The sequence below is a fragment of the Homalodisca vitripennis genome, chromosome 7 (genome assembly GCF_021130785.1).
Source record: "Homalodisca vitripennis isolate AUS2020 chromosome 7, UT_GWSS_2.1, whole genome shotgun sequence".
Lineage (NCBI taxonomy): Eukaryota > Metazoa > Arthropoda > Insecta > Hemiptera > Cicadellidae > Homalodisca > Homalodisca vitripennis.
This window is the reverse complement of record NC_060213.1, coordinates 111104729-111176817: the sequence shown is the minus strand read 5'-3', so window position 1 is coordinate 111176817 and position 72089 is coordinate 111104729.

Sequence of the window (72089 nt, the reverse complement as noted above, 5' to 3'; positions counted from 1 at the left end):
CTTCCAAGTGTAAAACAACATAGCCACACACTTTAATACCATCATGATTGAAGTAGTATATTTACCAAAACATATTTATTACACTAAAATAATGAATGTTATCAGGTTTTTTATTTTACAATGGAACACGAATATTATTTTATCATGTGTCCTCACAATCTTGGATGTAATAATTTGGAAGTTATTTCAGCAAATTCCTTCCGGTTTTTATATAAGTTAATCCATCATTTGTATTCATTGCTAAGCGTTGATACATTCAATAGCTGTTGTGTCAAAAACTATAATATATAAAACAATCACAATAATAAACAAGTAAAAATAATAATACATTGAATTATATTAGAACAAGTAAACTCTCAATAATTGTACATAGTAAATTGAATGAGTAACCATTACTTTCACACCCCTTTTAGATTTAAACGATCATGTAGGTCGGAATTTGACTCCGTTGAAGCAGTCCGACAAGAACAAGTAAAAATTGTACATTATGTATGTGTTATTTGAAGGAAGTAACCATTATTTTCACACCATTTAGATTTAAAACGATCATGTAAGTACTCACTTTTAGAAAATGTCCTAAGACATAAATGGTCGGAATTTTACTCCGTTAAAGCAGTCGACAAGAACTATACTAGATGAAAATTTGTTGGACTGTGCTTTTGTACTAAAGTGTCAGTTCCAACAAGGCAAATTTGAAATTCGGAAATCACTCGAACCAGACAGTGGTAATACACGTACAATGTCTACTAATTTACGTGTAAAACCACAGGTAACTGCTAGAAATGCGTTAAGACAAAGTAGGTTGACTTTAACTATACATTTATGACTTTTATGAAACGTATCTTAGTTGTCTGTTGACAGATAAAGGTTCTCAGAAACTGTGTATGTATATAACATTTTCTTCATCAATAAAAGACAAAAAACCACTAAAAAGTAAAACATATTAATACCGGAGTAGATTACAAAAGACATAAGTATACACTTTTTTAACATTTTTTCTTGTTTCCTGGCAAGAAGTCAAACTCAACATTGGCGTCACAAATATAGGTCCTCAAATCAGAAATGCTTATAAAGGTTCAAACCCTAAGAAATTGCGTTCCTTAGCCGCTAGTAACCGTTAGTTTAATGATAAACGTAAAACAGCATAAAAGTCGGACACAAATATAACATTACAATAAATAATATAGTAACTGAAGTACTTGCAATAATATATATGCTCCTTTATCGCTTTAACGCCGCTGGGTTTTTACCATTGTGATTTGATTGGTATATTTCAAAAACTCACCTTAACGAAATGAATCCATTCGTACCAAATAAATATATGTTTTCCCATGACAATTATTGCGTTTCCTATGAGTGAAGGATGACTTTTTTTCATTTAGGGCAAAAGAGATGGTCCTAAAAATCTTCTCGCTTGCTTCTTCAGTGACAGGATATTCAGATATGTAAGTAGGGTCTACCCCCTGTCGAGGTTTTATAATGAAGTATAGCAAGATTATCACTGATATGTGTAGTAACTATGTACCTTGTAAAATGAAATAATAATTAAAACTGTAAACTATATGCTAACCTAAAATTTGCCGTGCATGCTGTTACAAATACAAACTATGTACCCTTGTAAAATGAAATGTAAATGCTATAATAATTAAAACTGTAAAACTATATGCTACCTAAATTTGCCGTGCATGCTGTTAAAAAATACAAACTACGTATCTTTTAAAATGAAATGTAAATACTATAATAATTAAAAATGTAGTTTCATATATTTAAAGTAAAAATTATTGTTTAATACACAGCATAACGATGTCTGTTCTCCTAAGAGTTAAAAGAAAGAGATACCAAGAATATTGTATCAAGCTCTTTATTCTTTGCCCGTTCTATTACATTATAAAGTAAGTAGACTTTGAAAGTTATTTCCGGGAACTTTGAAACTCGTTTCATAAACTACCTGAGCGAACCTGTACAGTTTCATTGAAAAATACTAGCTGTTAACTTTCTCTTCTAAGGCGGTTTGGTCTCATTCCCTCTACGTCGAAAAACTCTGCAGTATAATATAAATGTGGTCAAGTTTTTGATAGTAAAATATATGGAATATATCTACCTTAAAACCTATATTGATGTGAAAATTCAAGGAAACAAAACCTTTAGAAATATAAAGTTGCTCAATAACCATCATTTGTTTTAAAACATAATATTGATCGATAAACGAAATATACTATATTTTATATACTATATAGATATTTACTATATTTAACAATATTCATATGTAGTATGAAATATATAACATAGTATTTTAATGCTATACAGTATATCATTTAATATATAACATATTCCTTTTTACTATATTCCTTTATCAAACATTATTTATAGTCCTAAAATATGTTTTTGAACGTTCTCTATTTATATACGAGTAAGACAGCTGACAGTATAAACCTGTAAAATTAAAAGTTTTAAATTTATCTAATGGTCAATGCATTTAAAATAGATCAACGCTCTTACAATTAAGAGCAATTGAAGCTTACGATAATTCCCAGGTAAAAGAAAATATTTTCCATTTTCTTTTGAACTTGTTTAAGGGACTTCATGTCGAACTGTTGTGTAGTGTTTTGGCATATCATGAGGCAGCATAGTTTTAATTATAATACATTGTAACGTAACAATTTTAACAAATATATTTTTATCTTGTTCGGAACGATTCAGTGGTTTGAAAGACATGACTAACTTGATGCTTTAGCCTTTAGAGAACGCAAACCTTTTTTACTATGGTACAGTATATTTCTGGGACCACTGCTTTTTAAGTTTGACCCATTCCGATCGGCTGACTGAATGGTACAGCAATATGATATTCTCTAGCCTTTATTAAGCATTATTGGACAACAGCACATTCATATGTTCTAAGACCACAGATTTTGTGTTATTACAATAACAAAGCAAACACCTTTTTTTAAATATTTGTTCAGTTAAATTCATTAAGTACGCAATTTTATGAACACATTTAAATAAAAAAGAGATAGCAAAAAAAAACGAGTTTAGAACGAAATATTTTTTGTTATGTTACAGTAGTCCTTAACCTCTGTGAAATAAATATTTAAAATAATTTCTGTTGGTAAATTTTAAAGGTGGAAAGACAGCCAGTCAGCTGGCGGATGTAGAGATATGACGTATGGAAATTCCCTTTGCCAATATGAGCGCTGTGCCAGCATTGACAGCAGCTGTGATAAAAATTGCTATTTTAATATTTTACAAAATTTTTGAGTATCTAATTATAATGTCATATGGATTTTCAACACTTAAAAACATTTTTAAAAAGTATTTTTTTTATACAACAAAAAACATTTTACAGTAGTAAACTGCGTTTTTTTTTTTTTAACGTTTAGTGGATAGTACGAGGGGCTAGATGTCTTCTGCCAACATGATGGTCGCCAATAAAACAGATCTGCAGACTTGGAACGTTGCAGGAATGTTCATTTTATATTTATGGAACATAAAGGTAATGATTATACCTGTCACTCAATGGTATATTTATGAGCGTTAGTGTACATTTTACATTGGTCTTGTGGTTAACTCTGATGGAAACAAGAAAATTACAGGATAAATAATGAAATAAGCAAATCATAGGATATTTTAAACCAAGTAAATTAATATATGTGGTATACACATGGCATTATGTATAAAAAAAACTCAGTAAACTCTATTCTGAGACACGTGGTGTGGCGTACTACTAACTTATCCTAAAGATGTTCTTCTTTATAAGCTAATATAAAACTTAAGTTTTGACTGTCACATATAATATGAGTCTTTCAATAAATATAAAACAGGATTTACGAGTGTTTATCGTACCATTAAGAAAACATGTTTGTAAAAATTTGGCATTACAAGTAATTAATTCATAAGAAAGCTGGTAGTAAAATATATAAAAAATGAAGTCTATAGTACACTTTGTTCTGTACATATAATTCAGGCAGATAGAATTTACAATTTCTAAAGGTTTTTATTACCTTATTATAATTATGTAACAGTAATTGTATTGTTTTAAAAGTAAAGTTTGTCATTGTTATCTTAATAACTGAAGTCCACAAACGAACTAATTCTAATTGAACAGTCAAACAGTGCTAAAATGAAAAGATATTAACAATCAATTTTTGAATTTAGTTATTGTTTTAAACCAATAACGTGCACCAGTGTGGCATGGGAGATCACTGTTATGTAAAATTAAATTTTTTGAAGGCAGTCCCATTTTAAACTTGATGCTGGTTACTTAAGTTCATGTGAAGTAATTAAGAAATTCGATACAGTAAAACGTTGACGATAATGATAGAAAGTACAATGTCCACATGCAGAACTTTATCTAGCTCTGTTATATTTACATCCATAGATCGACCCAAAAATACCCACCCATTAGCTGGTCCCGAGCTAATTAGTTGAATACATTTTACACGATGGTATATTAGATACTCTAAACATATAATTCAGTTAGAATATTTTCACGGTATTCAAATATAAAATTACGTAAAACATCCAATCAGACAATGGCGTATTACAGACTGAACATCTCAACCAAGCGCATCGAGTAAAAGGATTCAAATAGAATTGGAGATAATTGTTGTGGAGATAATTGTTGACTTCTTCCCGTCATCTTTGTAAAGAGAAATGCCTTGCAGAAGAGTGATTTTTAAATACCTGTATTATAGTCACAGCGTAGGCAAAGATGCTTTATTATGCTTAAACATAAGCCTGAATGACCTTTCCTGAAATCACGTGATGCCAAACCTTTTTAGATTAAACTTGGAATCATTCATTATGAAAATACTTCTATGTAAACAGTTCCAATATTTCGATAAATAATTTTCAACTTTAACTACAGTGATACTACAGCATTATTGAAGTGAAAACTTCTTTAGGCGCGTTGAGCGTTTTGGTAGAGGGTAAAATCCTCGGTTCGCGTCACCGACATGCTAATGATACTAACCTGCATGAAAAAGTCAGTCCTCGCTGTGTTTTTTAAAACCGTAGACTTGGCCGCGGACTACTAACCTGCATGAAAAAGTCAGTCTCTCGCTGTGTTAAAACTGTCCCGGCGGAGTATGAAAACAGACTGCGAAAATCAGTGACCTTTACGGCTTCCTCTCGCGATTTAAAAGTGAAGCCAATGTCGTAAAATTCTGTAAGATGCGTCAAAATTAAAGCTCTTAATTTGGCAATCTATTGGTTACATTTTTTAAATATTAAAAAAATTTCGAAAGAATTTTGATTATTGTTTACATTTTACATAGCGTTTACAATGACAAGAAAAAGGTAGTAAGCGAGGATTTCTTTATTTTTTGGTCAGACAAAAATTTGTCAGCGAGAAAGTTTGTGTGAAAATATAGATGAATATTTTTTTGTAATTTATCATTTTTTTATTGGAAGTTTAGTTTAGCCTGTAGTAGCGTATGAAGTGATGAGTGAACGTTTCTGCCGGAACTGTAGTTGGCGCATTGGCTCACTGATTACCGTATTAACTCAATAAATTAGTTTATTGTGCAATAAAAAATACCTTTACGAAAGAACCAAGTTAATTTAACTAATTTTATTAGTTTTAAAAATATTGTGGGTTTAATTGTTATTGCAATTATATACTTTATCCGTAGCAATAACTGTATTATTTACAACGGTGTTCAACTCACTGTTGTTCACTCGGTGTTTACTCACTTGTATTCTATGTTTAACTAACTATTAATATTGAGCAATTACAACAAGTATAATGATTGCATTGAACTTTTTTTTCATTAAAATAATATTCTTTAATACTTACAGTACTTTTTTATTAAGATATATTGTTAATATAATTGTATATTAATTATTTTTTCAACCACTTTGTATTTATATTTTGTTCATGAATTTGTTAAACCCATCATATGTAACAAATAAATAAAACATAAAAAATTTCATATAATTTTTGCATATAGTTTTTAATTACTCTCAACTTAATAGTTCCGTTTTCTTCACTTCTATCGGCAGTCCCACGACTGCTACTGTTTTTTTTTTAAATTAAACTCAAGGAACAAATTTGCGTACATTTCATAAGGATCGTAATGATTTTCATTGGGGGAAAGCTATTTCCTTCCATAACGTTACATCCATTATTTAATATACACACAACAGATGGTTTACGTATTATATACTTATATCAATGGTTTTATTAAAGGATAATGATTTATATAAAAGAAACAAGTGTTTGTAGTTGTTTGAAGTCAGTTGCTAATCAAACTAAGAGTGTTCGTGAACCAAAATGTAGAATTAGTTACGAGAAATTTCCATTGGTGATGTGATTACTTAAGTCATGATCGTTACCTTGGCAAACCACAGAGACGTAGTAGAACCAACAGGCTAATTAGAAACATTTCATTCCTAATCAGTTTACGTGGGAGCTCATCAAACAAGCAGATCTTTCATGTCGATCCTGAGTTACAACTCGCTAAGGCGTGATGTAAGCAGAATCCCTTGTAAAATGCTAGAACCGCAATTATAGGTCTCTTACCTGTGGTTAACCAGGGAAATATTACCCTCCAGATATATTTTACTTTTAAACACGCATTTGAGATATACAATCTATTAAGGTAACGAAAAGTATATAATACTTCAATTGTAAAACTATAACTTTACATATTGATAACAACGTATAAATTTAATTGTTTCAAACTTAAATTTAAAATACCCAAACACATTTTTTAGGAGCGATTTTACAACTAAACTCAAACATTTTGCCAAATGTTTAAAAATTTTACTATACAATAAATTTTACCCCATATGTAACGAATACTGTACGCCACGCTCTATCAAGAGGCTATAATTAAAACAGAACACACGTTAATAGTAAATAATAATAATAGATACTTTTACTGCTGATTTTTAAATATTTTTTATATTAAAAACTGTGTTCTCATTCAAACATGGAAATAACACGGATCAATTTATTCCTTTATACGTATTCCCGAAACGGTAGATTTAAATTATTCAGGAGCAGAAAGCTCCAGTTTCCACTGACTCCTGAAAGCTTCGATCCATTTCCATATTCAAGCATCTCATCATTCTCGAATTCGGTTACGGTTACATTTTTGGGATTATTAGATTATTATGGTGGTCAATATTTACACTAACCACTTTAATAGTGCTAGCATATTGATAATAAAGCTATAGATTCACTATGTACCGAGATACAGTTTTAAGACCGTTACGCACGAAAGACACTGAGACCTCTCCCGGGCTTACATTCTGAAACAACTCCGACCTTCTGCACTGGCCGGCTACCTCGTATAACGCGAGTTCACCTATGTTAAGTTAACTCATCTGATGGTAATCGGGTAGTGGAAAATTATTCATTATATTATCATGTAAAACTTTTAAAAATAACAAAGGTGTTTTTGATTTATTACAATAATATTGTTATTGAAAATGGTTTGAAAGTTTTCGAGCAGCTAAATTCTCTTTTATTACGAATGAACGGGGGTGGAAATACTCAATTTTCAAAGTTTACTTATTAGTGTAATGGTGGTAAATTAAAACCTACAAGCACCACTTGTAGGTGTTAAAATAAAATAATATCTTGCCAAAGTTGCTACCAAAATAGAGTAATAATGAACTTGATTTATATATTGGGGTTTAAGGCATAATGGTTCCAATTTTTCTTTTGAATTTTGCCTAAGAATCTACTTTACTTAAAATTTGAAATTGTCTTCCATTTATGTCGATGTCGACTCTATATTCATGACGTCAACATCTTGTCTCGACATTGCAGCTGTAGTCGGACAAAGTAAAGATTAAGTAGGCTAAAATTTTAAAAAACATGATTACTGGAGGTACTCGAAGTGGTACTCTTAGTTAAAGTGCAGTCGTAAAACTTGCCTAAAACAAAATCACAATGATATTCGTCTTTTATCGAAACAGTTTAATTAAGAGTGTGTCGTTGTCTGTGCACCTCAATATCGGTTCATTTGCTTTGTGCGTGTCTGTTCTACAGATTTTCTACAGATATCTTACAGATTTCAAATCTATCACATTCCTCTTAATCCAGCTAAGAACTCTATTGAATTTGGACTCTAAATGGTCCGTCCGTATGTAATAAAAAGATAGCACATAGACTCGTATCTAATTCCAAGAAAGCATGATATTGATTTTTGGGTTAAAAACTGTTTAATTGAGTTGATTCAGTCTGTTTTTATGTGCGATAACTCTTTCATGTGTTCTGTCATGTCATTCGGTACTTCCTTGTAACTACTGATGATGACATAAAAGTCTACATAAAAATACCTTTATTTAGTAATTGAATTGAATTGCTAAACATCGCAATGTCTAAACAGGGAGATTTGCATCACTACCTTGAGGAATTTACGCCATGAAATTGTAAATTGTACTAACGATTTAAAAAAACACAGTCTAATCATATTTGTAAATTTCACTGTCCATACTAGAAATGGAATCTGTGGCTCCGTTTAGACACTATAAATAGTATAGTTATTAAATAAGTGAACGAAATATAAAATAAAACTCAAAAGTAAATAATTTAAAATAAATGATTAATAATTATTTGATACACATACCAACATGTTCTATCACATTTTAAATAGCAAATTTGGCTACGTAGAAGTTTCCAAAACGGACAACCGCAACAGAAACGAAAGTTCTATTTCTTGATATCACACAAGTTTATATGTATACGTATAAACGAGAGAGTAATTACAGCAATACAATAAACCAGAGAGTATAAAATATGCTTTGTAAAATCAATAAACAGGTCTATTAAATATTAGTGGATAAAAAGTACATTGCAGATAGTTGGTAACAGGAGCTATAGTTTAAGTTTATTGTAAATTTGTAAATATTGAAAAGTTTTTGTCAGATTAAAGATTATTATGTCATGAATACGGGGCGGGGTAGGTAACAGAGTCGACATATATGATGTAATAAAGCTGCCTCTATAGGGAATACAGCAAGGAGTTTTTATTCTAAGCGTAAAATCTATTACGCTCTTGACTCAAATTTATTTCTTGACTCGTATAATAAAATTTAAACTTTTTGTAAGAACATAATTCAAATTAGTTATGTTTTTTTAATAAGGCTACAAATTTATATAAGGTCATAAAATTAGGGAATAAAATACTTTTATAAGTACCAAAGAAATACAAAACTTATTTCAGAATGGATAATGTAAGTTTATTTCAATAAACAACTCCAATAATTGTATGACATACAACTCTTAACATGACAGTCTACATTTTAGAATGACTTGCATCTTCATCAAGAGATCTATGATAATTTGAATGATACGTGTGTGAGATACGTATTATTTAAGAACTCGTCGTTAAGAGTTTAAATAGTTAACCAACATTGCCTCTAGCTCTTGTTATAAGAATTTTAAGAACCATTTGTCTTTATTATCAACCATACTAGGATCTCCATTCAATAGGAGAATTGGCCTTGTTGCTATGATATTCATACTCGGTCTGAAAAGCCTAAGGTAGTACTGAAAAGTGTTATTTTCAGCGCTTGTCTGGTCTATGTTATTCCTGGTGCACTAGTAGTGATCGTACTGCTTCTCCAATCAAGAAAATATATACATGCATAGGATCCGTAAGGCCTACTTTGGTCAACAAGTATCCGATCATAATAATCATAATATAGTGTAAGATATTTTCGATGACTAAGTAGCTTTTTCATTGTTTCTACGATAAGTAAAATATAAACATACATAGGTAGGAAAAATTTTTTGCAATTACAAAGCGTCTACTTCTAACCAGAACAATCTACACCCTGTCTGAGTGATTTTCAGTACCGTAGAGCTTTTCGAATGTTGCTCTTATCAGGAAAACTTATACATGCTTAGCTAAGGAAGGTCTTCTCAGGTTAAAATACGTATGATTCCATTTATATCCATTCATATTATTCTACTTCTGGTCTAAGATATATTTAGATCTTCAAGTCTGTTAATAGCATATTATATGTTACTTTTATAGCGAACTGAGAAGTTTAAAAACAAATATAGTTATTTTAAGTGTTGCAAACCTATTGAGCCCCTATAATCAATGGTTTTGTATATTGTATTGCTCAAGATCATTAGGAAATTTTAAAACATTTATTTTTAAAGGTATTCGAGTAACACTAAATTAATATGGATATTATATCATCATGAAAAATATCTTTATGTTTAAACCATGATGGATACATATTCGAATTTAATTTTTCTTAGATATAGCGAAATTATTTATTCAGTAATGAGTAAGGGCTGTGCCTTTTACTTGTAGAGGTTAAAATAGTAGATGAATAAACATTTTGGTCAAAGGTGTTTAAACTGATACATGCATAGAGTTTCATGAAAATTAGTTTAGTAGTTTGAAGGACGTACTTTAGCCAGCCGTGACGATTACCATTGGCTAGTCCCTCTGATCAGTCGTAGGTAGTTAGTAGACGAGTGAAGACGTATTGTGACCTGTATTCCGTAGTTAAGTTTTAATAATTAGTGTTTAGTATAGTTTTCTATTAAGTGCATGTTTATAGAGTTAGTGAAGTTGACAAACAAAATGTAGTTTGTGATTCCTGACTTAGGCGTGCCACAACGCGGTGGTAAGATTTGTTTATTTTAACCTAGTTTGTAATTATGTATTAGGTTAGTTCTTTACCTGAAGAAGAGATCAGATTGCAGATCTCGAAACTTAGTGTTACTGATTTCTTGTTTCACTGAACGATGGAAAATGTACGGAAAAAATCCTGTTTCCTTTACAATTCTCTTTATATTTTAATTGAGAAAACCTGTTGACAAAACGTGTCTACTCAATTGAGGTCGTTTCATTGAAGGTGGATTTTAACGATTTACAGAGAGTTTTGAACCACATTGAAATGAATCCTTTGTACAATCTGCAATGTGAAATATTTAGCCTACATGTAGTTGAATGGAACAATCATTTCCATCGCTGTGGTATTGAAATATAGCCATGTAACTGTACATGTTCTAAATTGTAATTTAATGTACTACTCCGAATCATTTTACGATCCTAGATTGATAACAAACATTATTAAAAGTAATTCTTAAAAAGGTTCTACCTATAATATGTGGAAACAATTAAAATTAATTTTATGAATATTTTATAAAATGAATTTTAATTGTTCCCTAAAATCCTTGACTCCCTTGATTCCCTAAAACCTTTTATAGTATGCAAGTAAGATGAAAGTCATAATAATTAATAACATTATCTAAGAATTTTCTTTTAGTTGGTAAACTGATTTATCAATTCTGGAACTCTTCGCTTCCTTATTTTGTATCAACCTGTTTATCATCGAACTTACTGTATGCATCGCTTAAAATGGGTTGCAATTTGTTTAAATTTGGCCAGTTCTTTAGTATAGTTACTGGTCTATAGGTGGCATTTCTTAGTTCTTATTCGTGGTTTGAAATCAGACGGTTATTTAGGCTTTTTGTGGCTTGAGGTAAGTTCATTTTATATTTGTTGACGTAATAACAGGTTTCGTGTTATAGCTCAACGGCAAATATAATAAATTAACAGATAAATACGTATCCTGTCAATATCGTAGGAAATATGAAAAGGCAGTCAATATCTTCTCTTTTCTTCGGCTGTAGAAGAGGCGTGTTCAACAAGTAAGTACCGTTAAAAACTAGTAATACAATTTCAACACAATGATTAATATTACTTCATGAAAGCCCAAACCTTAAACTGTTTTCAGCATAGTTTCTACCGATTTTCAAACACTTGTCGTAGCGGGTGATCAATTTCTTTATACCCTCTTCGTAGGAGGTTCCCGCCAACGAATTTAGCCACGAATCCAGGGCAGTTTAGTTTTCATTTTCTTCGTCTGTTTCAAAGTGTTGGCCGCCTAGCTCACGCTTCTTGTACAGGAGTAAGTGGTAGTCAGGTCGTGCCGTTGGGCGGATGATCGAGCTGCTCTCAAAAAAAGTCTTGAACCAATGATTAAGTGGTTTCTCTGTCTTGGGAGAAAGGCAATCACCAAAACACCTTTCCGATTCCAAAAGATAGTACTTATGATATTTTATGCAGACATTGTCGTCTTGAATATTTGTTTCTTCGGGGATTGCGTGTGACGTCATGGCGGAACTAAGTTTCATAACTTGTCACAATTTTGTTTAAAAAATCCTTACCGTCATCACTGTAACGTGTGAGAAAAGTCAAAACTCTTCTGAGTCTTTTATTTTTGTGCACGTTAGTGAGCGTTTTTGGAACCCATCGGGAACACAGCTTGAAAAAGTACGTAAAGGGTTTGTAAAATCGTCAGATAGCATTGTCGTAGTGAAACGTCTGTTCTATTGGTCTTTTTCGTTAGCTGCCCTTACCTGATCATCGGTGATGAGAGAAGGCCAACCGCTCCGATTGTCATCATGCACATTTTTTCGACTGCTATTGAACATTAGAACCCCACTTTCTCACCATTCCGCGCACTCATCACGTTATTCCCAATAACATCTCGAAGTTAATATCCCTAAATTTAATCCGGTTTCACATTCCTTGCGTTAAAAAATCTTATTATAGAACGAATCTCACAATTGGCGGTATCACTAATTGTCTTAAACATTTTAAACGTCCAGAGAAAACTGAAAATACAATGTAGAACAACCAAAATGAGTCAATAGCCAGTAAACAATCACGATTAGTTCGCATGCGTGAAACACCGATTGCAGCGTTACAGCGGCAGTAGAATGAAACCGTACTTACTTTCTGAATACGTCTCGTATATTATAAGTACTCGCCTTCGGCTCGCCCCAGGCTCCCATGATATACGCTTGCAAATTCTGGGATAAGCGGTTAAAGCCGAGTATTAGAATTAGAATTTGTTGATTTTGATTCTATCCTTAGATTTCAGCTACGACTTCTCGTTTAGCTAGGACATAGCATTGAATAAAAGTCTACACTGGTGGGCTATTGTGAATTATTTATTGTAAATATAATAAAAAACCGACCCTAAGTCAGTATTTTTAAGTTTTATAGGGGTTTAATTTGCTCAGGAGTTTATCTAGTCATGCCAGGAAATTTCCTGGGTGGGGGGTTAATGTTACCGGGGATTAAGACATCAGGGGGTTCAATTCATTCAGGAGATTATCTGGTCATAACAGAAAATTTCCGGCAAGGGGTTAATATTGCCAGGGGTTAATGACACACGTGGGCCTCTTTTATAAGGTGTTGTGTCTGTGAACACAATTAAAATTTACTCTGTCTCTATCTACTTTTGACGCTTCGCTAACGCTCAGCTAATTCGCAATGTGGGCTAGAAGACGTATACACTGTTCAAGATGAAATTGATTATTAACTAAAGCTATGTCTAAAGTTTTACAAATATATTTTATACTGATATACTAAAATGAATATTCAGTTTAAATTAAATCTGATGAAAGGACTGTAGCCAAGTGTTCTATGAAAAAAGTTATTTTCAACAGTTTATTGTTATGGAAAATGGGGTTAGTAAGGAGTTATTTACAACCCAACTTAATAATTATTTTAGTTATATATGGCCAAATTAGACGAATCGTTAGATGGAGACGATAAATAAGGCGACCGGAATTGGTCACTAGTTATCACACGGATCTTAACCAAATGTGGGATGATTATTTATTTGTGCATGTTTTGGTCTAGCATTATTCCGAAGAATAGCAGAGCTCCAGGATGAGAACTAAATTAAACTAAACGTTTATAGAGCCTTTTAAACTAAATCTACCATATGAAACTGAATAGAATTAATATTGGATTGATTGATTCAAGTTCAAAATCTTATTTCTTTAGAATAATAATAAGTTATAGTATTTGGCAATTTTAAGCAACTAAAATTCAAAACTTTAAGTAAAACCCCACTATTTAGAAAAAAAAACACAAAATAGGTATTTAATGTTTAAAAATAATACTTTACTTAACATATAAAATGTAAAATCTCTAAACAAGGCTTTACATTGGTACAAGTGACTTAAATATTCTTTACCATCGCTCTACTCTTATATCGTATATATTCTTTGTTCATTATTAATGTTTGACTGACACATACTACCAGCATTGAAAGGATGCCTTTATTGTATAAAGCATTTCTCGTATAAAAACATAAGCTAGGAAATACTACTATTTTCAAGTTCAATAAACGATAAACATACTGCCACAGTGACAGCTATGTTTAGCCATCAATCACATATTGCCGATGAAAAGACGTATTGTACTTGTCAACTCGGATTTGGAGCGAATGAATGAACCGTATATTTGTTCCAATATCGCGTCGCTCTAGTGACGCGGGTACAAGTCACGTAACCTGTCAAATATCACTGTCTTTTTAACACAGCGGATTGTTAATAATCTACAAAATCCGTTACAAAATAAATATGTATTTTTATCAACATTGTATTGACATTTATAACAGAGGTAATTGCCAAATTTAATTCTTACATCTTTAAATAATACCAATTTGAAATAAGATTCCACAATATAATTTCGTTGCAAACTAAACATATACAACTGTTGCTCTAAATTGTATGTGGTTTTGAAGATAAACTTATAAAATGTCTAAGAATTAAAATGTTAAGTAATAGATTAGCAGGCATTTAAAGTTCTATTTAAACTTAAGGGGCAGATATCTAAGTTGGGAAAAGATAATAACTATAATATTAGTAATAACAATGCAAGGTAAGTATATGGTTAAATTAAATATAATTAAAAAGGTCAGTTATGTAAAGATACCTTACCTGAAATTTTAGACTACATGTACGAGCTCTAGGGCTGTAAAATAATTCAGAGTTGAATTTGTAAGTAGCTCACCTCGCGGTTTAGAAATGCTGACGTGGTTAGTGAGAATTTCCAAACGTACGTCACAGCGGTTTTTTAAGTTTTTTTTAAGGTTTTTTAAATTATAAATTAACTATAGGTTCTCAATAACTGTAACTAATTTATATCGTCCCGTATTCATCACAGTTTCACTGCTTCGCAATATTGGATTTTTCCGTTCCCTTTGAACATTTGTAAGCTAATTGCGATAACGAAAGAGAATCACTCGAATTGATGAATGCATTCTTAGATATGAATGCATTAAGGGGAAAGATTTTTTAGTAGCTGAGATGAGTCAGGTGACCCTGAGACGGTAACGAATTTTAGTTCAAAAGCTATACAGAACACTTTAACTAAACCCCCCCAAGATCCTCGTTTTGTAAACAATTTTTTTTACTTTAAAAATATCCTGTCTGAACACCAACATGGTTGGGCTATATTAAAACTGGTTTATATAGAAGAATTCAATTTTAAAATGTTTATTTGGATTTCTATATAGCCTTCCACAGGGTCACCGTACTCATTACTTACCAGTGAAAATTCAGTATTGTGGAATTCTTGAGTCCCTTTTTCTTTCGTGTAATAGATATGTTTCCAACTGAAAACTACTGGTCAAATTTGCTCCATCAAGTTCTTCAGCTATAAGTGCTTTAGGTGTACCCCAAAACTCGCATTTAGGAAATTTTAATGACTGGCGAAAATCGATGTGGGGTTATTGCTGTTTGCTGATGACATTAATCTTTTCAAGGAGATCTCTCCATTCTTGGGACTGCAGTCGTCTTCAGATTAACACTGAAAAAGCTAATTAAACAGTATTTTGATGACCTTGAACAGAAATAAATGTTGCTTTGGTTAGTTCTATTGTTTTAGAAAGCCTATTCTTAAAATTACTCCTTAGAAGGTGATCACAATATTCGATGCTGTGGAATTCGTGATCAAGGTATTATTTTTTATAACTCTCTGTCTGCAAAGGCACATTGAGGATGAATATCCAAGTTTCAAGTAGAAGTTTAGCATTCTTTACATACTTCATGCAAATGCATTTATTATACAGTCTTTCACAATACGTATGTCACTGAAAATTTCCTGAATACTGTGGCGTGGTCTGTTCTTCTCACTATAATGAGCCCATTTCATTTTCTCCCTGTCCTGTAGTGCTCTTTGAAGACCTAGCTAATGTCATCTTGGACTAATGTCTTTTACAGTAGAAGATGACTTCAGTACGCCACATTTCTGTTCAAGATTCTTAACCATTTTATTGACTCACCTCATCTCTTCAGTCAGATTGATTTGCGTTAATTATTTGTTATACATAGTTCTAAAATGGTTGTACTGTTTAATAATAAATAAAATTCAACGTAATCCTAAATAAACCTTTTGCGATGTTTTCCAGAGTAGCAAAATGTTATAGTGTGGACAGCCTTCTGTTGAAATTCTTTAAGGAGTGATAGCGGGGTCAACACTGAGATGTGTATTTGTGTGGTATTCTATATAATAAGATTATTTACACTGATGCATAACCGATATGTGCATATCTTTAAAATCTTGACTAAGTATCATTTTCTATTAGTAATGTTTACAAAGTTGTCACGTTTTTTGTTTTGTACACTAGCAACAAAATGACTCTTTACTAGGCAGTATAAAGATATCTGACTTACTAGGAGAAATAAGAAAGTGAATATAGAGTTTTGTATCAAACTCTTATTCGCGTTTTCTATTAAATTATACAATAGACTTTGAAAGTAGTTTCCGGGAACTTTGAAACTCGTTTCTTAAATTACCTGAGTGAAACTTTACAGTTTCATTGAAAATAATTTTTTTCTTGTGCTGTTTGTTCTTATTCCTTGTACTTCAAAACACTCAACAGTATTACTTAAATATGATCTGGTATGTATAATAGATGCGTATCACTTGTTTTAAACTTCAAATAGTGATGTAATTAAAAAATACAAAGTTTTTAAATAATTATTAGGTTGTTATTATGTACAACATAACCGTCTATGTTAAAATTATATTTTTTAATAGAATACATATTTTAAATCTCTTGTACAAGATGTTTATGTACAATATATTTAAATAAACCACCTTTTTTATAAATGTTTGTTACATATATGTATGTGCAAAGAATATAAAAACAACGTTAGAACTAACTGAAAAGTACATTTTTGAATACGTCTTTGATATTTCTGTGGATGAAATTTATTTTACCGTCAGTGGTATGAAAAGTTGGACCGACAACCAGTCGGTTGGTGGCTGCAGATATGACAGCTGGTGACGTGTAAATTAATTCTCTTTGTCAGTACGAGCGCTGAGCTAGCTTTGACATCTGCAACGGTAAAAACTGCTGCTTTCATATTTTACTTAATTTAATAATTTTTTAAAAGTTTAAATCTTTAAAATTTATTAGAGTATTGTATTTGTTATTTGACAGAAAGAACTTTGAAATCGTGAACTGTGTATCTTATTAACTGAACGTTAGAAAAGCCTATCAATCGAGAAGCTGGAAAATAAACGTCTATATGTTTTTCACTACGATGTCATATACTCAAAAACAAACAGATCTGTAAACTTTTGCATAAAACTTAATTTATATGCAAGGTATATCGTATTCGATAATATTGCTTCCCCCCTCTATGAGGTTTGGCTGAGAATTAGTAAAATATTTTTACATTGGTTTTATGGATAGTTATAACTTAACGAGATAATCTCAGATTTCAAAAAAGGTGTAGGCGATGGTTATAATCACATTACATTTTAACATGTGGCATAATGACACATGTTGTCACAGTCTTGAAACTCACAGGAGACTGTTACGTAATATCGCATATTCCTACTTAGTCCTAAAAATATATTTAATTTTTTCACTTAATACAAGTTCGATTGTCTCTATTTTCCTAACTCTATAGAATTCTCAACAGTAATTCAAAAACGTTTTTGTTTCATTTATAATTTATTTTGTATTTACCGACCAAAGTAATTATAAATCACAAACATATCATTTGAACTTTATGAACGAATTTCCTATAAGATATGGGCTGTATGGACGAACGTGACCTCAATTATTTGAATGAAAATTTTAAGTTTACATTTCAAAATTCCTTGAAATCTGTTTTTATATAATTTCGATAAGATCTAAAATCCAACAAAGGGATATTTGAAACCGTTGTCTATGAAGTTGTTAATTTTAAAGCATATAATTGAAATATATCCTTTAGCACATATTCTGAACTAGAAAGGTAAATTTGGTTAACTTTTACTCTCTACTCCCCTCATATTCCTTATTTGTCCGCGCTGCGTTTTATACCTAATCAGGGAGATAACATTTCTTCAAACTTCCCTTATGTGGTTTACGTGAAAGTTATAATGTTACTTCTATTCACGTTCATATTGGTTCATATGAATGATAAATTATGGGATTATTGGTACGTGAATGGGTATTTACTAATTTGGGTAATTTTTTATAGTAATAACTTGAGAGCTTTTCATTACGAATCACTTGGAAATGAAAGGATTGTGTGATTCAATACAGATATGAAGAAAAGATTAATCTAGAAGTTTGTATTAGAATCAGGGGTAGTAAACCACTACAATAGATCATGTCAGCTTAGTGGAATATCTCAGCGTGAGTAGAGCAGGTGTAGATAAGGACACTTATGTTGTCACAGAGATAAGTTTTACGGTAATATTTTAGGACATTAGGTCAATAATTTGCAAAGCAATGAAATAGTAACTAATATTGACATAAAATTGAAAGGAAAATAAAGCCTTTTCTAAATGAAACAGGTTTATTAAAGTTTTTCCAGGTTTATAAGAGCAGATTATACTTTAATAACCCTGTGTTTTTAATTTATTGAATTTTAAAATATTTAGGCATATAACGTTGCTATCGTGCAGAGATCAGGTGTGGAGTCATTAGTCAATTCAAGAATAATAAAGAGTATCAAAGAGGATATGAAAATAAACAATATTTGTCCCTAAATATAGTTTTGGATTATTCTTTAATAAATTAAACTATTATCAAAAATATATGTTAATTTGCTCAGTATTACCAAGGCTGTCAAAATTTTAACAACTTTTGTTAATAAATTAAAAATATTTAGGCAGTATTGGGAAATAAAAATTACATTTTACTATTTACACCTATTATTATAATCATAATTCTATAATCCACGAATCGTTGATTATAGAACTACTACCATTTACCATTTCTGAACTATCTGAGGAACATAGAGAATTATTATGAAAGAACTGCCTATTTATTTTAATTTAATTCAAATAGATATTATCACTAATAAGAAAAAAGTAATACTTCGTCAATCGTATTTCTTTACTGAAGCTTCCACAAAATTTCCATCTCAATGTCAACTAAGCTTAAGAATGCGTGCGTTGACAAGTTAAAGAAATACAAGAGAATTGAATTTTGCCTCCTAAGAGACAATGCATATAACGTTCGTTTTAAAACAATGTTACCTGTCCAACTTTTGGAACAATACAACTCTGATTAAATACCAGGAGTGTTTTTATTTTGTACAGTTAAATTGAAACGTAACCGGTATTAAATTTATAAAAAAGCGTGACCCGCACTTTACAAGGTACATAAATTGTGTGACTATCAGAAAGCTATTACTTGTCATCGAGCACAACGTTATATATAAGTGTTGTAATTTTATAATTTTCTCACTCATTTTCTGTGTTTATATTTTGATGATACGATAAAAACAATTAATAATACCAAATACAGTTAAAAATATTAAAAGGAGTACTAGTCAAGATAGTATCAAATTAAGAATTATATATTAGAAAACTGTCATGTTTTTCAATATTCTAAAATTTAAAGTGGCATTTTACACATCTTACAAGGTATGAATATTAAAGTAATAATAATTAATTGTATTACTTGCGATATCGTGCGAAAAAATAGCCTACATGTAAATGTAAAACAATTGCGGATGCTACTATTTATGTTAATACTTTTACTTAGGCTCAGCCAATTTGATATAGATATATGAATGAATAAGTTCGTGAGATGTCTTTATTTTCTAGATGTCTAGATGTATTCATTGTTTTGTGTTATAGATTATAAGTTGTAATTTTTGAGTAAATTCCATATTTTGAGATGTAGTATATATATCACTAGAAAAAATTATTGTATTATTTTTAGACAAAATGGCTTAATTTTTAATTTATTCATGCGTCTTAAAATATAAAAAATTAAGGGTATTGAAAATGTATAAGTTTGTAAAAGCTTTTATTTTAAGCTAATAATTTAACTAAGATTTGGCTGGTATTTTATACGAGGTTTACCGGATTTGCCATGAAAATATAGTTATTATTATTATTTATAATAAAAAAGTTATGTTTTTGCAATCCCACTAATATTATAAATACGAAAGTTTGAATGTTTGCATATTTGGATATTTGGTGGTTTGTCCTCGAATCACGCTGAAACTGCTAAACGGATTGTGCTGAAATTTGGAACAGGTATAGCTTTTGGTCTGAATTAACATTTAGAGTGCTTTTTACCACTCATAACACATTCATTTCACTAAATAAAGTCGAATAAAAATTGAAAAATTAGTTTGTTTACATTCGAATGTTATGATAAGGACGATACGTATTTTGACAGCTGTTGACAGCTATAGTTCGACAAACTTTTTGAAACATCTGTTTACATTTTAATTTTATCAGTAATAAGTAAACATTGCTTGATCGGTAGTGTAATGCAGATGGTAAATAAAACATTAATATATAAATTTTACTCCAGATTGCGCCAGTGACGAATTAAAGTCATCTAATGCATTAAATACTGTTATAAAACTAACCTTAATGAACAAAGTTATGAATGTTTTCACATAACTTACTTTAAACTGGCGGGCTTCCTTGACATTATGATACTGCATTTTAACAATGGCTAACAGAGTAATGAATACTAACATGCCTCAACGATTCATTGTTTCCCTGGCTACAGTCCAAAAACAAGTGTAACACAAAACTTTCATAATGATTATTTTGGAAAGTTGCAAAACGTTAATAAGAATTTCCTTCTTATACCGAAAGTAAATATTAAGTAGGTAGGACTCTCTCCTAGGTCGTAATAGGCTTTTCAGTCATACTTATGTGTGTTTTCTTCATTAGGACAAGGTAAAAACAACTATGTCAACACGATTTTGACCAAAATAGATTTCAGAAAACTATATAATCGAACGTATATAGTTTTTTAATCGAGGCAATATGGCAAGCAAACCTATGACAGTAGGTAAGTGAATTTAAAAAAGTAGGCATCTCGGTCCTATGTAACTATATATATATACATTTTTTTTCTTCGTCAGAACAAAAAGGCAAACTCTACTATGGTACTAGAAATATCGTAGACCTGAAATATATGATATGGACTGGAAATAAACGCTTTTTGACCAAAGTAAGTTTCCGAGATCTGTGTGATCCGAGATTTGTGTTTTCTTGATCGGGATTACAAGGCAGATTCAGCTGTGACGTTATATGTATATAATTAATTAGAACCAGAAATGCTCCTACACGTTCCAAACATGATATAATAATTAATTTAAACTCTGATACTATTTACCATGAACTTAATAATATCTACCTGATGTATGCCTACTTACGTGTTAAAATGTTTGTAGGACTCCCAACATATTACATCATAATTGCTTTTTATAAGGACTTCGGTTCTAAAAATTGCGTGCGAAGCCGCGGGTAACAGCTAATATCAATATAAATGTTATAATATTATCTATCACTAAATATCATGATTGCTAGTTACGTAATTTCAATTTTAACATACAGATGCCTCTATATTAATTAACTCGTAAAACGACTGGTTACGGCCTATACTTAAATGCTTCTAAACACACATCAAAATAATACAAAAACATCTTTGTACTCGGAAAATCAAAAAATTTATATTTTAAATGATAAATATTTTACTGTTATAACTTTTGAGTTATGTATGGTTAAGAAAGTAACATGAAAGGTACAAAAGTTTATAACTATTTAATATTTATTTATTGTGAATAAACAAGCTCAAGGATAAACTTTGTAATAAATAAAAAACAGTTATGAGTATGTAAAAATATGATATAGTTAAAGATGATGCTGATCAGTAAATATTGAAAAGTCTTGTTAGATTGAGGATTACCATATCATGAATACGAGGCGGCTAGGTGACAGAGTCGACACATGATGTGATACAGTTGTCTCTAGAGGGAATACATTGAGATTCTGGGGTGACTGAAAGTTTGAAATACCATTTCGTGACTTACTGATTTCTTTCTAAACTTCGCTTTTGTCGTCACTCGTGGTCAAAAGTCATCCATATAATTCTTAGATGTCGCAAACCGTCTTTAAAACTAAATAATATACTCATATTTTTTGTATAAATAATTTAAGACATTGATTATTTTTCAATAACTAGAAAAAACATAAATAAAACCCATACACAGTTGTTGGTAAAAATATTGCAGGACTTACATATTCGAATTTTTCTGGGATATGTTAACAACAAAAAGAATTTGCCTGAATATGAGGTTTTCAGTTGCATTTTATGATTTTTCATCAGCTGTAATAGTTTCATGAAAAAAGTTAATTAAATATGCCTGACAGTGCCTTAACCGGCGAAAGCGCTTTTAATATCATATTTTATCCAAGTAAAAATAAAACTTTCATTTATATTAAACTTACTTCAAGCCAACAATTATTTCAAGCTTTGAAAGTTACTGAAATATTCCAAAATATTAGAATATTTTAAATTGATTATATTATTCACGAGTGTTCCCCTTATTTTTATGACAATATATCTCAATGTTGAGTAAAGTTTGTAACTTATTATGAATTAGTTATACGGTCATTTATAATCCATATTTTGAAAAAAAATTCTTATATCTGTTAAAACCTTTAATTTTCAACAATTATTAAGAATTCCAGAAGAAAATCAGTTACCATATTACATGGTAAATGAGAGACATGTCAAAATTTGGCCAGTCAAAATGAAAGTGAGAAGCTCCTAGTTGAAAACAGTTTTCAAGATGCTTTGTTGCTTCTTATATTTGTAACAAGATTTACGTTAAACTTTTATCAAAAGAAGTTTATTCTAAGGAGGTCCATTGCAAGGAGCTTTGTCTAAAGGGAGTTTTGCGCATTTTGAAAATATGAAAGAATGGACTGGCAGAGTTCATTTCTAGCAATCCTACCAGACGCAGGAATCAACTGACTAGATCTTCCTGATAATACTAAGAATCCATTCACCTTTGAATATGTAAAAACGATTTAAGACCTTTGGTAGTAATATAATGAGAAGTAAACATGAACTACCATAATATAAACTTTAAGCTGAAAATAACCTCAAAGTAAACTCAATAGTTTTTGCAATCATAAAAAGGATATTGTTTACTGGAATTATAAATTAAGTGAATTATATGCTAACCAATGTTACTATGTCGTTTTCATCTAAGGTGTACAAACGGCTACCTTTTATGAACAACAGTTTTATTCATTAAGGTCATTTTTATTACGAAAATTTTACTTTTATTTTCATTTATAATAATAATTTACGAAAAACGTGCATCTTCCATGTGAATAAGACAAGTATTCAAAGTTCAAAATATGTTTGTCTATTTAATATTCTTATCTTGAAAATCAGTACATACAAATAATTAAAAAATAAAGTATTAGTACAAACAATAACAAAATAAAAACTCAAAGAGTAATAAAAATGAAACTGAAAAAAACTATGAAGCTAGAACACAGATAATAAAGAGTTTATTATATGGACACCTAATTAGTAAAGAATAATGTATGGACTATAAGAATGAAGATCTAATAATTAAATTAAATAGAATAAGGCGATTTAAGAGCACTTATTTCCATTGCTCTTTAACTACGGTGGGTAGCGGGAATGGATGAAAGGGGAGTGGATAAATTAGAGCCTTACAAATGGGACATGGAAAGGGTCTTATCAGTTACATTACCATCATGCTCTTAATAGATTCTCTTATTCTTGACTTTTTCTGTAATACAAAATAGCATTACAGGCAGGAAGGACGATTGCCCGATCTATGTCAATGAGTCGCTGTCACCAGCTCGGAGGAGGTTACATGCATTGGCGAGGAAGTTTCAGCGTGAGAAGAACTACAAATTCCTCTGGGTCCGAAACGGGAAAATCTTCATGAGAAAAGAAGATAAAGCGCCAGTCATGGTCATCTCGAGTGAGGAGGACTTACAACGGTATCTGTAATTATGTACATAGTCTCATTTTAGTATTAATTTTTACACAAGTGTAAACCTATCCAGTATTTTGATTTGTATTCCAAGGGTTATTTTTATTGTATTGCTACAAAATAATATTATTTTATAATTTCTTTATAAACTAATTATGGAACTGTCAAGCGCTTTAATGCAATAACAACTTTAAGTTAGAATTATAAATATAAACAAAATGAATATTTTGAGTTTATGGAAAGGGCGCATCTGTTATTTTTGTATTATTATATTGAATTTTGATTTAATATTCTTTGATCTGGTTTTGAACCTTGATGGACTCTTGTATATATTACATTGTAGTTATATTGTATTTTTGATGGATTTTTATTTGTTTAAAGAAAATGAGTTTATAACAAAAACAATTTAATGACTAAAGAGTGGAAGAATTTAGAGGTATTACACCAAAATATTCGCAGTATGAGGAGTAATTTTGATAGCTTCTTGGCTGAAATGGATGGTAGAGGTTTGCATTCCGAAATAATAGTATTGTCAGAAATTTGGATTGACGAAAATGAAATAAAATTTTTACAATATTCGTAATTACACAAGTTACATAAAACCTAACGGAGATCATAGAGCTGGAGGTATTGCAATATTTATTAAGTCGGGTATTGAAGTCAATAGTTTTGATATTGTTAATATAATGTCAGCTGATATGCTAAAATTAGAATTTAAAATTTAACTCTCAATATTTCTGTTTAATTGCAATTTATAGACTGCACAGTTTTTAGTAAGGAATTATTTTTGAACGAAATTAACACATATTTTGTGGACAACCATAACTTCAATAATAAGAGGAATGTTTTTTTTATTGGTGACGTAAATCTTAATTTACTTATTAATGACAGAACTGTTGATAAATACAATACTTTTCTTTCCTCAAATGGATTCGAATGTTTAATAAAAGAACCAATTAGAATTACAGCTGAATCGATTTCCTGCATTGATCACGTTTTTTTACAAAGATAACAAACAAATATATGACGGAGGCGGAAGTGATGGTTGTTGACACAAACATAACGGACCACCGGATGGTTGTCTTGAGTGTACGAGTGTGCGCTAACCGGACGGACAGACAGATAGACACGTCACCTGCGAGCTCTGGCCCTTCTTATCGTATTGATTACGTCAAACTGAAAACAACTCTAGATAGCGTAGATTGGAAAGATGTCTACAGTGACACAAACCCGTCCTCTGCATTTTATACTTTTCACAGTAAGCTTCTGTCAATCATTTCTGAATGTAAAGTTGAAAAACGCAATGCTAGGGAAAGCTTAGTTAAAATTAAACCGTGGATGAATAATTATATATGTGCGAAAATAAAATTTAAAAACAAGCTTTTAAAAAAATCACCCGAACAATGATAAATTAAATTAATTATTTTAAAAAATATAGGAATAAACTTCAGATTGAAATAAAAAATTTAAAAAATTCATACTATGAGAATGCTTTTAAAATCTGTAACGGTGACTCAAAAGAACCTGGCAAGTATTAAATGAAGTGACTGGTCAAAAAAGTAAAAAATAGTCAATAAAGAGTCTGAACATAAATGGTAATTGAAGTTAAGGATACTAAAAACTATTTGTAATGAGTTTAATAATTTTTTCTTATCTATTGTGAAATACATTGGATATTACGAAGACAAAACCTAGTAATCTGAATTCATGTTATTTTAAGAATTGCTTTAAGATAAAACACTCAGTTAACTCCATGTTTTGTTGATCCAGTACTTGCTGAAGATTTGATTAGAGTAATTAATTCACTAAAGAGTGGAACTTCACCTGGGATTGATAATATTAGTTCTGGTATGCTAAAACAAATTTATCCTAAGATCTCAGATGTTTTGTTGTATTTAGTTAATTTAAGTTTTGAAAAGGGAATTTTTCCGGATATGTTAAAGACTGCAGTGGTGATACCCTTGCATAAAAATAACTCTGTTAAAGATTGCAATAACTACAGACCGATATCTCTTCTTTCTATTTTCGCAAAAATATTAGAAAAATTAATGAAAAAGAAACTAGTCACATTTCTTGAAAGAAACAAGTTTTTTTTAGTGAAAATCAGTTTGGATTTAGGGAAGGGTTGAGTACAGAGGTAGCATTAAAACGTTTCATGGATTTAGTTTATGAGTCCTTAAATTCCGGAAAAAAAGTTAGTGGAATTTTCTTAGATATAAAAAAGGCATTTGACACAGTAGATCACAAAATTCTTTTGGAAAAGTTATATATGAGCGGGTTAGAGGAAATGCTTATTCCTGGTTTGGAAGTTATTTATCAAAAAGGAGTCAATGTGTGAAAATTAACAACGTTTTTAGTGAAATTGGTTACATCAGTAGTGGAGTACCCCAAGGGTCAGTTTTGGAGCAATTCTTTTTTTTTTAATTTACATTAATGAACTTTGTAATGCAAAATTAAATGGAAAATTAACATCTTTTGCGGACGACACAGCTTTGTGTTACGTAAAAAATAGTTGGACTGAAATAGAGCAAGCCATGAATTCTGACTTGAACGCTATTCAATGGTGGTTTACAAGCAATTGTATGCTTTGAAGTCCGGAAAAAAACAAAATACATAAATTTCAATTTAAGAAGTGAGCAAGAATTTGATAATGAAATTATATATAAATGTATGGACTGTTTGCTTAAAAATACCCATTGCAATAATAGATGTGCAATTGTGTCACAGACTTATAGTTTGAAATATTTGGGAGTAATTTTAGACAGGGAGGTAAACTGGAAGAAACACATTGAAAGTTTAAAGGAAAAAGTTATACAATTACACTAAGATGTTTCTATTTTTTGAAAAACATGTGCACGGAAGATGTCTTAAGAATGTTGTATTTTTCATTAGTAAACAGTAGACTGGAATATGGTATTTTCTGTTGGGGTGGGACTTTTGACAACAGTTTGAAACCACTTTTTACACAGCAAAAGAAAATTATTAAAATTAATTAAACGAAAAAGTAAATTTGAACCATCTTGGCCTTTATTTGTAGATTTAAGAATTCTCCCTTTAAAATATATGTTTTGTATATAAAGTATTAAAAATTTTTTTCGTGAAAAGTGGGAATTTGAATGAATTAAATAATTGAGGTATAAAGAACGTTTGGAAGTACCCAAGCCAAATTTGACATTTTTTACAAAAAGTTATTGTTTTATGGGTCCTAGAATTTTCAATATTATTCCGAAAAGCATTGCAAATTGTACAAATGATAAGTTGTTTGCAAAAAAAATTGAAGTTTTTGGCTTTAAAAAAAAGATAATATTGATCACCTTATTAATATACAAGTTTAATTTGTTTGAATCTATATCGTAAAGAAACAAACATTATTCTAAGCGGCTAGGTTTGATGATGTTATATTGCCACAATTGCATTTATTTAGTGGGACTTTATGTAGTTATATAAAATATAAAAATCTTTGTAGCGCAAATTGTTTAATCTTGGAGAAGGAACCTCTACACAGGCTTTGCCTTAGAGGCCCTATGTTTTGAAAGTAAATATATATTGGATATATACTAGAATATGTGTGTTGCATTTAAAACTTATATTTTTATTTATTATATATATTATATATATTATATTTCTATTCTTTTAATAATTATGATAATTTGTGATATTGTATAGTTTTAATCGCAGTCATTAATTTAAGACTATATGTGAATTAATATTATTACCATCTTTTTTGATAATTTTGCACCAGATTATTTTAGTTGTGATGGATTGTAATTACTTTCGAAAAATAAATATATTCTATTCTATTCTATTCTATTCATTAGTTTTTAACTTTAACTTTCTCAAATAGTATATTATTAAATTAAATTAAATTAAGAGACGAATAATGGTCGTTTACCTAGCAACAAATCTATTCTCAGGGAGCATATCCAAAACTAAATAAAAGTGAATGATATTTATTTTTTGATATAGTAAAGTTTCAATTAATTTAATAAGTTTCTAAGATATTTAATACACTTTTCGTGGTAAATACCAGAAAATATCAATGTCATATGCTTAACATATGTTGATAGTAAAATATCGTGCATAATTATGTTGCTAACAAATCACTCAATCTTGATTATCCAAACTCGTATTGCTTATATATCTCTATATTTTTATCTAACAAAGAAATATGTTTTAGTTTAAAAAAAATCACTTTTGTTTACAATCTAATACAAACGAATGGTTAGACGGTATAGAATATATTACATACCTTAAATTTGTCGGACGTATGTGTTTAAAAATTCTTTCTTTTGTATCTAAAAAACAGTTTTTTTTTTAAGTTTTACGTCTCTATTTTTTTTCTAAGCTGTAACCTATTCAAAGATGTATGATAAAGACATATTTGTGTTTAATAGTAAATAAAGAATCAATTTAGCATGTAATATTTCAAAGTTATAATATAATAACAATTTATATGTATTTTCTCATACAGAATATTTATGTAAAATTTTAAACATGATCTGACTTAAACTCTAAAGCAAATATTTATATTATCTAACATAAGTCACATTAAACTTATTATTATAAGTAAACTAATATAAATAAATAAGCTTAAGATTTGTGTCAACTGCACGAGCGGTGTTGCCGTATCGCAGGCGTCCACGAACGTCTTTTCCTTCTAACGTAGCTAATGTCTGTGGTCTGCTTTATTTACATGTCGTGAGCAAAATATTTAAATTAAAGTAATTGCACTTTTATTAGTTTATGGTAACCCTTAGTTATGTTTGTTTATTGCAAGAGTCGTAAAACCAGGTCAGTAAATATGACAACAGAGTAGGGGGGAGTTTCAAATGCACCAGCCACAGTCGAAATGTTTTGTAATACAATTCTCGATCGAAATTAAAGGCAATACTTGTGATAGAATTTTTTAAAACGTACTCTATATCAGAGTATAAAGAAACTTAAGGTTTCGCTTGATTTTGGTCGAAATGCTTAAGCAGTAGGTAAAAGTCTTTTTATCTTCTATTAAATTAGTTTTAAAATATTTTAATCTAAATAATTAATAAATCATTGTAATGTTACTAAAATGGCTATATTTATTTGTTTTATACATAATTTTTAATTAGAATTAATATATTTAATAGTAACCTTTATAGTTTACTTTTCTCAGAAAACAAAAACGTGAAAGTTTGCTGTTTTGACAGGGTTTCAAGGATCTCCTCTCAATGGCTTCTGGTTTGTGGCATATCCCTGAAAAATATGCTACACATTGATACATTAAGTAAATTTCGATGTTTATACTGAAATAACGCGTATTAAGATAATTAATTTGGAAATCATACAGTCAAAAGGTCATGAGAAATGTTCACTAATTAAAACATATTTTTTTATAAGAAAGCGACACGGAGATTTTATCTAAAACATTATCTGAAAAGGAAGTCTCTTAAAGCAAAACTGAAGAAAAAACTACTGTGTCGTACAATAGTTATAGTATCATCCATATTATTAGATCTATATTTTTAGATTTACATGTGAGTTAGTGTATTTATATTCAATTTGACGAAAATAATCAAATGTATTAGCAGCAGTGAGGGAAGTAAGTTTTAAAAGGCACAGCTTAGATTTGATAAAAATCGATAAATTATACATCTAAAGCTAATAACTATACATTAAACAGTATTTTTTTAATATTTTGAACCTATTCGATAATCTCGATAATCGATCGCCTATTATTTCCACCCTGGCCTAAAATACCGCGATTGACGATTACACCCATAGAGTGTTATATAAAGCTACATATACTCTACCTTGTGTACTTATGCTCGAAAATATGTATAATTTTTTCAACGGACTCTTTGTTTGTTAGCCCGTGGAAACAACCCACTGTCGTTATCGTTATTGTGTACTACCCTAGTCCAATTCATTTATAAGCTACAGCTTCGTGCCCATCCCAAAAATCAGAATCATAACTTATATTCATTGAGATACATTTATTTATTTAGCTATAACTTTAAAAAAATAAGAATGTTTATCTTGCTGTTTGTTTTAGTATAATTTCATGCAGTTTAAAATATAAATTTAAATTATGTGATTTGAAACATATACGAGGTGCGGAAATAAAACAATGAGACTTATGTGAAAACATTTTCTTATCGTTATAGTCAAAGCTTGCTGTTGTCTCCTTCAAAGTGGTTCCCTTCTGATTGTACTTACTCTTTCCAGCGCTTCTGCCATTTATGGCCACATATCTGGAACTTATCTTCTGTAATATCCTCCAAGACCTTCGTCACAGATTTTTGGACATCTTGAAATTGGTGTCCAGCAATGTTGGCACGAACACTGAAGAACTCATTTACAAAGTTATCACAAGACAAACCGTTTATCGATTGATGTCATTTCTTCTGCAATCATTTTAACCGACAATCTTCGAATAAATCGTACGAGTTCACGCACCCTGGGCAAGTTGACATCAGTCCGTGAGGTTGATGGTCGTCCACTGCGGTCTTCATCTTCAAAATTCGTTATGCCCTACTAAAAATTGATGCCAACAAAAAACGAGCTCTTGATATAAACTCCCCTCCAAAAACCTTCTGAAGCTTACCATAAGTTCTCGTTGCGTTTTCAACCAATACAACGAAAAAAGAAACGGCATACCGTTGCGGAATATGTGGTTCCATTTCCGTGACGAGAGACACAAACATTTGTTAACTTATTACAGTACAACTCAAAACTGAGCAGTTGCATCGCATTTTCGCTTGGACTAGGAGCAGCTTATGGATCAAGGTTAAAGATATTGGGTCTATGCATGCCTACAGGGTTGCTATATCTTGCAAAGAAAATCAGTCTCATTACTTTATTGTAGGAACTCGTACATTCGTTCAACAATATACGTTTACTGTACAAAACCATCCTTGATACAAAAAATATCATAACCTAACACAAATACTACTTAGTATTTCATTTCAATATTTAATTACCAAGATTTCAATATAATGGAACCTTTACAATTCAGAAAATAATTTATTAACTTTTAGTATTTAACGGGTCTCATACCATTCACATTATATAAAGAAGCCATACAATTTTAATTGTAACTTACAGCTATCTGTCTCATAACAATAAAATAAAATTAATACGTTGGACTGAAGAAAAGTCAACCATCACGAGGTTTTACCCTATAATTAAAACTATTTATCTCAGTGGCGTAAAAGAACGTTAAATAACAATAGTCTCATTAGATCTATTTTGTGCATCTATTCGGTGCTTTCAACTATTTAAGGCAAATGGAATGCTTTGTGATAGAAGAGTTCAAGGAACAGTTCTGTTACTATTCGAGCCACGAGCCAGTCACAGATAATGGAATGAGTGACAGGAATTGTTTGCTAATTGGTTTATGATGTCTCTGATAAAATGTTTCTCATTGCGCTGCTGTCACTAACTCACTGAACTATTTAAAAATAAATAAATTTACTTTTTCTTTATTATTTACAGTTAATTCATAATAAAAGTCGAATTAAGTTTATAAAATAAATAATTGTTTTATATCAGTATTGAATTCCATGCCGCCACTTTCCCACCTTTCATTATGTATTGAATCCAAGCTACCGTTGAGCATTTTTCAGTAACAAATAATTCATTTTGATTTAATTAATTGTTATATTCGATCTCATTGTTGGATCAGCTGTATTACAATTATATATTTTTTAAAGTTAATTGCGGTGTTGTGATTCATATATTATGCTTCTCATCGTAGCTATAATTTTAATAATAAATAATAAGAATTTCATTTAACAAAGGCAGTACATTCAACAAATTGAAATGCAATTAAAGAGGAAAACTTCGATAATAGCAAGTTTTTATATTAATTCTTACACAATGACAGATATTTATACAATTTATGCAAAAAAGTTAATATTGCTTAAACTAACTACTGTCATCTCTTATCTATACGTTATTTTACGAATGTTTAATCATATAAATGAATGGGCTAGTTTTCTAAATCATATTTAATAGAAAACCAACACTTGAGATACTAGATAATATTATTTTTAATAAAGAATGTAATTTAAGACATAAATAAATACTAATTTGTTTTCAGCAAGAATATGTCAAATTAAATATAAAATTTCTACTTAGTGATAACAAAATTTTAAATACAGATAATTTATAATTAATTAAGTATAACCAGAGATTCTCAACTTAACAGGCACACAATACAAAACAGTACAATATTATCTTATGTTTAATAATTACGATATAAAGAGATGCATATTATCTGTATCTTTCATTCTGCGACAAAACAAAAACATAATCATATCTATACTAGGTACTTCTGTAGCGATCACTTGACTTTTAAATTTCCATGCTATCTTACATTCCAAGGCAAAACTACTGATTTTGATTTCTTTAGAATTATCATGAATAATAGTTTCATGGTACAGACATTCGCATGATTTGTTGACATGCAAGTGTTCATTTCTGATACTGATTATACTTACCAAACAATTAGTAGGGCCAGTAGTATCTGGAATCTAAATTTTCAACACTTACTAGTTAATTTTAAAACTAAAATTGTATATGTTTTTGTTATTTTATTTGCTTTCCTTATAAAGAATTTGATATAGGTCTTATCGCTATTTTATGATATGTTTGAGTTCGGTTTACCATACGTTGTGGCATATGATTGTGCATATTGATTGTAATTTCTTGATTCTGGAACACCAATTAAGGAGAGTCGATGGCCTTAAGGTTTTATTGTTTAAAGCGTCAGACTTTAGATTAAAATTACAGATAGTGCAGGTTCAAACACTGCTTGTGACCGTAGCACTTTATAAGTACTATATACTGCATTGACTCTCCTCTTTTTTGTAATATCCTCGCAAAGGCCAGTTATAAATAAAGAAAATTTGATCTGTTTGCAGATGATGCATGAACTGTAATCTATACCAAATCAAGGTTATGGAGTTCTTAACCAGCTTCAAACACCAACCTCTCCACGATTTACCACTTTTTCCTCTCTATTAAGAAGGATTTACGCCTACGCATTGTAGAATAAAACTAGATCGATCTTCAGCCAAAATTCCTTTGCTTCAAAACCGTTATGTTTGATATACTCCAAGGTATATAAAAGGAGTCTTAACCGATTTCAAGACATAAAAATTAACCATTTTATGTTTATACTGTTAAAATAACACACACTTATGTTTATATTCGTTTAGTTCGAAAACAATTGTAATGATCTCATTTGTGGAAATTTCAATAAATGTTCTTTATATTATTATCAATTTATATCTCGCGTGATCATTAAAACATGTTTATTTACAGTCATGTCATTGGATATAAAGTTTTTACATTATAAATATACTCATATAAGAATCAAGTTTGTCATTTACACTCCTTATTTACTATAAAAATACAATCACTGAAACCAACTGAGCGGTTATAAACTCACTATTAATACCGTTATGGTATTAGCTACTAAACATTGATTGATGCAATTTTTATATGAGTCTGTTAAAATGTTAACATTTAAATTAATATCAAGAGATCTAGATAACTTACGAGAAACTCATAAAAAGAATTGTCAGAAATACAAGCACTGTAAAATGTAGAGTATAAACATGAATGGGCAATAAACCGATGGTCATACGGAATAATCGTCGCAATAATAAAATAAAATGTCATAACAGTAATTAAATATCTCTGTAACAGCTTTTACTCGTAGCACAGTACCATGCAACTATAAACTATTACTTATTTACAATTAGAGAAACCAATAATATTCTTTACAAAAGTAATTTTTGCATTGCAGTGCTAATCAAACATTTTATATCTTTTTTCGTTTTTAATTACGAGTTGATGATAATACGAAATATTACTAATGTAAATTGCTTGAGTTCTATTATACTTTCTGTATTTTGACAGTAAATGTGTACTAAATTTAATAACTGGCTATCTACAAATCTTTAAATAAAATTTAATAGGCCGTAAACACTTAGTTTCTGTATGTATTTTTTAAATATCTTTACACAAATGGAATTTTGAATGAAGCTTCATTTATAATAAGCTACATTGAGTTCTTTATCAGGCTATGGACAATTTTCGAGCACATACCAAATATTTTAGCTAACATGATATCGTTGAAATATTGCAGGAAAAAATCCGTAAACAAGTAACCATAGGATATTTTAATATGTGACATAGTAGTGCAGGTAATTGAATTAGCTACATATTACTTTCGCAAGCAACTGTAAGGAAGCCTGTTGCAAGACATGTAATGTGACGTACAGCTACTTCATAATATAAAGAAAGTAGATACAAGGTAGATAAGCAATCGTAACATACTGTATACATAGCCTAATTCATATACGATATGTCTTAAATTTTCGGCCAAATATAATAATGTTACAGAATATATTTATATGCAATATAAACTTTAAATGTAATATATATTTTTAAATTATTTATTTACAAACTTCAGATTCAATTTATAGTTGTCTGTTCCTGTTTAAACTAAGAAAATAGGTAAGGATAGAAATGCCTTAAATTATATCAAGGTACTAATGGAAATAAAAATTTAATAAAATTAATTGATAAATATACCGATTAATTTTAGGTCATGATCAGAAGAGGGTCAGGTATATTGATAGAGAGAGTTGCGCATAAAAAGTAAAAACGGAAAAATATGGTAATAGTCAAATAAAAAATATTTATTATTCCAAAGTAGTATTTGTTTTAACGTTACGTTGAGACAGTAAAACTTAAAGTACAGCACTCTAGAACCTTATTACTCAGCATTGGACTGATAAGAATTTATATAAGAGACATAATCCTGTTTTATTGGAAAGATAGGGTATCCAATACGATGTTTTGAAATTTTTAGTATTTCCTGAGGCGTTATGTATTACAGATTGATTATCTTAAAACTAAAACTAATTTATTAAATTTTTAATTTTTCTACAGTTTCATCACTAAATATCTGAAAATGTATTTACAAATTTGTAATATTTAAGTCCATGCGACTCAACAATTATTTCGCCTAAGTAACATTAACTACTAGCACTAATAATTTATTGATTACATAGTTCAAAACTGATGTTCCACTATACTTCTCGAAGTTGGCTCCCGTCCAAAGGTTGTGCCCCGTGTTACCAGCTTTTAGTGAAAACTTTCAACTAAACTATATGGCTGATAGTTTCTTTCTTTATATTGAAATACATAATTTTTTCAAAGAATGTTCAGAAAACAAACTATAGACAGAATATTTACTTTTCCACGTTAGCTATATATTTGCCTATCAAGAGATTACTGTTTATATATAGCAAGCTAGAGGACAGCCACACTACTTCTTGTAATTGTTTTCGCTGAGGCTGCGTACAAGACTTTACATCCATTGCTCATTTCATTCTCGAAATATCTTGCACACATAAAAAGAAACACAATCAGAAAAAAGAATATGACACAATAATGACGCATCACTCATTGTTGTTAAAACAAAGTTTTTTGTAAAATTAAAAGTGTATACATGATATTTTTCTTGCATATCTTTTTTGGGTTTTTAATCAGTATTGTCTTTTATAGATGTATTGAGTTTGTTTAGAAATTTATTTATTTTGCTATGTTCCCGCTGCCACCATGTAAGACTAGTGTGAAAATATTTGCTAATGCACAGTCTAATGCCATGAACTGATTTGCTTTATCTGCCCAATTTAAAGTTTATAGGACAGTTCGATTTTCAAATTCGTTCGGACAGACAGACAAAGAGACATACGGCAGTGGAAATATTCTAGCCTTATGAGCGATAAAACTTTATGATTTATCTAACCATCAGATTGTATTTATTATGATTTGCAATTCCAATACTATTCCAAAGCATGTTTACATGAAATATCCGAACGTATGTTTGCAATAATGTTTTAAAAACATAAGTTCTTGAAATAAATTCTAATGGCCAATGGCTCTTATTTGATTGTAAATCGCAGTTAAAACATAGAAAAAACTCGAAATCACTCTATATGTTAGAGATAAGTGTACCTTCGGAAGAAAAGCCCTTTAAAAAAAGATTGTACCATCTAGAAGTTTCGCACTTTTCCAAAGGATTCGTGAGGGACCAGCACTTAAAACATGAGATTTATAGAAAACTTAACGAAATTTCTTACAGTTAAAGGGTTTATGTAAAGAAATTGCATTATAATAGAATCTTACAAGTCTGCTAGAACACTAACTTATTAAATTTATATAATTTATGGTCGTTAAAAAGATTATTGTTGTAAATCATATAATTAAAAGCTAAACATAATCAGTTTCATTTAATATTTCAATTGGAACTGAATTTTACTTTAATAAAGACAAGCTTCAGTTGAACTATAATTGGTACCAATCTGGTATACAACTATGTTTTGAGATAACCGAGGAACAGTTTTATTATTAGTAGTTCGTAACTGTTATACTAGTTACACGATAAAGTATGTCTTTGACATACTCGTACTGTGGTGTCAAAATACCTGTAGCTTGTAACCACTGTAAAGTTAACTTTACAAAGTATTACTTTATAGGAAGTTTCTGCTCTTGACGTTTAATAAATCCATCGTTCTTAGTATTTGGCTTGAAAGACAAAATCCAATCGCTTCATATTAAGACGTACCATACCAAATTGTAAACATATTGGAAGTATGTTTTATATCCCATACCAGCAGTAACTTACAGCTTCGCACGCAATTTCGTAAAATTATAATCTGTATGAGCACTTCTGGTTCGAATAAATTATATTTCCGACGTCAATGTTGAGTTTGTTTTCTTGCCACAATCAAGAAAATATACAATTCTCTCCGTAATTGTATTTTTGGTTCCATACTTGATTTTGTGTATTCCCGATCAAGAAAATACGAGGTATTCACACATACACAGGTCTGAGAAGCCTACTTCTATCAAAATTAAATAACATACGTTTCTTCACAGTATTAAAACGTACACTAATAGTGTTTGTCTGTAATATGTGCTCTGCTAGGAGTTACCCGCTCTTTTGCACGCTTAGAACGTTTTTTAAATCATGTTGAAATTTACCTAACACAATATATGCCAAAACTAATAAAAAAATCCAGAGAATAATGGTACCCATAACCTTTAAAACATTAATTTATTGAATACAAAAACCTAATTATTAAAATTGCACTAAGAGCAAAGGTCAGAAAACGGTTAAACTAAATAGCTAACCACAGACAAATAACCACAGGGAAATAGTAATATAACAACCGTCACGGCAGGAACAAGATCATGGCAAATCACGAAACAGACTAGCGCTTTATAATTGGTTCATACTAGATGTACGTATGAAAACAGTAATGTGAATCGATTTATAAAAAAATACTTAATCTGGTTGAAACTTTATGTTTCATTGTTACAAAATGGCTCATCTACATTTAGAGTTTAGTTGACATCTTGTGTTAGCTGTTCCGGTTGATATTTACTATTTTCCTCTGCTTAGTTGTCAGTGATTGGGTTCTATGTGGACCCATTGTGAGCTACATTTTAGTTTAGATTTAATGACAAGTATTTGTATTACTATTCAGTGAATGAATATTTTACAAATAATCTGTATAGAGTTGTTATACAATATGTATCTTATGATTTCTGACTTACGCTTATGGGGTTGGTGGGCCATTGTTGAGGTGGTTGGCTAGTTACCTTGGGGACCGCAAACTCATGGTTAAATGTGGGGGTGCTCTGTCAGCACCATTCTGTGCTTCCTCGGGGGTTCCCCAGGGTTCAAACCTGGGTCCAATGCTGTTCAACATCTTCATAAATGATATTACTTGTGAACTTCCGGTCCATTGTCTGCTGTTTGCTGACGATCTAAAGATCTACACCAGAGTTCACTCTACGTTCGATCAGCAAGTTCTCCAGCGGTCCCTCACCAGGATCGAAACGTGGTGTGCTGCTAATGCTATGGAGCTGAATGTCTCCAAGTGCGAAGTGGTGTCTTTTTCTCGTAGTCAATTTCCATATATATTTGACTACCGCATCAATGGATTGTTGCTGAGAATAATGAACAGTATTAAGGACCTTGGAGTTGTTTTCACCTCTACACTCGACCCTTTGGAGCATATTGATGGTGTTGTATCAAGAGCTTACTCCCTCTTGGGATTCATCATGAGATCGACTAGGAGCTTCAGGTCACCACAGTCGCTCCTGATCCTCTATAAGACTCTCATTTGCCCGGTCCTTGAGTATGGTTCAGTGATCTGGTCCCCTCATCTTATTACCCATATTACGACTACTTGTATCGAGTTCAGCTTCGTTTTTTGAGAGTGTCGGGCGTTCGAATGGGCTATGGCTACATGACGACTCCAACTGAAGAATTGGAGCTGAGATTAAACCTGCATCCTCTTCACACTAGACGTCAATTGCAAGATCTTCAGCTTCTTTACAAGTTGGTTAATGGCAAGTTGGATTGTCCTGACCTATTTCGTCAAGTAAACTTCTACATTCCTAGAGGAACTAGATCAAAGGTAGTGTTTGGAAGAGTATACCGGCCAACTAGTTATGCTAGCAACTGTGGTTTGGCGAGGATGCAGCGTACTGGGGGATTGGTTTGCGATGGGTTGGATATCTTCCATGGCTCTTGGTTGTCCTTTAAGTGGAGGTGCTCCAGGGCGTTGACATGAGTTCATCAGTGCATGTGCTTGTTATTATTGTTGTTGTTTTTCTTCAATTTATAGTTTGTTTTACCTCGTAATGTATAATTGTATATTATTTCCCTACATATTATAGTTCTGTTATATATTTTTTATCCTCTATATATAATAATTCTGTTATTATTTTATATTCTATTATCATGTTGATTTTCAAGTGGTTCGTTTTGTCTGATAGTTTATTGCAATGGTTACCTTATATTTGATTGTTATCTTTGTTATTCTTGACCTATTTATTATTGATACTTGTTATTGATTTGTCACATTCTTGTTATGAATGTTAAATAATTTTTGCTGTCGAACTATTGTTGTAACTGCTTTGCCTTATGATTGTCTGTTATGCTGATTGTTGTGTTGTTGTTTAGTGTACAATGTGATATTCTATTTTTCTAGCTTTAATTTAATATAGTCATCTTAGAAGTCTGTAATTTTGTAAATATGTTAAATGGCGTTGTACCGTTGGAAGTAATAAATAAATAAATAAACAGTGTAGTATGATTTGATTATTTAAATCTAGACTGTGGTCGTGTGGTAGGTTAGTTATCCATCTGAGGAAGATATCAGATAGCATATAATAAAACCTAATGTTGTTGTATCACTTTATTGGCATTAGTTTTGCATTGAAGGTTAACAAATCTTGTAATAAACAACACTCTTTTGGTAATTGATACTGGCATAATGTACCAAAAAAATAAAATCACCAAACTCTGTATTTATTACCAATTCTGTGACTGTAAAAGTTTTGTTATGAACGAAGTGAATAACAACCTTGTGGCCTTTGCTTGTAACAGGGAGAAGCGGTAATAATTTTGAAATGACAAATTGGACTTGTGGAGTTCTCAGGAGTTACAAATCAAATACATGCGAATCCGTACCAAGAGTGTTCCATACCGTGTCATTCTATGATCAAACAGGTTTCTCCATGCATAATTCACGCTTGTTATTGAGGCGGTGAAAGTTCATGTAATCCAAGTTACCAGAACTTGCTTCAAATAGATTTAATAATTCGATACTTAATAATACGATCGTCATTGCTTCACCTAAATGGAGTTTGTGATATTCCCATCAAGTAAATTATTAAAAAAAGGTTGATGTCCTTTAAAGCCTTATTCTGCCTGTCCTCACAGGCCAGTTGCATGTACAAGTAATAAGGAGGAGAATCGATACATTAAAAGGAGATGGTACCTATAAATAGTGCTACGGTCACAGACATAATTGGTCCCTACACTCACTATCTCTAACTCAGATCCAAAGTCCAACGTCTTAGACTACTCGTACACGGACACTCCCAATACCACGTATTAAAGTGGTCAGTTACACGTGTTTCTAAATATAATATGAAACATATACTTATTTCTTTATGATAATCTTACATTCACACAACAATCTTTACATATTTTATAAAAAAAATAAAAAACTCACTAACTATAAATAGTTTAAACTTCAAGGGCATTGCATTCTACTAGTTCAATAAAAAATAAAATATGGATTAGGACAAAAATATACTTAGGCAAAGAAAGCCTTAAGCCCCCGGAGACCTGCAGGGTGTAAGCTAGTCTTGCATATCGGCTTTGTGACGTGGTGGCTTTATGGCCCCACTAAATCTCCTGACAGCTTGGGGCTTCACTCTCTAGCATCCCTGTGCTTCCATGGTATTGTTGCTACTAATATATAATATGCGCAAAAGATTTTAACCGTGGTTCTGATAATTATTTCTGAACATAATAAATTGTGTTTTAATGCAGTTTTTAAACGTGTTGTAATTTCTCCTAAAGTATAGGAAGAAAATAATGTTTCCACCAAATTATATATAATAATGAAATTTTACGCTACTTCATAATTACATAAGACACAGAGATTAAATTTTTAAAGGTAATAGGCCATTAGGCCCGGTTATACTATTCCAATGGAGTAATTAAAGATTCAATGGACATTATAAAAAATACTATGTGTTGTTGTTTTGTAATGCATTTTTATCTAAATACTTTCCTTTGAAACTCAATCCAAAGGTTATACAATCCAAAACTCATTACAATAGTGATCCGGATATTTGCTATAATGACTCTCATACAACTGCAAACATGAAGTTTTTAAATGTACATTTTTACTTACTTGTATTAGAAAGTTTCTATTAACATTCCATTACGCCGCTGAGTCAGAACCTTCCCACCCCTTAATTCCCACCCCTTCTCTAACCTTCATTACCTAAAAAACCGAACCTCTGATTGGTCCTCTATTATGATTACCCAATCATAAGACTGAAGAAATTATTTCTTACCTGTTAGACACTCTTGAAATCAGTTATCGTAGTTGACTGTCAAGTAAACCGCAGTGTTTCTGCACCATTACCTAATTATGCACATCCTTTCTTGATAAATTAAATCTTTAATTCACATATTTATTAACAACTAAACTTATAATCTGGACTATCGTGGTATGAATTATATCCTATAATTAATTATTTATTAGTCAATATCGATGAAATAAATGAAACAAAAGTTAAACTTTTATAGCGCAAAACTTACAATATGCAATTGGTTTTTAAATGTTGCATGAAACTAATTTGGATTGCCCCATATATTGGATGTAGTTGATTTTTAAAGCAAACTTAACTATGGGACTAAAAAATGATTTAGACCAAAATTAGATTTCAAGATACGGAAGGATACGCTTTTTGGCAACAGTTTGTTTTTGATACATACATGTGTGTGTATATTTTGTTAATCAGGCTAATAATACAAAAAAATATATCACCGAGAGTTTATAATGAGTTGTAACGAAAACTAATATTAATGGATAAATTTTAACGCTTTTTCAGTGAATTAGGTGTAGCCCTACGTGTTTACATATATTTTCTCTGTCAAGAAAATATATCAGTCTACAGCAAAGCATTTAAACATACAAAATATACATACATATTTCCTTAATAGGGACAACAATAGAAGAACAAATATTGGCGTTGTAAATACTATTGTTTCGGACCACAAATAACCGTATATAATATTCAGTTATAATTTATCTTAGAGCCGAACTTCCACCTAAGAACACTAAAATAATATGTACCTGATGCATGTTTACGTTTGAGAAATATCAGAAGGCTTTAAAAATTAAATTATAAGTGTTTAACAAGCATTCAGAAGGCTTTTATTTTAGAAATTATGTTTTTAATAGGGGATAACATCTATTTCCAAGTTAAGTTTTTTTTTTATTAGTCCTGTGCTCAAAGATTTTTTTAATGCCAATAGAACGTTCTTTTCGTAATTGACTAAAAGTGCCCATCAATTAGAGTACTATTATTGTCATTCATATGTATTGTAAAAACTCGTGCGAATATATATATATATATATATATATATATATATATATATATATATATTAAATTGTATAAATGGCAGTTGCCTTATTTTATTTCAATAAACATTGAATCGCAAAAAGTACAATTTATATACATAATATATATATATATATATATATAATATATATATATATATATATTATATATATATATATATATTATATATATATATATATATATATATATATATATATATATATATATATATATATAAGTAGATATGAATATGGCGGTTCTAGCGCACTTTCGGAGCCAACAGAAAATCAAGGGAAAATACTGTTTAAAGGACAATAAACTAATCTGTAACTCACGAATGAAAAATTAACCGAATCTATAGCTGTTTGCTTCTACTTTCTTGAGCTGTCAAATCAATCTATTTGAAATGTCTGCTAAGAATAAACTATAAATTAAAACTTATAAAACGGAAATGATGGAATTTGCTAACAATCACTCGAGAAGTCGGGGAGAATGTGAGTAAAAAAACCACATTCTTTTGACGAGGTTCTTCATTTAATTTCTCCAAATGTACTATAAAATCATCAAAGATTTCAGGCTTAAAATCGTAATCAAATTCAACATCCAGATAATGAAAAAAATACAGGTAAAATCTTCTCATAATAAACGTGTGTATCGAATACCTACAAACCTAATGTATTCTTTGAAAAGGAAAATAATTTTTTCAACGGTTATAAGAGATAAGTAAAAATGTTTATTCTGTTTTCTAAATTCTGTAACAAATTTTGTTTGTTTTTTACCTCCATGTTGTAATTTTCTAAGCAGGTTATTCAAATGTGTTAGTTTATTTCGAATATTCTTAGGTTTAGGTCTTTCGCACAAAATTAAATTACAACCTCTACAAACTAAATACCTTTTATCAATAATTTCTCCTCTATTACAACACTTTTAACAGTTGGCCATTATACTCTTCCATTTAAACAAAAAGATTTTTTGTTATAAATGGAGATTATGGAACTAACTCTGCCGAGATATAAATTTTTTAGCACAAATGTTTATGTTTATATTTCAACTACCGAGATAAAAAGAAATGATTTTATTTTATTATTCAACTATTTAGGAATATTTTGTCTATGATTACAAAGATTATTCCGGAAGAAATCGAGATTTTTCATCAGCGAAAGAGTATATTTTTGAAGTTTTAGAAGGAATGAAAGAGAATAATATGAATTTAGCAAATTATTTTTCTTAAATAAAAAATCTATTCTACTATAATAGTCATTAAACAACATGAACTCTCCAAAATCACTTCAGTTTCTAGCATTTAAAGAACTTACCACAGGAAATAGTTATAAAGACTTCTTTGAATTACCTAAATATGTTAAACAAATGTTGATATTTTCCTTAAGTGAAAACGAATCCTTAAATGAAAACGAATTCAGAGAAACTTTTAAGTACTAAAAAGTGTTCAATGCAATTTATTACAGACAACTTAGATAGTATAAATATGTTAAATGTAATAGGAGATTTTAAATTAAATAATAGAAAAATAAGAAAAATATTCCGATTTTTACAAAATAAACTAAAACACCAACAATCTGACATTTTTCATCGCTTTTATGCTAAATTTCATTGCTTATTTGTTGAAATGTTGAGAAGACAATATCCATACTGGACAAGAAATATGCATACAGCTAGTTTTTTAACAAGTCTTTGTAAACAACAAGATTTATCAAAGGAATTTATAAGAGATCACGCTTTTGTTGTAGATTGGGATAAATTATATGGAAAAAACATTTACGAAACAGATATATTGTGTGTGTGTGGTTCTGACGATAGAAAAGAGAAACGTTTGCCATTCAGCAATTCATTACGATATAATGAAAGACATACAAAATGAATGATTGTGGTCTCTGGTGTAGTGTTGTTAGTGTGCGTGTTTTGCGCTATGGGAATCACATCACATTCAACTTCTACGGTGTCTATTGTTTAGAGACTTGGCCCTGCACTGCTACTGTCCAACCAAGTTAATGGCTAGGAGCTGTAATTCGGGTCTTAGACTCTGGAATTTTTTTTGTTCCCAAGTCTCATTTTTTCTTTGGTAACTACTGTGTAGAAGTTGATGGAGAGATTCAATTAGGGAATTTGTGTCGGGTGTTTTGTAAGTGTAATGTTGTATTAATGAACGATGTGAATGATGAATGTAATGAAACGAATTAAGGAAGAGAAGGAATTAAGGAATGAAGTGGAAAGGTGAGGAAGCAAATGGCGCGCCAACCACAGTTGTCATTACTCGGCTTGTTCTATAGTCATTACACTATGGCCACTCGTGTAAAGACTTGTCCCCAACCACTGAACGACAACCATGTCTTCCTCAATAAAAGCGCGCCTGAAGCTCTGGGATTTGAACCAGAACCTCAGGCTTTGAAGGCAAGCGTCTTACCAACTGAGCTACGGAGAGTCTCGAAAGTTATAAGCTATATCTCTGCTATATATAAGTTGTTCTCACTTTTACAATTAGGGATTGCTAGTTTACAAGTTTATTAATAATTTTATATTTCAAAAACCACTCAACCGATTTTAATGAAATTTGGTACACATATAGTAAATACTTAACTCTTTCGACTTAACTTATCCATAAGGGTGAAATCATCCCCTATTTCTTAATATTCATAAAAAAATAAAAAAAAATTATCAGAAAAATCTGAAACTTCAAAACAAGCGAGTTCAACTTAAAAATTCATGAAAATAAACAAAATTTTCAAAAAACTACCCCAATCATCCCTTATCTTAAAACTCTTATATCTCGAGAACTATTGGAGCTTTTTTGCTGAAATTTGGTATATAGGATCAGGAAATATTTAAAGTATTTTTTTTAAAAATCATAACTTCTGGTCCAACCCTTAAGATGACCTTGGAATAGTTTTTTTGTTAATAATATAATATATAATGTTAATAATATCATCCCCCATTTTTTAAGATATTCTTTTGAAATTAAAAATGAATACTTATATCAATGTCTTTAACAATTCTGTAAAGTTTTAAAATTATCCGATGAATAATAGTGAAAATAACGTGATTTTTACTGAATTTCTCTAATATCGTTCTTAATCACATCATAGGCTAACAATTTCTCAGAAACCACACAACCACATAACAAATCGCGTTTGTAACAGCTTTTTGAAAATCCATATTGATAATTATATCGTTCTTTGAAACCAGAAATATTTGTCATACTCTTTGTTGTATCAATGACATAAATAGGTCTATTCGCTAAAAATTCTTTAGGATTGTAATACATTTCCTTATTATTACAGTAAACTTTCTTAAAATCTTGATACATCTGATACATGATTCTGAAAAGACCTTCCTGAAATGTTTAAATTTTGTAATTCATCTGGATAATAAGAACCGTTCAATTTTACTCTGATATTTTTTACAATCCAAAACTATCAAACTTTGAAGGATTTTTTTCTTGATTATTCTGTCTATCTGTTTGAAAACCTATGATAACGAACTTGGGATTGAAGATATTTCTATATAAATATTTGTAATATCGAACGAATAAGTTGTTCCGGAAAATACCTTTTTTGTTCAATACATTGCCAATCTAGAAAAATTTAAACATAATGTTTTGACTTTTTTTGTAATTTCATCAATCAACCTAATTTTACTCGTGGTTTTTATAATCAATCATTGGAACTCTAATAAAAAAATCTGTAATTGTTATTTTTCCATCAACAGGCATAACATTTCCAGTTTCAGTCTTCAGAATCACATCATTGTCTTCTGCTCTTTATAAAACTTAGATAAAATCCTCCTTTATAGATCGGAATAGTAACATTTTCAAAAAATCCTAATCCAAAATGAGATAAATTTCCAGCTGCTTTCAAAAACACCAAATTTTAAAATCTGATTCAAAGCCATTAGAAGTTTGAGAAATAACATCACTTTTTGAATACGAAAATAGTTCCTTTAATTGTGCTTAATTGGCCCACAGTTTTCGACTCTCTTCTATCAATTTATTGTGTTTTCTTACTTTCAATCTTAGAAAATAAAAACGGTATAAAAATTATCGATTAATCTAACATTATCAGTTCCAAGATATGCTTGACCATCTTGTTTTAGTTAAAGTTCCAGAAATATAAAACTGGAAGTTAGACGAGCAAAAATTATCTCCAAAATCAATATTAAACTCAGTTCTTTTATTTCGGTTCATTCAAATGTTTGTTTTACTAATTGGATAGAAATTTTTAAACTCCGCCCTTTCAATATCACTAGCATATTTTCTGTAGTCCGCCATTTAATAAGAGAAAATTTAGAAATTTTTAAACATCATGTATAAGAAAGATAATAATTTTTTCATCGATCCTAATGTACGTTTTTATAAGAAAAGATATAAATTTTAGTCATTTTTAATGATCTACTTCGTCATATTCGGGATTCTCTTCCTTAAATTTTGCGATCTCGGTCACATATTTCAATAAAATTTGCAACAGGATAGTAACCCGCTATCTATAATATTGTTCCAATCAACTGTATCTTTATTTTCATCCAAAAATTTTTATACTCAAGTGTTGATAGAGACAAAGAACAGACATATGATCTTTTTAATTGATAATGTATATTTTCTTGAATGAACTCTGGGGGACAGATTTTGATATTTAGCAATGTTATACCAATTCAATTTGTTTTACGTAATAATCTCATCATATCTTCAGGATAATTCATATTTTTGAGAAATATCATCCCAATGTTCTTTTTTCAAATCTCTTTCGTGTTGCATTATAAAAAGATCGAAAGCACTGTAATGTCCCGCCATCTCTATTTATTAAGAAAAAATTTCAAGTTTTTATAAATTGGCTCTTTTTTAGCGTTACATTCAGCACATTTTCCAGAAAACTCTTTTAAGTCCATTGATGTTTGCATAGTATTTTATATCATTTGTTTCAGTTTTTTGCCTTACACCTCACACAGTATATGAGCGCCATTTATATAAGGAAATTTTATTCATGCATAAAACCCTGCGAGAATACCTATTTCAGTTAAGATCTTCCTCGAACTTATTAATTTTTTTTTCTTCTAATTTTTGAAATTTGACAGCATAAGAATCATTGTATTCAACAATATTTATGACCAATATTTCTCAAAAGTTTTCGTAGCATCTAAAACTAAACTTATCAAAAGACTCTTTAAATCTAGTAAGTTTTTCATTAATTTTCACCAACATCGTCTACTGATCTTTTACTTCTTTCATCAAGTTTTTCATAGACTTCTGTTGTAAAATCTTTAACATGCTGTTTATGATTCTCATAATTTTGTTTTTAGTTCATTAAACATTTTAATAGGATCTTCTAATTGAATCATTACAACAACATCAAATGGATTAATTCCTTTACTAACACATGCTAAATTCTTTTTCCTTTAAAATCTAAGGCATTTTTAACATTCGGATCATGTAAATCTAACAATATTGATGTTTTCTGATAATTTTTAGAGGTTTTTTAAAATTTGTTCTTTAACAACAACATCATCGATGTACACACTTGTTAAATACCAGGTCGAAACACCGACAATTTTCTTTTTTTTTTTTTTTATTAGCCAAACTAACATAATTCTTTTCAACTTTGATCGCTTCAGTAATTTTATCAGCTTTTTCGATTATGAGACATTAAATTGGTAAATATTTTTTTTTTGCACCATCTTCAAATTCTTTTTTCAATGTTTTTATTTTATCAGCAACTTCATTTGAACTCATGAAATTTGCAAGTTTGTTATCATATTCTGCTTTAAAATCTTCAATCTCGACAGCAAACATATCTGAATCTGGAAGGTTTTGTATTTCGAGGCGCAGCTCATTCATGTTGTAATCTGAATCTCAAATTTTCTCAAAATATTCCAGTTTTCTGTCACAATATGAGTAACTACGATACTCATTTGTACATAAAAAGAATTGGCTAAACAATATGGAAACGTTGATTTGATTGCAAACACCGATGAACGATATATAAATTATTCTGTAAATTCTGGATATGGATATGAATTCGAAGGTAATAAACCTAGAAAATACATTAAGTTTTCTTTTCGTAGATACGTTCAGATTTATGGCCTCATCTATAGAAAAGTTAGCTAAAAATCTAAAGACAGAAGATTTTAAACATACAAATCATTTTATACAGGATGGAAGAATATTGAATGAAATTCTAAAAAGACAGCCAAATGACGACAACGAGATTTTTAAAATTCTATCTGGAAAAGGAATATTTCCCTATGAATTTATCGATAGTATTGAAAAACTTGATTACACAGAAGAGCTAAAAATTCAAGATTTCTATTCACTTTTTACAGATGAGAGCAATATCTGAGAAAAGATTTTCAACATTATTTAGCTGTTTGGAATAAATTAAAGGATAAAAATCTTGGTAATTACTCAGATCTCTATAACATCCAAGATGTTTTATTGCTTGCTGATATTTTTGAAAACTTCAGAAACATTTGCTTGAATTGTTACAAACTCGATCCAGCACATTATCTGACTGCTCCAAGTCTCGCATGGGACGCTATGTTAAAATTAACGAAAATTGAGCTTCAGCTAATTAACGATTTATAACATGTATTTGATGATTGAAAAAGGTATTCGCGGAGGCATTTCTCAATGTATTAAACGATATGTTAAAGCAAATAACAAATATTTGAAAGATTTTGATGAATCAAAGCCTGAAAAACTATCTGTTGTACGTCGATGCAAACAACCTTTATGGTTACGGTCTTATGCAAAATTTACCATATGGTGATATCAAGTGGATGAATCCTAAAACATATACAAAAGAAGAGTGGCAAGAAACAATTTTGGAAACTCACTGGCGACGAAGATTATGGCTATATTCTCGAAGTTGATTCTAGGATATCCAACAAATTTACATGAACATCACAAGGATTTACCTCTTGCTCCCGAACATTATAAAAACAAACTTTGCACAACTTTACTGGATAAAACTGAATACGTTGTTCATTCAAGAAATTTGAAATTCTATCTGGAACAAGGTATGATTTTGAAACATGTGAATAGAGTTATTGCATTTGATCAGAAGCCTTTTATGAAAAAGTACATTGATTTTAACACAAACATGAGAACCAAAGCTACAAGTGACTTTGAGAAAGATTTTTACAAGCTGAATGAACAACTCAGTTTTTGGAAAATCTATGGAAAATGTGCGAAATAGATGTGATATCAAACTAGGGAAATGAAGAATTTTCAATGAAACAAGCTAAGAAAACAAATTTTCAAATGCTTTAATATCTTTGACGATAACTGTATAGCGAGTCACATGTACAAACAAAAGGTTAAATTTAACAAACCGATCTACATAGGATTTTTCAGTTCTTGACCTATCAAAATTGCTAATGTACGAGTTTTATTACGATAAATTAAAGAAGTTTGATCCAGATTTGAATCTTTGTTACATGGATACAGACAGTTATTTTCTAGAATTGAAACGAGATCCTTTTAAAATTATTAAAGAAAATATAGAGGACTTTGATACGAGCGATTATCCAAAAGATCACGAATGTTTCACTACTAAAAAATAAGAAGGTAATAGGGAAATTCAAAGATGAGTTAAATAGCGAAGTTTTAGAAGTAATTTTGTTGGATTGAGATCGAAAATGTACTCGTACAAATATCTAGACAAAAATCCAGTAAGATGTAAAGGGATTAAGAGAAGCGTTGTAAATAAAACAATAAATATCGAAAAACTTGAAGAAATGTTTGTTCGAAGATAAAGAAGAATTTAGAGAGATGACAGTAATCAAAAGCTACAAACATGAGTTTGTACACAGTTACCATAAACAAGTTAGCACTGAGCGCTAAAGATGATAAGGAGAATTGTCCTAGAAAATAAGATCGATAACAGTACCGTATGGATATAAAGGCGAAATTAAAACAGATATTTTAGAAGAGTTAAACAAAGTTGGAAACTTTGATATATAAATGGAATATGATTTAATTCACTGTCACAAGTGTAAAAAGAAAACGAAAAATATAGATTTCTAAGATTGTTCAAACTCAAAACGGATTGTATAGAATTGCAGCAAAATGTTCAAAATGTAAGACAAATAAGAGTAAATTTATAAAGAATCCTTATGAAAAACAAGTTAAAGAAAGAATCTAAGAATAAGGAAGAAATCGAGATTGAAGCTAGAGAAATTCATGCACCAGTACGAAAAAAGTTTAAAAAGAGAAAAATTATAACTTTAGGAATTGACGATTTATGGGCAGCAGATTTAGTTATAATGTCTAATTATTCAGATCAAAATGATGGATTTAAGTATATGTTAAATGTTATTGATACTTTCTCAAAATAATGCTTGGTCAAGAGCTATCAAAAGAAAAAACGGCAAGGATGTTTCAAAAGCTTTCGAAGATATAGTAAAAGATGCCATAAGGATCAATCACAAACCTCCAAACCTACTTCATACAGATAAGGGTTTAGAGTTTAAAAAATAAAGAATTTAATGATGTTTTGAGAAAATACGACATCAAGATTTATCATACTGAAAACGAAGAGAAATCAAGTATTGTAGAGGAGATATAACAGAACTCCAAAATGAGAGAATGAAAGTAATTTTTGAGATTAATAAAAACTTTAAATGGATCGATATTCTTCAAAAAATCGTAAACAATTATAACGATACAGTTCACAGCACAATCAAAATGAAGCCCAAAGTCGTAGATAAAGATGCAGAAAAGGAGTTATTAGAGACCGTTTTCAAGTATGTTCCACCAGAAATTTCACACGAAAACTAAATTTAAAGTCAAGAACATGTAAGAATTGTTAGTAAAAAAACAACATTTTCGAACAAATATAAGAACAATTGGTCAAGAGAAATCTTTGTGATTTATCAAATTAATAACACAGATCCTGTAACTTATAGTATAAAAGATTTAAATAATGGAAGAAATAAGTGGAAGTTTTTACGAATATGAATTTGAGAAAGTCAAAGCTATAATTTTTTTGTATATAAAATGGAGGCTCAAAAGAAATGTATAAAGTGTCAAGAATTTAAAGATTTTTCGAAGTTTTCTCAAGATAAAAGAAGCAAAGGTGGATTATACTATTATTGTAAAGTTTGTCGTAGTAAATATGAGAAAGAATTATACGATAAAATAGAAAAATTAACGTTAGAAGAGAAAAAATGTTGCGTTTGTAAAGAAATTAAGGATATTTCCAAATTTTACGACTGGCATTATAGTAGAGATAAAAAACAAGCATATTGTAAAGATTGTAATATAAGAATTCAACGAGAAAGTCAAAAGAAACCGACTCTTTGCGAGTGTGGACGAATCATTCAATGGTTACCTTATCTTCAAAAACATTTACAAACAAAATATCATAATTCGAGAGTTTTAATAAAATGTAGTAACATTTTCATCGTGTAATAATTTGTTCTATATAAATGGAGTCTCAAAAGAAATGTACAAAGTGTCAAGAAATTTTATAAGGAAAAGAATAGAAAAGACTGTTATTGTAAGGATCATGGATGAATTATATGATAAAATGGACAAATTAACTTTAGAAGAGAAAAAGTGTTACTTTGTAAAGAAATTAAAAATATTTCTGAATTTAATAAACTGGCAGTATAGTAAAGATAGAAAAGATGCTTTTTGCAAAGATTTGTGCTAAAAAAAATTTTCAGCTAAAGTTATAAAAACGAAACGCCTTGTGAATATGAAAAAAAATCTATATTGGTTACCTAGTTATGCTAAACATTTACAAACAAAATATAATAAATCGAGAGTTTTTTAGTAAAATTTTAGAAACATTTTCATCGTGTAATTTAGATATTCTATAAATCAGTCGAGATTCTGCCATATTTTGTAGTAAAATAATTTCCGTTGTATAAAATATTCAAAGATTCTTTCATTTGGTTGTAGAGATTTATACTATTTGGATCTCCATGTCTTAATAAAATTTCCATTTCTGGGTAATCAATTTTCAAGTTCTTTCAATCTTTTCGGTATTTCTCTCTTTTGAGCTCTGATAACGTAATAAGGATATTCCCACATGTGATTCTTCTTAATTAATACGAAAACATGGTGTTTTTTCTTAGCAAAATCTTTACAAACAAGGTCTGGTTTCATTAAGTCAATTTTTACACTTTGTTTTGCGATTATTTCCGTTTTGATTTCATCTTTAATTTGCAAGTGTTTAACTTCGTCCTCTAAATATTTAATCTTGTTTTCAAGTCTGTACTCACCACATTTACGAATACTTGGCAAAACTTCTTTTGTAACCCAATTTTTAAACAATTTCGATTCTGGCTTATTAGATCTCAAAATTAAAGAATATAAAACCAGATTCATTAACGAAAATAGTATGTTTTTGAATATTTTCTCGGGTCTATGGATAGACTCCTGTAATTTATACATTCAAAAGTTGTTTTTATCGTCATTATCGACATTATTTTATGATAGCTTGCCTCGTGTTTTCATATTCTAAAATTTCTGCAACATCTTTTGCTTTGAACCAATTTCGTTATTTTCGTCAACAATCGTAAAAATTTATGTATTATTGAATTTGAGTTGATTATTTATTAGATCTACAAACTGTCTCCATTTAGATAGAAAAGAAATTTAACTAGTAATTTTTATTTTGAGTGTAAAGTCCAGATTCATTAATGAAAATAGTATTGTTTTGAAAGTTTGAAGGTAAGAACGATTCGTTCCCCCTTGATTCATGTCCGTTGCTTCATCATTCTTTCGACAATCTTAAATATATTGTTGTTGTTACTCTCCATTATTTAATAAAATTTCCCTCAAAGTCTCGTATAGTTAGAACGATTTTTTGAATTCTTGTAAAATTTTTTTCTAATAGGAATATAATCGATTTCATTCGGTTTTTCACTGATTTTTGATCCATAAGCAACATTTGGGAAAAATGTGTACAAAATTTCAGATCCTTTGTGTAAATGTTCGGTATGATTTTCAAAACTAAGGTTCAACGAGATTACAATGTTACTTCAATTACATCGAACGGTCTAAATTTTTGGCGTTTTATTTTCCTAAATATACCTGATTTGGCTCAATAGTTTCTTGAACAAACCCTAATAAATCTACTATAATTGCTGAAAACATTATTCTTACTGGTGATTTTATTTGAATTTTATTAGAGAGATAATTTTTTTGCATTTCAACTTGTTTTCGTCAAAAGTTTAAAGATTTATCTGATTGTTTGAATGTTTTCAGATAATTTTTAAGGGAATTTTTTATTTGATCGAAAGTATAATATCCTTTGTTTAAACCATAATATTTTGTTATGTTCCTTCTCACTAAATCCTATACAATAAGGAGAACTTTCACTAATATTTATTACAAAAATTGTCAGAATAAAATCCGCTTAAACCGATAAAATAATTTGATTCTTCCTCTAAATGAATAGGATGTTCCAAGTTTAAAACTAATTTAGAGCTTTCTGAAGTCAACTTGAACAGCTTCATTTTCGCTATTTAAATGGAGAAATTTTTAAAGCAAAAAGATCAGATAAAACTTCAAACGTTTGAAGAAAATAAGAAAGATCAACCAATCAGATTGTTAATTGTTGGTTCAAGTGGATGTGGAAAAACAACTTTACTATTGAATTTTATCTACAATAGGTTGATTCCTTATTCCAATTTGTATGTTTTTTAGTAAATCTTTAGAACAAGACGCATACAAAAAATTAACAACAAAAGATTCAAAAATATTGAGAAGAACTTAAGCAAAGAAATATCACATTTTTATAATGCTTCTGAGGACATAGTTCCGTTAAGCGAATGTAAACCCAATTCGTTAATCGTTTTTGATGATTGTATTTTGGAAAATCAGGACGTTATTAAGGAATATTTCGTAATGTCTCGTCACAAAAACATAATCTTGTATCTAATCTTTCCTTTCCCAATGCTTTTCAAAGGTTGATAAAACAAGTTATTAGAAATAATTTGAATATGTTGTGTGTTTTTTAAGCAAGACGATCACTATTCGAGAAAGATTAACAACAATTATGTGGGATCTGATATGAGTTTTAACCACTTTTAATGAATTGTGTGATAAAATTTGGAAAGAAGACTATGGATTTTTAACTATTAATCTAACTTTGAAGCCTAAAAATGGTAAATATTTGAATAAATTTTCTAATATAAATGCTGCTCAATGGTATGACCAAATCTACTTGATAAAAATATTTGTTACAATTATTTTTACATTATCTTTACTTTTTATTTACATTATGAAAATAACAGAAAACGGTAAATCTGTTCACGTTCCACGTTCACGTTCATGTTTCACGTTCGTGTTTACGTTTCACGTTCATGTTTCACGTTTCGTGTTTACGTTTCACGTTCATGTTTCACGTTCGTGTTTCACGTTCGTGTTTTACGTTTCGTGTTCACGTTTTTACGTTCCACGTTCACGTTTTACGTTTCGTGTTCACGTTTTTACGTTCCACGTTCACGTTTTACGTTTCGTGTTCACGTTTTTACGTTCCACGTTCACGTTTTACGTTTCGTGTTCACGTTTTTTACGTTCCACGTTCACGTTTCGTGTTCACGTTTTACGTTCCACGTTTACGTTTCAAAATTTTTCTAATTAAATGGTGAACGTAACTTCTGAAGAAGCGAAAAAACTTGATCAAATCGAAAAGAAATTAATCAAAGAATTTAAAGAACAGATTCGAATTGATGAAAAAGAACAAGAATTTATTCAAAAAATCAATCAACCTGTAAATTCTGCAATTAAAAAAACGGTTGAGGGCAAAATTGAAAATGTTTTAAGTGATAATCAAAATTTGATGAATTTCGGTTTTCCAGTTGTTACGACAATTTGCCGATATTTCAATTATCCAGAATCTGAAGAGTTATGAATTTGCCAAAATTAACCAGTCTTCAACAACCATTTTAGAACCTCGGAATCATTTGAAGGACTCTACCATAAGTTTGAACCAATTAAAGTTCCTGGGAACAACGGATTAATAATAATTGGTGAAACTTGGTTTTAAAAAATTTCTTCCTAGGAGCCAAAGGATGATAAATTTTGGTTTGGTATTGGGACAGAAAAAAGAGGAAGCGAGTTTTGAATGATTGGAAATTTGCCCGGTGATATTTTTTAGACATATATTGGTGGATATCATTATTAATGAAAGAAACAATATGAAGGGAACTCAAGGGTTTATGGAGATTATTAACAGACTATGACGCTCCAAAAGAATAATTTTATAAATTCTGAAGAAAGATTTGAAAAAGTTATACAGAAATTTTATGGAAATCTGACTCAATTTACAAAAATAATGATCCATCTACGTTAAGATGAGCCTAAGTCAAAGTAGAGGTAAAAATATATATTAAATATTAATTTAAAACCAATTTGGGAAAAACGAAATCGAAAGGATCAGGTGTATAGAAAATACAATGATAAATAAGATTGAGTAGTTAGAAGATATATTCTGTACGATTTGGACAAAAACTCGATGGAATTATAAATTATTATTTTATGCTCAAGAACAGGCTGGAAACAACAATATTTTTGAACGAAGAAGAAAAGCGATTAAGGATTTTATCTTCGAAACAAACTTGATGAAAATGATTGTAAAAAAACCTGATGGAATTAAAATATTTTTAAAAACGAAATTTTGCCGACAACTAAGTTTCATGCTATGATTGAGTGGTAGGTGGGAAGCTTTTGAATGATTTTATCAACCAAATTTTACCTTATTGAGAATTACACGTACCAACTTATCAGTATCTGGGGTCGCGCCTGGGCACAAAACTCGAAAAAAAGACTAAAAAGAGGAGAATCCTGGTATAAAATAAATTAGGATCAAGCTGCTAGTGGAACCACGATATTTTTTATGCAAAACAATTAGAGACAAACAAATTCCCAGACAGATATTTGTCAGATTAAAGTTTTGCAAAGATAAAGCAAATGGAATAGATTTTTATCAAAAGGATGCTAGTTGTATGGTGAAAGATTTGTTTGGCGCTTTCCAACCAGCTGGAGCAATGGTTTTTTTGAAGAGGAAAAACTAGGAATGGGAAATCGAAAAGAGAACTTGAAATTTTAACTATTATAAATGGAGCGTGAATGTAAATTATCAGCAAAAATCAAAAAGATAAAAATTAATATCCGACCTTTTTAAGAAGGAAACATACCTGTTAGTATTCTCAATTTAAAATAAGCAATCAACTAAAAAAATGCGACGACGAAGATAAGATATTTTTTTAACCAAATAGACAATAACAATAAACTCGAATCATAACATGAAGACAAAAGACAATAAAGGCAACCAGAATAGAATTTTCTTATAATCAGTTGAAAGAAACCTTTAAAAATGGATGGTGGACTTTTGAAAGGACTTTATTAGATTTTGGAGAAAATATTCTCAGTTGTTAAAAAATGGTTGTTCCTTTATGTTTCGTTAAAGCTGCTCCAATCGTTAAAAAGGATGTGATTCCCTATTGTTCTAAACATTTTAAATTGGTTGAGATAAAGAGTTGGAAGATGGTTACTAGGATCTGGATTAGAATGAAACAAACTTTGAAGTTACTGTGAAATCAAACATTAAAAAAAATATTGAAAATCAAATCAAACTTTAACATTCGGGGAATTGGAAGAAAATCGTGCAAAAAATATTAAACATTTTAGGAGGAACTTCTTCATGAGAGATGACATTACCTGAAAAAAGTTAAGAGAAATTTGAATGTGGAATTTTGAGATTTAGACTCGATTTATGGGAATGTGGAACGCCATTTGGATTTTGTATTATTATAAAAATGATATAAGAAATGCATGTTTATTTTTGATTTCGTATGGAAAGAATTTGAGGACAAATCCACCTATAGAATTGATTAAATATTTGAAAAAATCAAGCGTCTACTACAATGAATTCTCAGATTCAAAGACTAATAAAGATCCCCCAATTTGTGCGTCAGTGTTTATGTGTTTTTGTGTTGAATGAAGGCTGAGTGATGGTAAAGATTTTTTAAAGAAAGATTGTTTAACAATTTATTACTTAAATAAATATGGATTTCACCAAAAATATTTTTGACGTATTTTGGAAACACAAATTATTCAAAATGTTAGATAATAGTTTGAATTTTTGAATAGAAATTTGAGAAAATGATGTTTTGATAAACAAGTTTTATTTGACCTGGTTAAATGAACCAATGATTCTTCTTACTTTATATTATAAACTCTTATCTTTCCAACTATCAGGTAGTAAAACCATACTGAATTTGACTTCAACATCATTAAGCAGACACATTCGCAAATTAGTGACAAACGTTTGCATTTTGGTATGAAATTTCTTCTTCTATCAGGCAAATTGTCATAGGTTTTTGTGTTCTTAGTAATTATATTTTTGTAGCTATGTATTTTGATATTTTTAATTGGAGATTCTTTCAAAACAATTTTGCAGGTAACATTTGGCAAAATACTTCATTCATATTGTTTGCTCGATAACATTATCGGCTTGTACATACGACTTGGTCACTTTCAGAACACTAAATATAGAGTAAAACCAATAAGGGAATGTGGCTTCTGAAATCTTTGGTTGTAGTCGATCTTTGTGGATTGTTCTTTGCATGTCGGAAATATGTTTCTAATATGGCTCTCAAAATCCATGTAAATAACGTTACGGGAAGTTTGGTCTAAACTTATCTTTTGATAATTAGTAAATAATGATGTTGGTTGACCTGGAAATGGCATTAATTGGTTTACAAAACTTCATGTTGCTTGCAAATTTCTAAATGATCTGTTAAATCTCCAGATTTGTAGAAATGGCTTAAACATCTTCTACATAGCAATTTTTTATGTTCGTGTTTAGATAACTGAGAACTCACTAATCTATTTAAATCTGTTATCAACACATAATGAGATTTGTCTTCTTGTTTAACATACAATAAATCGATTTCTAACTCGGCATCATATTTTTCAGAAATTTGTAACGGAACAATGTTGAGTTTTTCGTCATCAGTATAGACATTGATAGACATTTAGGATACTTATACTTGGAATTGTAACTTCGGTTTTCAAATGATTGTATAATCTTTTAAGGACATTGGATACTCGAAACCTGAAAATATCTCGTCATTTACAAATTTATCATATTGTTTTGATCTTTCGCAGTCTCTTTCAGGGTTTTTCAATAGCGCATCGGATAGAATAAATAAAGCAATAGTCATTTTTATTTTTGATATTTATACAAGCTTTTTTATTCTTTGATTTTCTTTGGTAAATCGATATATGATCCTGCGTTCATCATTTCGTGTTTATTAATGCTCAAAACTAGTTGTTTGCCTCTTTTAAATGTCCATCCTGAACCCTAATTTGGATGATTTGTCTGTGCTCGATGTGATAATTTATTAAATTGTTTAGAAATAAAGTCGTTTACGTCAAATATTTCGTCTGCTTTTATAGTAAAATACATTGGGCAAGTTTGTGGTTCACCGTTTACTAAAGTTCGTTCATATTCACATTCCAAAGAGAGATATCCTTTCATATTTTTAACATTCTCTTGAAATTTTTCTATTAAACTTTTAATTTCTGGCCTCATAATTGATAGATATTTGTAAATTGACATGGAATTGTCGTTCATGTTTGTTAAAATGTATTGCTTGAAAAGACCTTGTATAGAGGATAAAACTTCAACATCTATGATATTTTCAGATTTGTATTTATCAATTTCTGTCGATCATTTCAGACTTAGTTTTATCGTTTGTTTCTATGGACAATTTTTCAGCGATTGATTGAATTTTTTCATGAATTAAATAGATTGAGATCTTTTTTTATCTTGCTTAAAGCTTTTCTTTAATTCACGCAATTTTTCTATATCGTACATATTTCATGATCGACAATTTGATTTTCTTTAGCCCAATTCCTCAAATAATTTAGTTCTTTTTCATAAATATCTTTATTTTTCAGATGATTCTTTGAATTATAATGTCGATCATAGTTATGTTTTAGGATTTCTTTCTTACAAAACGGACATGTTACTTTTTCACCCTTCATTTATATAAGAAAAATTTGAGTGTGTCAAGTTTCACTATTTAGTAAAATTTCTTTTTATTAAGGAAAAATTATCAACTTTTAAGCCCAAAGTCGGCAACAATTTGAGACAATTCAGCAGATAATCAAGGTTTTTTAAGGTCCCTACACACTAGTATTAGAGTTTTTTTGAAAAATCCTGAAAATCTACTGAATTTATCTCAAACCACCGCCAACTTTAAGCTTAAAAGTTGATAACTTTTCCTTAATAAAAAGATATTTTACTAAATAGTAAAAACTTGACACACTCAAATTTTTTCATATGTAAATGGAGCTACTAAAGGAATTAAATGAAGTTGGTGAGCTAAGATTTAAAGAATATAAGAAGTTGAATGAATTTAGAAGAAAATAAGAAATACAAAATTTTGAATCTGGAGAAAATGAAAGATAATTCGGGTTTACAATAATTGCCGAGTTGGAAGATTATAAAGTACACTTACTGAACAGATTTTTGACTGTTTTGGATGAAAAAAAGATTAAAGAATTGAATAAAAATGATAAATTACACTTGATTGTTACTGGAAAGAAGACTATTAAAGATAAAGACTGTGTTACTATCAATTTTGTAGAGTAGAAGATTTTTCGTCATAGCAGACATTTCAAATAGATTGATTTGACAGCTCAAGAAAGTAGAAGCAAACAGCTATAGATTCGGTTAATTTTTCATTCGTGAGTTACAGATTAGTTTTATTGGTCTCTTTAAACCAGTATGTCTTCCCTTGATTTTCTTATGTTGGCATCCGCGAAAGTGCGCTAGAACCGCACATATTCATATCTTACTTATATATATATATATAATATAGATATATTATATAATATATATATATATATTTAATATATTCAGGAATTATTGCAGAACTGTATTATTTACTACTAGGCATAAAAAAAACATACATTTTCAGATTATCTTTTTACAGAGAGTTTTTCAGCTTGAGGGCCTTGTTATATTTAAAAGCATATGTCGTTTTATTTTAAAAACAAATACGAATTGTTTAAACCTTATTATGTAAAACCCCTGGCTTGACGCGGGTGTCATTCCTAATTTTCCTAACTTCCCCAAGTCTCCACTAAATGATACTTTATAATGTAATTTGGAAACTAGTTTTTAAAAGTTAGTGTTCTGAAAAACTTGGATTACTTATCAATTTATACATGGTCGACAAAAACTGTTTATCCAAAGTTGGAAATTGGACTCAAAGTTTATTTGGCACAGTTTCCTCCAATTAATGTTTACTTACACGCTTGGACTTAAGTTCATATAGCATTGTCACCTTTTACGGAACCTTTACCTTACAATTTTTAACATTGATAGTATGTATCAAAAGTGTCTATTATTACTCATCCAAAGCATTTGCACATTGATTTTTTCATAGTTGAAAATTAGTTAATAAATGGAAAATTTGAAAATGATAGTCCTATCTTACTTAAAATAATACCGTACGTATATCACCTGTGAAGAAAAACTGTGGTAAATTAGGTTGAATAATAGATTTTGATAGAATATTTAAAAGAATTTTTTGGTGGGGGGGGGGGGGGGTGGGGGGGGGGGGGGGTGGGGGGGGGGGGGGGTGGGGGGGGGGGGGGGTGGGGGGGGGGGGGGGTGGGGGGGGGGGGGGGTAGGCCGCTCAGACTGGAGTAGTGTACCAGAATTAAGAATATCAAGGTGTAAAACACATCCTTGAGGCATACAATGAGTGAGGTGATGGTGAGATGAGTCTCCTTTTGTTATATCACCGACCCAATATATTTAGTGAAACCTTTGTGTGGGATACAGTCAAACGCTTAACTAAGTCAGAATATAACAGCAGCAGAATCAAATTTCTCACAAGCAACTTAATCTTGTCAGTTTACTCCATAATTTAGCTGCTAACCAGCCCTATCTGAAGCAGCAATAATGTCACAATTACTAAACTTTAATTATTGAAACATAATGTTTAGTTATTACTTTCAAAACTACATAAATAATAAGAAAGTTTGTTTGAAATATATAGTAATAATAAAAATAAATTTGAAATTTATTTGAAAACATTTCGTACTATAAATTATTTATCCCATTGAAAGAGTAATACAAATACATTAAACTGTTTCTCATATTGAGATAAATGAGCAACAATGCCAATATTGGGGCATTTACGTGTTGGGAATTTTGAACCATTGAAAGGGACTTTTGGTTGGCACAAGTTGAGAAAGTATGGATTACTTTTTGTTTACCAGAAAGCAGGCCTGTATCTTCGTAATTCTGGTGACCAAAACATTTAATGCAACACAATTTCTATGTTCCTATTAATACCAAATCCTAAACTGTCTTTTCAGTTTAGAAATAAACAATTTGCATTAATCATAATTTAAAAAATGTAGGGCTACTAATGTATTTTTAATTAGTTTTTTAATTGTTTATTCTTTTATAACTCCAAACCAAACTTACCTAATCAATTAAATTTCGGAATTTTAGTAACTATTATCTATTGGACTGGAAACTTGGACTACTATTTTTTAGAAAGCTGATTGTTCCTTCTTAAATTTAATTTCCTTAAACAATTTTAACTGCCGCTTTCAGAATAGAAAAACTCAAACCATCTGCAAAAGTTTAATATTATAATTGACCTACAAAAATAATGTTACCAGTGATACAATAAAAAGAACATTTATTGCTCTAGTATAAGTAATATTCTTAGATAAGCAATTAAAGTTACCCGGATAAAAGGCTACCTGTGTCTAAAGTCTCGTGAGTTATCGCTAATTGAAAAGCCAATAAAGAGCTTTTATCAGACAGAAGAGTTCCGTTCAGCCATTAAGTTCATTTTTGGTGCCAAACTCTTGTAGGCTGGCGAAGCAGGTTTTAGTTTCTTGGTCTTAAAAAAAAGAATATATTGAAGGATGAGTGAACTTAGTATAATTACTGTAATATAACACAAAACTAATTATATGGATACTAACCTGTCGACACTACAGACAATACAACTGATGAATTTTGAACGGAAGAAATTCTGATTTTGAAATGAAGTAATTGTGTTTGAGCACGTATTCTTATCCATTATTGAGTTCCTATATACCTACATAAAATTTTCAGCAATAAAAATTTGTTTAATCTCGTATATTTTAATAATAAACGTTCTGTGGTGAACTAGTTAAAACTTATGATTATCGTTACTTTTAATTGGTAAGATAATAAAATAGTAACAAAGGTTTTATTTGCAAAAAAGTAATAATCCTAAAACTGAATTTTTTAAATCCAGTTATAAAATTCTGCATTACGCAGTATAATGTGATATACTTGAAGATTGTCCATAAATTATGTGCGTACAAGTCCATGGCGTTTCCGTTGAACCCAATTGTGAAGGTCACAAAGTCTAAATAATTATTATTTACTAATAAATATCTAATAATTTTATTAACAGAATATAAAAGGAATCAATAATTTACTCAAGAAATCATTATTACAATTTGCAAATGAATTAGATTTGTATTATAAAAACCAAATTTAAAACTCCTCGAGGTCTTGAGCTCAAGATAGAGCATATTATTTTACTTACATTGAAATTTTAACATATAGGAAAATAAATATAAAAATATCGTTTTAAATTGTTACCATACAAATGCCAAAACGCTTAGTAACACAAAAACGGAGAAGAAATTTTATGCATTCAAAGTGTTTTTTTATTAACATGTTCATAACCATTCTAATTATAAATAAAGATTAAATATGGTTTTATTTAGCACTTTCAATTATTGAATATTACATAATTGACTGTCAAATATTTAGCCAATATATTATTAAAATAGCCATTAAATTAATTGCATCATTGAAAAATGTATATTATATTACGTAGATTAGTATTGCTAAATTAGAACATTGACTTTTAAAATAAGTATCTGATACCCGCTGCCACATGGCAAGCAATTTTCAAAATCTAATGCCTTCTTCGTGAAAGTACTTATGATGTAATGTGATGGAGCCCAATGTTATTTTTCAAATAGAAGTAGGCATATGTCTAGTAAATATTATACCTGTCTTCATGGTTAAGAGATTCAAAAGTTACATACAAGTTTTACTAGTTCTTTTTTCAGGTTTTTGCGTGTAGGAACATGCATTTCTTGTTCACTTCAAAGACATTTTTAACGCCACAGAAGAGTTTGCGTGCTCGAACCAATAAAATACATGCATATAAATATTTATTGTTCGGTAAAAAAGCGTCAAATTCCGGCCGTTGAAATTCACTTCCAGTGCAACGTATTTTATTTTGGGGTTTGCCTTGTTACCCCGATCAGAAAAAAATTATATGTTATACATAAGTTATGTTGGCGTTAACAAAATATTTCAGTGTATCTTACTATATTTCCTATATAAGATATTTCAGTTGAGAACAGAATAGATCAGTAAAACATACTACACTTACAGAAACAAGTTTCGGCCAAAAGTATCTATATTCGCCCCTTGTAATTTACTTTCGGTCTAAGATATTTCCGTACAGTAAGTTGTGAAACCGTACATCGCCGCTCGCACACCCACAGCAAACCATCAGGGAAGCGCGCGCCCATGGTGGCGAACGGGATGCCGGATCAAGACTAAACTAGGTAAAAAAAAAGAACACCGTGGTCAGTATACTCAGGTTCATTTACTAAGACACACATAGGCCTATCCAGTCAATATAAATAAATATGTATATATACTATAAATAAAAAAAAATAAAAAAAATAAAAGGTGCCTGCAGTAGTAGATACCTCAACACATAAGTATGACTTGTCTAGTAGTGAGAATATAAAATTTATTGCTATTCTATGTTATTGGATTAATTATATGAGTACTTGAATTTATTGGCCCAAGTGTCATACAAAATTCATATATCCTATGGTGAAATTTATAATTTTAATTTCAAGGGATATTCTGTTATGGTACATTTATTATATTTTAGTGGCATTAAATGGTAGCAGAGCGTGGTTAGCTGCTCTCTCAGCTGTCTCTCAGTTCTGGTTTTGTTTGTTGGTGTAGGTTAGTGTTAGGTAGGGGGAGGTTAGAGTACACAACTTTTTTCATTAGGAGCTCGCCCTAGCACAGGATACCGGGTGGAATTGGTTTAGTGTCTTGCTTCCTGCAGACTTACCCTTTGCAGGGAGCAAGGACTCTAAATTGCTTAACCGCTAAATTTATCTAACTGTACTCTACTTCTCCCCCTATCAATGTGTTGTTTTGTTATATTTATTGCTTCTGTGTTTGTAGGTTGTGGTTAGTGTATTTTTGCAGGGTATCCTTCTATTAGGTGGCAGGTATTGAGTTCTTCACTTGGACCTCGTCAGTGTAAGCCTTTTGTGAGTTGAGTCCACTTAGGTTACTAAGTAATTTTTGCGTACGCTTTGTTGTTTTATTGTTTATTTATTTGTCTTAATTGTTTGGTATGGGCTTTTTCCCTGGTGCCTGAACATCTACGCAAGCCCGAGTTGGTTTTTGAGGTCCTGGCGAGAGGACAGAAGCCCGAGGGAGATGTGAGGGGCATTAAGAGCTCAATTACGGGCTTGTATAGCGTTGGACCGCAGCTGGAATGCAGAGTTCCAAATTAACACAGAATTTGAGTTTTTGTAAAACCCGAATGGAGGAATTAGAAGACGATATTAATTTTGAGTCACTTCCCATGTCCGGGTCAGCAAAGGCTAAGATTGGCATCTCAGCTTTTACATTGGCGTGACAGAATAGTTTTACTTATGTCGGCTCCTAGTTTAGACTCTGATATTAAAAGTTGGGCTTTTTTCGGCCAGTAATAAATTAAAACAAGCCCTAGATGGTTTGAGTGAGGTGCGCTCGGTGAAGGAGAAGGGGGTACTATTTACCGCTGTCACTCCAACGGAGGTTCCCACTACCATTACTTTTGCTAACCATCCACCGGCTCTTTCTTTCGAGCCTCCCAGAGTTACTATGTCTCCGATGGGTAGTGGCCCTCCTGAAGCGGCTGGTGAGGCTTCATCTATAGTTGTGCCTTCCTTTTCTAGCTTTGGCAAACTGCCTCATCCTTTGGGGAGTGTGTTACAAACACTTCCCCAGAGTTGATGGACTTGACACTAATTTTACTTATCCATTTTCTTCTGGAAGTTTTTTAAGCTGAGAGAATTTTCCTGGTATGACAGATGCCATGCTTATGCAGATTTTAGCACAGTTTTCCTTACGGCCCCTTTTTGATCGCCTTCTGGACTGCCTTAAGAGAGGTGCCACCTTTGACCAGTTCCACGCCGAGATCTTGGAGTTTTTTGTACCTGCTCGGGTTAGGGAGCGCTTGCGGGTGGAACGCGTTTACCGTCCTCAGGCACCAGACGAGACGTTGAGCCATTTTGTCGGGGAGATACGGGATGTAGCCCGGGTGTTGCGCTTGAGCTTGAGCGAAACGGAGTTGGTGAGCCTTATTTTGGAGGGCATTAAACCTGAAGAACGCTCCCGTTTGATTTTTTGTAAGCCGTCCCGCAATCTTTTGCGGATTTGGACCGCCTCTCTCCATCATCTCTAGAGGGGTTCAGGATGCGGATGATCAAAGGGGAGGCCATGTCGAGGCATCTTCCTCACTTGCCTCCGGGGCCGGTCCATGCTCCGGTGCAGTCTGAGCCAGCAGCTGCTCCTTCCCGTAGGCAGCCTCCTACCTGTTATGGCTGCAAGCAAGTGGGACATATTAGAACCGTTTTTGTCCACTTAATAAAAAAAACTAGTAAGCTTGCGGACGAGTAAGCCCGACTCGTGCCGTAAAGGTAATTTTGGAGGGCAAATATGTACCTAATTTTGATGGTAAAAGGGTTAGCTGGTTTAATACAGAACAGAAAGAAAAACAGAAAGAAATAGACTTGGGACAGTTATCATCGTTGGCCGAGAGGGGAGGTTGCTGCTCTGGCTGCGCAGGGAGTAAGGGCTGCCCGCTCAACCTGCCCACAACTGGATGTGCTTGTGGGGAATGTGGTGCAGAAGGCCCTGGTTGATTCTGGGTCAGCACGCAGCCTGATTTCTTTGTCGTTTTTTGAAGATCTAAAATCCTCTGGGCTAATACGGCAGGTTGAGCCTAGTTTCACTTATCTGCTGGACTGCTTCACGCACACCTTTACCTATTATCTGTAGTGCCCAGATTCACATCAAAATTAATTAATTTCTCTTGGGGATTGGAGCTTTTTGGTGGCTAAGGACCTGACTTTTCCTTTCATCTTGGGAGCAGATTTTATCGGAAAAACTGGCATGATTTTGGATTTGGCCTCCAGTCATGTTTTTCTTTGCTTTCGGCCAGGCGGGTGCTCGTTCCCTTTTCTGATGTCGAGTCTCGTGGGACTGCTGCCTTAGAGATGGAAGATAAGAGCTTGACTCCTCCTGACCAACTAGGACATCTTACGCCGAAAGAGGCTGAGGACATAAGGCAGATTTGTTCCAGTTTTCCTGAAGTCCTTACTGACAAACTGGGTACGACCAATCTCTTGGAATACGAGATTCGTCTTACAGACACCCCTCTAAGACACTAACTTAGGTTTTCTCCGCTGCTTGTCACGGCAGCATAGAGCACCTCGGTAACAGAAAATAAGGAGGGTGGGCACCTCCGTTTTTAAGCTCATTGATGATAGCAGTCAGCTCGGGATCCTTAAGTTGGTGTGGAACAATGTCCGAAAATGCCAGAGGAAAGTCTAGGAGCACGCCACAACATGGCGGCTCTGATAAATTCTGGTGGTCGTTGGGTAAGTGATACATGCGTGACAGAGTGTCCGCTATGATATTTTGAGTGCCTCGCACGTGCTGCACTGTGAACTTAAAGGGCAGAAATTTGGACTACCCAGCGACCAATCTTCCCGAGCTGACGGGGGTGGGCAAGGAGCCAAGAAAGTGCCTGGTTGTCGGTTTCCAACCAAAAATTCTTTATGTTCTAGGTAACGCCTGAACTTGTTAATATCCCAAACACGACAGCCAAACATTCCAGCTCATAAACAGAACAACTCTTCTTCTCACAAGGGGTTAACGTGCGTGAAGCATAAGCTATGGGCTGCCGGATACCATCTACTTCTTGCGATAAAACAGCAGCAACAGCTAAGGAGGAAGCATCAGTTTGCAAGACGAACTTACGACTGAAATCAGGCATAGCCAAGACTGGAGGCTGCATCACTGCCTCTTTCAGCTGCTCAAAAGCAGTCTGTTTGCGCTTCACCCCACTCAAACTTGGCACCCTTTTTCCTAAGAGAGTTTCAGAGGGGCCGCCACTTCAGCAACATTGGGGATGAAACGACGATAAAAATTTATCATTCCCACAAAACGGGCAATCCCCTTGGCATCCTTAGGAGGAGGAAAACTCCCTGATTGCCTGGGTTCTCTCTGGATCAATACAAACACCTCGAGAAGAGGACAAGATGACCCAGAAACGATATTTCAGGCTGAGCAAAACTTACCTTTTCAGGATTGACGGTAAGGCCAGACTCTCGCAGCCTAGTTAGAACTTCCTCTAGATGAGTCAAGTGCTCCTCATAACTCTCACTGTACACAAGCAGGTCATCCAGATAGTTGAACACGAACTTAAATTTGACATCATGAAAGATAGAATCCAGGAGTCTGGTGAGTGTTTGGGCCCCCCACAGCCAAGCCCATAGGCACTCGGGTGAACTGGTACAAATTCCAAGGCACACAAAAAGCAGTGAGAGGTCGAGACTCGGGTTTTAGTGGAATCTGATGGTATGCCTGGTTAAGATCAAAAATGGAGAAATACTTGGCCTTACCAAACCAGTCGAAAGCAGAATGCAAATCGGGGAGAGGCACGGAGTCAATTTCTATCTGAGCATTGAGCCTTTCGATAATCCAGGACCAATCTGGACTTCCCATTAGGTTTCGGCACTAGAAACGCTGGACCGGAAAAATTTGAGCAAGACGGCTCGATCACCCCACTCTTAAGTAAATCATCAATCATATTTCTCAGAATCTCCATCTTGGGCGGAGCAAGCTTATAAGGATGGGAACGTACAGGACGGGTGTCTGTAAGACGAATCTCGTATTCCAAGAGATTGGTCGTACCCAGTTTGTCAGTAAGGACTTCAGGAAAACTGGAACAAATCTGCCTTATGTCCTCAGCCTCTTCGGCGTAAAGATGTCCTAGTTGGTCAGGAGGAGTCAAGCTCTTATCTTCCATCTCTAAGGCAGCAGTCCCACGAGACTCGACATCAGAAAAGGGAACGAGCACCCGCCTGGCGAAAGCAAAGAAAACATGACTGGAGGCCAAATCCAAAATCATGCCAGTTTTTCCGATAAAATCTGCTCCCAAGATGAAAGGAAAAGTCAGGTCCTTAGCCACCAAAAAGCTCCAATCCCAAGAGAAATAATTAATTTTGATGTGAATCTGGGCACTACAGATAATAGGTAAAGGTGTGCGTGAAGCAGTCCAGCAGATAAGTGAACTAGGCTCAACCTGCCGTATTAGCCCAGAGGATTTTAGATCTTCAAAAAACGACAAAGAAATCAGGCTGCGTGCTGACCCAGAATCAACCAGGGCCTTCTGCACCACATTCCCCACAAGCACATCCAGTTGTGGGCAGGTTGAGCGGGCAGCCCTTACTCCCTGGCGCAGCCAAGCAGCAAACCTCCCCTCTCGGCCAACGATGATAACTGTCCCCAAGTCTATTTCTTTCTGTTTTCTTTCTGTTCTGTATTAAACCAGCTAACCCTTTTACCATCAAAATTAGGTACATATTTGCCCTCAAAATTACCTTTACGGCACGAGTCGGGCTTACTCGTCCGCAAGCTTACTAGTTTTTTTTATTAAGTGGAACAAAACGGTCTAATATGTCCCACTTGCTTGCAGCCATAACAGGTAGGAGGCTGCCTACGGGAAGGAGCAGCTGCTGGCTCAGACTGCACCGGAGCATGGACCGGCCCCGGAGGCAAGTGAGGAAGATGCCTCGACATGGCCTCCCTTTGATCATCCGCATCCTGAACCCCTCTGGAGATGATGGAGAGGCGGTCCAAATCCGCAAAAGATGCGGGACGGCTACAAAAAATCAAACGGAAAGCGTTCTTCAGGTTTAATGCCCTCCAAAATAAGGCTCACCAAATCCGTTTCGCTCAAGCTCAAGCGCAACACCCGGGCTACATCCCGTATCTCCCCGACAAAATGGCTCAACGTCTCGTCTGGTGCCTGAGGACGGTAAACGCGTTCCACCCGCAAGCGCTCCCTATAACCCGAGCAGGTACAAAGAACTCCAAGATCTCGGCGTGGAACTGGTCAAATGTGGCACCTCGCTTAAGGCAGTCTAGAAGGCGATCAAAAAGCGGCCTTAAGGAAAACTTGCGCTAAAATCTGCCATAAGCATGGCATCTGTCATACCAGGAAATTCTCTTAGCTTAAAAACTTTCAGAAGGAAATGGATAAGTAAATTAGTGTCAAGTCCATCAACTCTGGGGAAGTGTTGTAAACACTCCCCAAAGGATGAGGCAGTTTGCCAAAGCTAGAAAAGGAAGGCACAACTATAGATGATGCCTCACCAGCCGCTTCAGGAGGGCCACTACCCATCGGAGACATAGTAACTCTGGGAGTCTCGAAAGAAAGAGCCGGTGGATGATTAGCAAAAGTAATGGTAGTGGGAACCTCCGTTGGAGTGACAGCGGTAAATAGTACCCCCTTCTCTTTTCACCGAGCGCACCTCACTCAAACCATCTAAGGCTTGTTTTAATTTATTACTGGCCGAAAAAGCCCAACTTTTAATATCAGAGTCTAAACTAGGAGCTGACATAAAGTAAAAACTATTCTGTCACGCCAATGTAAAAGCTGAGATGCCAATCTAGCCTTTGCTGACCCGGACATGGGAAGTGACTCAAAATTAATGTCGTCTTCTAACTCTTCCATTCGGGTTTTACAAAACTCAAATTCAGTATTAATTTGGAACTCTGCATTCCAGCTGCGGTCCAACGCTATACAAGCCGTAATTGAGCTCTTAATGCCCTCACATCTCCCTCGGGCTTCTGTCCTCTCGCCAGGACCTCAAAAACCAACTCGGGCTTGCGCAGATGTTCAGTGCCACCAGGGAAAACGCCATACCAAACAATTAAGACAAAATAAATACAACAAAGCGTACGCAACAATTACTTAGTAACCTAAGTGGGACTCAACTCACAAAGGGCTTACACTGACGAGGTCCAAGTGAAGAACTTAATACCTGCCCACCTAATAGAAGGATACCCTGCAAATATACACTAACACAACCTACAAACACAGAAGCAATAAATATAACAAAACAACACATTGATAGGGGAGAAGTAGAGTACAGTTAGATAAATTTAGCGGTTAAGCAATTTAGAGTCCCTTGCTCCCTGCAAAGGGTAAGTCTGCAGGAAGCAAGACACTAAACCAATTCCACCCGGTTATCCTGTGCTAGGGCGAGCTCCTAATAAAAAGTTGTGTACTCTGACCACCCCCTACCTAACACTAACCTACACCACAAACAAACAAAACCAGAACTGAGAGACAGCTGAGAGGAGCAGCTAACCACGCTCTGCTACCATTGAAACCGTACATCGCCGCTCGCACACCCACAGCAAACCATCAGGGAAGCGCGCGCCCATGGTGGCGAACGGGATGCCGGATCAAGACTAAACTAGGTAAAAAAAAAGAACACCGTGGTCAGTATACTCAGGTTCATTTACTAAGACACACATAGGCCTATCCAGTCAATATAAATAAATATGTATATATACTATAAATAAAAAAAAATAAAAAAAATAAAAGGTTGCCTGCAGTAGTAGATACCTCAAACAATCCTTGTCAGTGCACCTGCATACAAAAATTAGAAAACGCCATAATTTGAAACAAGAAATGCCAATTTCACCCGGTATCCTTCGGATAAGGGCGGGCTCCTAATGAAATCCAAGAAATAACTAAATAATATCTAAAACTAACTTAAAATTAAATAACAAAATATAAACTATATAAATGGCAACAATAACAATATCACAGGGTATCACAGATGTTGACTGGTAGAAAATGTCCATCATGGTGGCCGTCCTTCAGTAGAGCGCAAAAGCGAAGGTTCTCTGCGACCACGCATGATGGAGAGATGACAGGAGGAAACAAATTCATCCCTTGGACCCTGAAACCAGGTTTTCAGCCTAGTACCCTTTTAAAGTTAATAATAATTAATAAATAGTTGCCAAACAATCTAGAATTTTAATAAAAGTAAAGTTGCCAAAAGTTACTATCAAGAATTTTAAGTTAAGTTAAGTTAAATTACCAAAATTTCAAAATATCCACAGACCAATCAATAACTGATAAAAATTAAAATAAACCTTAATATAGAAGCTGGTAACATTAGAAAACAATAAAATAAACAAGATATTCCATTTAAAAGACTAAAACAATAAGTTATAAAGGAATTTATTTGAGGTATACGCAGTAGCCTACCATACGTAACAATTTGGTTCAAAACATTTTTTAAAACAGGCATTTATTGACAGAATAGGCTCAAAATTGGTGAAAAGCAGGGGAAGGGCATTCTGCACTTAAAAATAAAATTCCCAACTCAAAAAAACTACCCCAAAGAAAGTTAGTATGAAAATCCCCTCTGTCACAGAACAAAATTTAAGCGTTTTACTCTTGGTGAAAAAAAAAATATATAATGATTAGGAAAAAAAAACTGATGGCCAAAAGTAGCAGCCTAATAACAGGAATCTAAATTTAAAATTTGATGGCAGAAGGCCTTAAATTAACCAAGTAGGCTATAAGGGGGGAGTTATGGGCTAAAAGACCCGAAGAAACGTTACATCTCTCTCAGAAAGGCTTAAATTTAGCAAAATGAACCTTCAGCAGTCTCTCTGGGTTTGTATTACAAAAACTACATAACAAGTGACACATTACAAACAATATTGGCTGCAGAATAAAAAGAACTGTAACATAAGCCTAGGACTGGTCCTCACTGAGAGACAGAAAAATAATTTAAGCTGAAGAGAAAGGGTGAAAACTAATAAAAGTGTAAGTGAAATAATTTGAAAGCCAATTTTAAAATTTAGTTAACAGCCAGAAG